Source organism: Oncorhynchus mykiss, chromosome 10 (assembly GCF_013265735.2).
Source record: "Oncorhynchus mykiss isolate Arlee chromosome 10, USDA_OmykA_1.1, whole genome shotgun sequence".
Classification (NCBI taxonomy): Eukaryota; Metazoa; Chordata; class Actinopteri; order Salmoniformes; family Salmonidae; genus Oncorhynchus; species Oncorhynchus mykiss.
Genome location: NC_048574.1, coordinates 58,590,250 through 58,662,338, shown reverse-complemented (window position 1 = coordinate 58,662,338; position 72,089 = coordinate 58,590,250). Strand labels below are relative to the sequence as shown.

The following is a 72,089-nucleotide window of genomic DNA, read 5'->3' as shown; positions in this document are numbered from 1 at the left end:
CTCTGCATCAGAGTGAAACAGGGAACATAAATAATTAAGGGCCCTATTTGAGTCAGGATAGGGCAGGTAATTTTGTAGGAGGACATCATGAAAACATTCTCCAGTTTACAGTCCCTAGTAAGGAAAACTTCTAGGACAGAGACATAATAGTAACATCATATTCAATGCTGTCTAATTTTAGTATAACGAAGCCAGTATTTTTTATATTTTCTGTCCTCAGTTACGGAGAGCTGTGAAAACCTGTCCGCAGATGAAGCGATCCCAATGAATGTCCCAAGAGATGAGGGGTATATCCTTGTATACCACAGGCTATATGTGTACCTATTAGCAAAGGTTGTATACAAGTTACAAGTCATACACAATAGCCCTATTGTATAGTCTGCTGGGTGTGCAGGCTTCTGTTCCAGCCCAGCACTAACACAACTGATTCAACTGATTCAACCTAACGAGTTGACAATATAAACGGTGCCATTGCTGGGCAGGAATAGAAGTCTGCTCACCCAGTAGATCAGGAATCAGTGGAACATGGTTGAACTATTTTTGTTCATCTGAAGTTATGTTTTATTAATAATAGCCTGCATGTTGCTCAATTATCTATTGTTGATTGGACTAATATGTCTAACCTTTACGTTGGACGGGGCCACAGTGTCCCCTGACCCCCCCGTCTCAGTGTCCAGTATCTATGCTGCAAAAGTCTATGTGCCGTTGGTCTAGGTTCAGTCTGTCCTATCTGGTGTCCTGTGATCTTAAGTATGCTCTCTCTCTCTCTAGTTCTCTTTCTCTTCCTCCCGGAGGACCTGAGCCCTAGGACCATGCCTCAAGACTACCTGGCCAGTATCTTTGGAACCCTGACCTGATCACCGGGCGTGCTACCTTATCCCGGATCTGCTGTTTCGACCCTCTCCCTCTTTCTTTCTGTCTCAACCTCTGAATGCTCGGCAATATAAAGCCAACTGACATTTACTCCTGTGGTGAAGATGTATTTTTGTTTATAATTTATTACAAACATCTCAAGGATGATCAATGGAAACAGGATGAATCTTAACTCAAATTCGGATCTCATAGCAAAGGGTCTGAATACTTTTGTAAATAAGGCATTTCTGTTTTTTATGTTTAATACATTTGAAAAAATGTCTAAAAACTTGTTTTTGCTTCGTCATGATGTGGTATTGTGTGTAGATTGCTGAGGATTATATATATTTTTATCAATTTTAGAACTTTTCAGCGTAACAAAATGTGGAAAAGGTCAAGGGATCTGAATACCTTCGGAAGTCACTGCATGTGTTTATCATGTAGTCTTAGCTTCACCACAGCTGTTTTGACTGGGATGTTCCTGTGGTACTTTTTGGTGAACTACTTGTTCTGTGGTAACTGTAACAAAATAAAGAAGTTACATTTAAACCAATAAAAGCAATTGAAATTCTGTATTTTACAAATACGATGCATAAAACAAGATTGTAAAGAATGAATTAGAACAAAGTCTAAGAAATTAACTCTTAATATTTTTAATTGACAAGCATTTCTGATGGGGTTGAAAATGTGTCACTCTGGCAGCAAGACTCCCTCAACGTCTCCACCTCTGGATGCAGAAGCATTACTTTCTCTGAAAATATAAGCTAAGACCGTATATAGATCAGGATTCATACACATTTTGAGAGATGGAATTTCATTACTTTTATATGACTTCTCCATGACTTTTAACCACATTTCCATGACCAATACATCTCTATGTACAGTATACATGAAAAAGTAAGCATAAATATGGTATTTATGCTTACCTTTCATTCGTTTTTATTGCTGTTTAGGTGTTGAGGCCTTCGACAAGAATGTGCAGGTAAATGAAAATTAATCTAATTTTGGACTCAACTGTCTATTGACTGCCACCTGTGAGGAGTGACTGCTTTTGATCTTGGGTCCTCTCTGTCCCTTTCAGACAGCCCTACCTAATCTAGTCTTTCTGTCACTCAGTGGGAGGTTTGTTGGGGAATGTGCACTTTGTGACTTCAGGGCAACACATGGGTGTCATTCAAAAGAGCTCATGTACTGAGATGATCGGTCGGATTAATAGGGCTGTTTACACCAGTTTATTGGCAAAGTGGAGTCTTGTGCATTCCAAATATTCAAAAGGTGTAAACGTCATGGAACTACTGATGCTGTTGGTCGAGCTATTATTGGTGGTGTTCCTGTATATGCATAACAGTACAAAACCATGACATCTCATGGTGGGAATTTCTGTAACCTGAAACCATATGCCAAGTCTTCTTCCTTGCTGAGAAGGAAATAGACACAATTTCCTGGATCAGGACAGTGGATTTCACTTTGGACATGTGGAGTAGGTTGCGTAGATCATTGAAAAAGCCCAATAGGAACTGTTGAGGTAGATTAGATAGAACCCGTAGAGAAAACACCACCAGTGTTGTGTGCACACACTTAAGGTCTGACACTACTGATGTCAACAAATAATGTAGACTGATCTTTTCTTTACTCAGTTAGACAAATAGTTGTACAGAGTATAAAATGTCACTTTTATTGCCAGTTATTGATAGCACAGTATGATATTAGTTTATGCTCTTTCGTTGAATGAGGGTAAGAGGGGAGTAATTGTGAAAATACTTCTTACTGTCGCTAAATTGCTTACAGGGTTAGACAATTGCTAATGACAATAGAGCATGCACCTCATAGTTTAATTGAAAAGGATTAATGCATATAGAGTCAAATAAACATTGTTTCCTCCATTATTGAGAATACTGTCATGGGACTTCTAAATTATTGTCATGGAACTTCTAAATTATTGTCATGGACCTTCTGAGTTTGTCTGATCACACCAGCATTGTCAATAAGCATTTATATTATAATCAATATACTCAATAATCGAAAATATACATATTATTATCAAAAAACATCTATATCTATATTCAGCATCTAAAATGAAATGTGAGCTGACGTAACCAGTGATTAACTGAATACTTGAGCAAGTATTCATCAGAGTTGTGTCAGGGTTTTCTCATGACTTAGCTTTATCGTCTTGGATCATTTGGAACAAACATGTTGTGTTATCTGACTTAATCGTTTCTCATAAGTCATATGACTTCTCAGAAACTTCCAGAACTATCCCTTAAAAATGCACTCAATGAACCGAGATCGATAAATCCTGTTTTACACATGTCCATGTCATCACTTTTCACTTTGATCGTATGCATCTTTCCTTAAAGTGATTTGTACATCGATTTTGTATTTATCTATATAGTATCAGAGTATTTTATTCATATAGTCATCGAGATCTGATGAATATAATTTATAAATGCCTCATGAGCGCAGTTCAACTGTCTTACCCCAACAAAGCCCAAATAGGCTTGTTTTAGTTTGGATACAAACACTGTATAGCTTTCTAGCATAATTCTGATCTCATGGATGGTCGGTTCTTGTCTTCATAGTTCTGTCTATGAATTAGACAGTGGTTTAATTTCTTTATCCCCATCGCTCAGCTGTTAACCAAAAAGTGGTTGGGTTGCCGTTTTTGTGTTGTTTGAATTACAGATTGTAGCTTTTAAATTACAATATTATATGAATAGATACTGTACGTGATAGTATTGTCATGACGTTGGCCTGGAGGTATGTTTATGACAGTCATAAATACCTCTTCCCTTTTTCCTCTCTCTACCCTACTGATGTTACATTTGCAAACACCTTGGTTAACATAGAGATTCTGGGAACATCAGAAGGTGGGGGGAAATTAACTATATTCTGGTAATCCGACCAATTGAACATATGCGGTGGTACTTAATGAATATGATGTCAGTTCGTTTGTCATCTGAGACATTCTCATCAATGATAAGATGACATAAACTCTACAGTGAAAAGTCTACACATAAGAGTTATCGGATTCACATGGAATTGTTGTTCAATTTAAATGTTTGAATGTGAAATTATTCGTGATGGGATGAAATGTGATTTTAGCTTCTAAAATGCGAGATTTGGGTTTTCATAAGGTTAGGGCCCTGCTCAATCAGTGGCCCGCCCTGTGAAGGGACATGGGCTATAAAACTTTTCAAACACGCCCTCCTCTCCCTTCCTATATAAAGCCTTGACGACAATATAACCTCCTGTTCCGAGGATGTCAGGACGACGTTCCGATGTCAGAATGGTTCAGATAATAACTACAGAACGAAGCCAACATCAGCGTGAGCTTTGGTTTCCTTTTCCAAATGGGCAGTAATTTACAATGCACAAGATACTGTATTTACGATAGCACAGCTTCTTTCTTTGTTACTCAGTCTTCCCGCTCTTTCCCTCAAACCCAGCCCTTTTCTTTTGTGTAACAAGCTGTCATATCTGTTCCGCCCGCTAGGGACGTTTTCCTTTATGACGTGTGTGATTAGTTAGGTATTTAGTAAATAAATAATTAAACCCAATTTTGTATTGCTGATTCAACTTGTTAGCCAGGGTTCGTGAAGATAGCCAAGAATTTACAACTTTCAGATGAGACTGATTTAAGGTGACGATTAATATTGACTGCTAATGATGTAAAATATTACTAGGTCTTTAAGAGTTTATTCGGAAGATAACAGCTCTATAAATATTATTTCACTGTGCTCCTACTCTCTAGTTAATTACATTTACATGATTAGCTCAATCAGGTAATATTCATTACGGAAAAATTATTTTATAGAATAGCATGTCATATCACTTAATCCGGCATAGCCAAAGACACCACAGTATGTAGACATCCAGTAAGAAAAACTGGTTGAAATGTATGTTACATATGTAACTGACGTATTTAACATACGACCGATATTTGACATATAGCTGATACGTCCGTTGATGTGATGTACAACTGTAGAGCAAAGCCCTTATATGAAATAGAACTACAGACCCATATGCCAGTTTATAGGTTATATAAAGATGAAATACCAAGATGTCAGCATTTTGACGGTTTCTAATCATAACATGATGGAAATTATGACAGTCAAACAGAAAACAGATACACAGATACACGCATCTGCCCGAACCTGAATTTACTTCTTCAATCCTCTTAGATCATTACACTTGGGGCCAATGGCATAGGCAGAAATCCCTTGATGGGCACTCAAATCCTCATAAAATTATCATAAATTCATAGCTTACCCAATACCCTACTGTAATCGATCACACGCAACAAACCATGTAACATGTGATTTCGCATTACTGACCAAATAGCCTTTTAGGCCTATGTAAATCCATGACTCTTGCATTTCACATTTGACTCAAATAGACCCACACATAATACATCATAGCCCTACAATTAATAGGCTATGAGACTAGAACATAATGTCCTTATGTAACAGTAATTATCACAATAGGCTTGGCAACATCTAACTGGCTCATTGACAAGGAGCTAGTAGGCTAGGCTAGGATCAGTGACCAGGAGATAGTAGGCTAGGCTCAGCGACCAGGAGATAGTAGGCTAAGCTTAGCGATTAGGAAATAGTAGGCTAGGCAAATGTAACTATTTAACACTAAGAGAGAATCATATTGATGACTCCAAGTGTATGTAAACTTCCAACTTCAACTGTAGCGTAGAGACTGTTATATTTCGAAACATGAGTCTCAAGTTATTTATATGATTACACTGGTAATAGGACAGTTGTTGTAGCCTATTTCTTGCAAGGCACATCAGAGTATAAATGTGAAGAACTTGGAGAGGTTCTGGAATTGGCTATACCTGTGAAGTTTTACAGGATTCTAAATAACAGATTTTCAAACTTTCTTCCCTGATCGTGATGGATTTTTGATACAAAGCCTATCTTTGGTAAAAAGTCCTCAAAAACGATTTGGGCTGCAGTTTTCCATGACTTATTTCTGTTGACGTAGGCTTGTGCAAATTTTGTAAAGTTATCTAAAATAACTCAAATGTACTCGTAGCCCCCTCTGCTTTTCTCCAAATGCACATTGTCAATTGAAATCATCTGGAAAGGAGCTGTAGACCGTACGTGTTGCATTGGGGACATAGTTCTTACACTGGATTTGTTTGATTCACTTACACACTTTAGTGATGAAGTGTTCAATGTCATGCTGCATGCGTTGCCAAAAAAAGCATTCTCGCGATAAATTCAACACTCTTTCTGTTCCTAGATGGGCCATTTCAGTGTGTAAGTACTTGTAAGTAAGTGTTCCGTACTGACTTGGTACCACAACTTTTATCCTTTTTGTTGTTTCTGTTTTCCTTTGTAAACATTCCCTGTCTTAGGTCAGTTAGGATCACCACTTAATTTTAAGAATGTGAAATGTCAGAATAATAGCATAGAGAATGAATTATTTCAGCTTGTATTTCTTTCATCACATTCCCATTGGGTCAGAAGTTTACATACACTGAATTAGTATTTGGTAGCATTGCCTTTAAATTGTTTAACTTGGGTCAAACGTTTCACAATACGTTGGGTGAATTTTGGCCCATTCCCCCTGACAGAGCTGGTGTAACTGAGTCAGGTTTGTAGGCCTCCTTGCTCGCACACGCTTTTTCAGTTCTGCCCACAAATATTCTATAGGATTGAGATCAGGGCTTTGTGATGGCCACTCCAATACCTTGACTTTGTTGTCCTTAAGCCATTTTCCCACAACTTTGGAAGCATGCTTGGGTTCATTGTTCATTTGGAAGACCCATTTGCGACCAAGGTTTAACTTCCTGACTGTCTTGAGATGTTGCTTCAATATATCCACAAAATGTTCAATCCTCGTGAAGCCATCTATTTTGTGAAGTGCACCAGTCCCTCCTGCAGCAAAGCACCCCCACAACATGATGCTGCCACCCCCGTGCTTCACGGTTGGGATGGTGTTCTTCGGCTTGCAAGCTCCCCCTTTTTCCTCCGAACGTAATGATGGTCATTATGGCCAAACAGTTATTTTTGTTTCATCAGAGCAGAGGACGTTTCTCCAAAAAGTATGATCTTTGTCCCCACGTGCAGTTGCAAACCGTAGTCTGGCTTTTTTATGGCGGTTTTGGAGCAGTGGCTTCTTCCTTGCAGAACGGCATTTTAGGTTATGTTGATATAGGACTTGTTTTACTGTGGATATAGATACTTTGTACCTGTTTCCTCCATCATCTTTACAAGGTCCTTTGCTGTTGTTCTGGGATTGATTTGCACTTTTCGCACCAAAGTACGTTCGTTTCTAGGAGACAGAATGCGTCTCCTTCCTGAGCAGTTTGACGGCTGTGTAGTCCCATGGTATTTAGACTTTCATACTATTGCATGTACAGATGAACGTGGCACCTTCAGGCATTTGGAAATTGCTCCCAAGGATGAACTGGACTTGAGGAGGTATACATTTTTTTCTAAGGTCTTGGCTGATTTCTTTTGATTTTTCCATGATGTCAAGCAAAGAGGCACTGAGTTTGAATGTAGGCCTTGAAATACATCCACAGGGACACCTCCAATTGACTCAAATGATTTCAATTAGCCTATCAGAAGCTTCTAAAGACGTTACATCATTTTCTGGAATTTTCCAAGCTGTTTAAAGGCACAGTCAACTTAGTGTATGTAAACTTCTGACCCACTGGAATTGTGATGCAGTGAATTGTAAGTGAAATAATCTGTCTTTAAACAATTGCTGGAAAGATTGATTACTTGTGTCATGCACAAAGTAGATGTCCTAACCAACTTGCCAAAACTATAGTTTGATAACAAGAAATTTGTGGTGGGGTTGAAAAACTAGTTTTAATGACTCCAACCTAAGTGTATGTAAACTTTAGCTGTACATAAGTATTCAGACCCTTTACTAGGTACGTTGATGAAGTACCTTTTGCAGCAATTACAGCCTCAAGTCTTCTTGGGTTTGAAGCTACAAGCTTGGCACACTTGTATTTGGGGAGTATCTCCAATTCTCTGCAGATCCACTCAAGCTCTGTCAGGTTGAATGGGGAGCGTCACTCTCCAGCTATTTTCATGTCTCTCCAGCGATGTTTGATTGGGTTCAAGTCTGGGCTCTGGCTTTGCCACTCAAGGACATTCAGAGACTTGTCCCAAAGCCACTCTTGCGTTGTCTTGGCTGTGTGGTTAGAGTCTTTGCCCTGTTGGAAGGTGAACCTTCGCCCCAGTCTGAGTTCACAGGGAAGATTTTCATCAAGGATCTCTCTGTACTTTGCTCTGTTCATCTTTCCCTCAATCCTGACTTGTCTCCCAGTCCCTTCCACAGAAAAACATCCCCACAGCATGATGCTGCCATGACCATGCTTCACCGAAGGGATGGTGCCAGGTTTTCTCCAGACGTGACGCTAGGCATTCAGGCTAAAGAGTTCAGTTTTAGTTTCATCAGACCAGAGAATCTTTTTTCTCAATGGTCTGAGAGTCCTTTAGGTGCCTTTTGGCAAACTCCACATGGGCTGTCATGTACCTTTTTCGGAGGAGTGGCTTCCATCTGGCCACTCTGCCATAAAGGCCTGACTGGTGGAGTACTGCAGAGATGGTTGTCCTTCTGGAAGGTTTTGCCATCTCCACAGAGGAACTCAGGAGTTCTGTCAGAGTGACCATTGGGTTCTTCGAAGGCCTTACTCCCCCGATTACTCAGTTTGGCCGGGTGGCACTTCTAAGAAGAGTCTCCGTGGTTCCAAACTTCATCCATTTAAGAATGACGGAGGCCACTATGTTTTTGGGGACTTTCAATGCTGCAGAAGTGTTTTTGGTACCCTTCCCCAGATCTGTGTCTCGACACAATCCTGTCTCAGGGCTCTACAGACAATTTCTTCGACCTCATGGCTTGTTTTTTTCTCTGACAGGTACTGTGTCAACTGTGGGACCTTGTATAGACAGGTATGTGCCTTTCCAAATCATGTCCAGTCAATTGAATTTCCACAGGTGGACTCCAATCAAATTGTAGAAACATCTCAAGGATGATCAATGGAAACAAGATGCACCTGAGCTCAATTTGCAAAACGTACTAAAAACCTGTTTTCGATTTGTCATTTTGGGGTATTGTGTGTAGATTTTTGAGGAAAATGTTTTATTTATTCAATTTTATAATAAGGGTGTAACGTAACAAAATATGGAAACAGTCAAGCGGTCTGAATACTTTCCAGATGCACTGTATGTCAATGGGTTATTTTCACTGTACACTGTCACAGAGGGAGCATAAAAGAGCTAATCTCAGAACCGTTCAGTCACTATCCATCTGAGGGCCAATAATTCCAGTTTCCCCAAGTGAGGGTGATAGTTTCTCTCTGCTTGTGCCAGGGTGCGGGAGACATATCCAATGACTCTCAGCTCGCCACCTCCCAACCCCTCTTCGGAGGCATCAACGTGCAAGATAAGGGTCCATAAAATCTGGGTAATGAAGCACATGTGCATTAGTCAACACACTCACCAACTATTCTAATGCTATCTGGTGAGCATCCTCCCATATAACCTTCTGGTGGGACAGCTGCATAGCTACCATGGTCCTTCGCTTCCCGGATGCTGGGGTCCCAGACTTCACTGCTAGTAAGTCATAGAGACATTTTGCGTGTTGTGAGAAGTTCTGTACATGACCCCTGTAGTACCCTAGAAACCCCAGTAGTTTCCTCACTTGTTAGTGGCCTGTTAACCTGTTCTTGCACTGCTACAATTTCTTTAACAACCATTCTGTAATCTTCAGAATAAATCATTTTTACAAAATAATGGACCTCATTCTGGAATAGGGGTCCGTTATTTTACCCCATTTATTTTGCTGCCTGATTACCCGACGGACATCTTCCACATGCTATCCAAATGAATGACTAAAAATAAGCACATCATCCAAATATGTTATACAGATTCGATCTCTTATACCCTCTAAACTTTCCTCCATGCTTCGTTGCAAGGCAGAGGGGCTGGTTGATAAGTCAAACGTTATTCTGTTCCATTCATGTAAGGCCCAAGGAGGGCTGAAAACAGTGTATTTTCTGGACTCCTCTCCCACAAAGCCTTGGTGGTTTGCCTTTCATTGATCTAAAACTGCAAACCATCAAGTATTTCCTGTATTCGGGGTTTGGGTTGCCTTTCCAGAACAGTCTTCTTGTTCAATCCCCTGTAATCAACACAAAGTCTTAAACACCCATTTTTCCATACACAGACCGGAGGTGATGCAGTGGTAATTCATTTTTTTATTCAGGAGCCTCTGAAGGTGACATTTCACCTCGGCATACTGAAGGGGCCATTGTGTTTCTTTTCAACTGATATGTTATAAGTTAATGTTATCTCGATTTGGAGATTTTTAATGCACCCTATGTTCATGTCATCTAGGCAAAAATGGCTGATTCCTTTCTGAGCATCTATTTGACTAATGCTTGTTGTTCTTGGCTCAAGTGCTGTACATCTACAGGTGGTTCCCACCACTCTGTGTGACAGGTGTCAGTGCCAGGCTTCGGTGGGGATCTGTCATGAATGTGTGCTATAGTAACCTTTCCTTCACTGGGCCCTGGAACCAGGTGACACGCTACCACTGTCTGTATTGCCTTTATCACTGACATTTTCAACATGCCCATGATTGAGTCTGCAATACCAACATGTTTCAAGCAGACCAACATAGTCCCTGTGCCCAAGAACACAAAGGCAACTTTCCTAAATGACTACAGACCCGTAGCACTCACGTCCGTAGCCATGAAGTGCTTTGAAAGGTTGGTAATGGCTCACATCAACACCATTATCCCAGAAACCCTAGACCCACTCCAATTTGCATTCCACCCAAACAGATCCACAGATGATGCAATCTCTATTGCACTCCACACTGCCCTTTCCCACCTGGACAAAAGGAACACTTATGTGAGAATGCTATTCATTGACTACAGCTCAGCGTTCAACACCATAGTACCCTCAAAGCTCATCGCCAAGCTAAGGATCGTGGGACTAAACACCTCCCTCTGCAACTGGATCCTGGACTTCCTGACAGTCCCCTCCTGTACTCCTTGTTCACCCATAACTGCAAGGCCAGGCACGACTCCAACACCATCATTATAGTAATTGTATGTGTGAAATACAGAGATGAAGTAGTCATTCAAAAATCATGTTAGACACTATTGTTGCTCACAGAGTGAGTCCATGCAACTTATTATGTGACTTGTTAAGCAAATGTGTACTTTTGAACTAATTTAGACTTGCCAGAATGAAGGGGTTGAATTCTTGACTCAAGACATTTCAGCTTTTCATTTTCAATTCATTTGTAAAAAAGTAAAAACATTATGGGGTATTGTGTGTAGGCCAGTGACAACAAATCTCAATTTAATCCATTTTCAATTCAGGCTTTAACACAACAAAATGTGGAAAGAGTCAAGGATTGTGATTCGTTTCTGAAGCCACCTCAAGGCGTTGTGTGTGTGTCTGTCACATCTTGGTTGTTGAGAAACCAGCCCTTCCCCATGAACTTCCAGACACCAGAATGTATACTACAAAACAATGTGGACACAAGCGGCAGTTGGTGACGTTTAAGATGAGGGAGGAATATCATTTGTTTCTATTACCTTCACCCTGTGCATGCAGGAAGTGTGTGATCAGAAGAGACGAACCAACACGAGGCTCTGTGCAGATGTCGAAGTCATGTTCCGTAAGGTAGAAATTCTTCTATAACAAAAAGTGCTCTGAAATGTCTCTCAAAAAATAAAAGGAAGGCTCTGCAAACATGACGTAGCATGTGACCTGAGAATGAAATAACCTATTTTTTTCTTAAGAGTCATTCGTCCTGTTTTCTAATCTCAAGTGGTTATGCTTTATTGTCTGCAGTACCACCTGTTTCAAGTGTTTCCAAGAAGCCATGCAACCTAAAAAAACATTGATGTAGTCAAATAAAATTTTATACAATTTGGCCGAGAGAGAGAGAGAGAGAGAGAGAGAGAGAGAGAGAGAGAGAGAGAGAGAGAGAGAGAGAGAGAGAGAGAGAGAGAGAGAGAGAGAGAGAGAGAGAGAGAGAGAGAGAGAGAGAGAGAGAGAGAGAGAGAGAGAGAGAGAGAAAGAAAGAATGCATTTGCTACACACAAATGACCCGTGACTGATGTGGTTCTAACCCTCCCTTTCACTGATGTGGTTCTAAACCCATCTCCGGTTCTATCTCTGTCTTCAACTGATCTAGTTCTATCCCTTTCTTTAACTGATCTGGTTCTATCCCTCTATTTAACTGATATGGTTATATCACTCTCTTCAACTGATCTAGTTCTATCCCTTTCTTTAACTGATCTGGTTCTATCCCTCTATTTAACTGATCTAGTTCTATCCCTTTCTTTAACTGATCTGGTTCTATCCCTCTATTTAACTGATATGGTTCTATCACTCTCTTTAACTGATGTGGTTACATTCCTTTTTTTTAACTGATGTGGTTCTAACCCTCTCTTTAACTGATGTGGTTCTAACCCTCTCTTTAACTGATGTGGTTCTATCACTCTCTTTAACTGATGTGGTTCTATCACTCTCTTTAACTGATGTGGTTCTATCACTCTCTTTAACTGATGTGGTTCTAACACTCTCTTTAACGGATGTGGTTCTAGCACTCTCTTTAACTGATGTGGTTCTATCACTCTCTTTAACTGATGTGGTTCTATCACTCTCTTTAACTGATGTGGTTTTAACTCTCTCTTCAATTCTCAGTCATGTATTTATGCCACACAATATGGGATTAGGTTAACAGACATACACAATGCAGCCCAGATATACACCTTTGTATTTACCAAGCTCCATTTTAAAAGTAAATTGTACTACAAATGGCCCTGCAGCCGACTTATGTCTTCTTCAAAAAGTCTGCCTCTTTTGCTTTGTGTTATTGGGCAGTCACTGTTACAGCTTAAAATTTATACAATTTAGATTTTTGTCACTGATCTACACACAATAGCCAATAATGTCAAAGTGGAATTTTGTTTGTAGAAAATGTCCTACATTAATAAACATTTAAAGCTGAAATGTTTGGAGTCAACAAGTATTTATTAACCCATTTTTATATGGAAAAACTAAATAAGTTCAGGAGTAAAAATGTGCATTACAAATCACATAAATCTCATGGACTGTGATGCTAGTGGTTAACATGATTACTCAATGACTACGCCATCTATGTACCCCACACATACAATTATCTGTAAGGTCCTTAATTCAAGTAGTGAAGTTCAAGCACAGATTCAACCACAAAGACCAGGGAGGTTTTTCAACACCTCGCAAAGAATGGCACCAATTGGTCTCCCAAGTGGTGCAGCAGTCTAAGGCACTAAAATCACAATGCTGAGGTACCACTAGAGCCGTGGGTTCGATCCCAGACTATGCCACAGCCGGCCGTGAGCAGGAGATCCATTGGGCGACGTTAGGGCAGGGTTTGGGGGACTGGGATTTACTTGTGTCATCGTGCTCTATGGTTAGTGGCTACATTTCTTTACAGTTATTTAGATATGTAATTGTATCGGTTAGTATTGAATTACGCTTTTGACTGCAAGTTCCAGAATGCCTTGCGACAGGAATGAGAGAGATAACGCGCCAGTTATGTGCAGGTGTAAAGTGTTAAGCTGACCTTTTCGCTAGCATCTTACTTTCATTGCTCTGTAGAATCTAAAGTTGTTAAATGTAACGTGAACAAGTATTATTACTAAAATAAGCTTTCATATCAAACCCGACGTCCCGAGTCATTACTTTGAAGACAGTTATTCTAAATGATCTCATTCAGCCCCACTTGACAGTAGAAGCATCAAACAACGTTCTAAAGCCTATTGACTTCTAATCGAAGCCTTAGGAAGTGCAAGATGACCAATATCCCACTGTATCTTCAATAGGGGCTGAGTTGAAAAACTACAAACCTCAGATTTCCCACATCCTGGTTGGATTTTTTCTCAGGTTTTTGCCTGCTATATGAGTTATGTAATACTCACAGACAGCATTCAAACAGTTATAGAAAATTCTGAGTGTTTTCTATCCAATACTACTAATGATATGCAAATATTAGCATCTGGGACTGAGTAGCAGGCAGTTTACTCTGGGCATGCTTTTCATCCAAAGTGATGCAGCCCAAACAGGTAAGGAAACTGCTCAGGAATTTCACCATGAGGCCAATGGGGATCTACGGCATCGGTGTCCCTAAACCGGGACGGTTGTTGCTCAATATTCGATAATGTGACTAGAAAACGTTGCGAACAACAGCCAACTTTCCGGAACATGGACATGTCTTATATGGGCAGAAAGCGTATATTCTTGTTAATCTACCTGCAATGTCCAATTTACAGTAGCTATTACATAAAAAAGTTTGAGGATAGTGCAAAACAACAAAACACTTTCATCAAGGCAACTGGTTTGATACATTCACATCTGAAGGTAAATAATGTACTTACACTCAGTATTCTTGCTCTGATTTGTCATCCTGAGGGTCCCAGAGATAAAATGTAGTGTAGTTTTGTTTGAAAAAATTCATGTTTATATTAAAATGTAGGAACTAGGCAGTACAGTTTGACCCCACTCCTGTCTCTGGCTCCACACCCTTCCCGCCCGGCCATCTAGATGTGTGAAGGTTAGTGTCTTTTCTGTAGTGAAGATAATAGTTCGTCATGTATGACATTCCTGGGAGTGTGTACATTTAAAACCTTTATTACCATAGGACTTGTATATGTTCTCTATAGTTATGAACTTGAAAATGTATAAGTTGACCAATTCAGCACATTTGAGCAAACTCCTGGCAGACTTGATGCAAAATAATGTGTAGGAGGTAATACTTCACTGGATCAGTCTGAAATGTTGCACAGACACACTGCTACCATCTTGTGGACAACATCTAAATTACACATAGGCTCCTGTTTTAATAATGTATGGCCTTTCTCTTGCTTCTCAAAGATGATGGAATTAAAAATATAGAAAACGCATATTTTTTTGTTTGTACTATCTTTTACCAGATCTAATTTGTTAAATTCGTCTACATAAATTTCACATTTTAACAAATGTCCAAGTGTTTCCTTTCAAATGAATATGCATACTGTATCCTTGCTTCAGGTCCTGAGCTACAGTCGGCTAGAACTTTCTTCTGACACCGCCTGTTATAGAGGTCAAGAAAGCTCGGCCCCAGTGATCTACTGGGCCTAACGCATTACCCTCTATAGTGCCTTTACCGTCGGATGCCAAGCAGTTAACATACCAAACAGTAATGCTGCCAATCAAGATACTCTCAGTGGTGCAGCTTTATGACCTTTTGAGGATCTGAGGGCCCGTGCCAAATCTTATCAGCCTCCTGAGGTGTAAGAGGCATTGTCATGCCCTCTTCACAACTGTGTTGATGAGTTTGGACCATGAAAGGTCCTTAGTGATGTGGACTTTGAGGAACTTGAAGCTATCGGCCCGCTCCACTACCGGATGCCACAATTGCCTAGTTAGAAGTTGTACACATGGGCCTGATGTGACAGCTCAGAGCTTCTGCTCCTAACTGTTCATATACTTTTCTTGGGTGGGAGGAGGAGGAGGCAAGGATCAAGGGGTTTACTGATGGTGAGAATTGGTGGTCTCATCATTGAACATTAATTTGCCTAACAGTTTTGATTTATGTTCATCATAATCGATTACACCCCATATTATGCTACTTAGTAATAATATAGAAATATACTTTTCATACTACAAAAACAAGCATACAACGTTGTAGGAGATTTCTAAACTAAACTATTTTCAATTGAAGAAACTTATTTTGTGGAGTGATTGATACTACTAAAGGACAGAAGGAAACTTAAAAAGAGACAATTTCATGGCATTAATTAAGGAGCTTGATGGAGGTTTGCAAAATATATAATATATATTGCGTTTTTGGTTTTGGTTTTGAATAAGAGAGATCTTTATCTTTAGTGTTCAGAAGCTATGTAGTGCTCATGTAGTGTGTGAGCGGTGTATGATGCTATGTGCTTCTCATTTCTTCCTTTGCATTTTCCCATCTTGGATATATGGATCTATCTACACACTTTCCCCTGCTGTCGTTGATATCCCCATATTGTTTTGTACTCCATATGTTAAATTAGGTGTTGTATAATTTGAATGACCATCATGCAAAAACATCTCATACATTTCTTAAACTAACTTGAGGTATTATTCGTATTGATGGTATCGCTCAGAATATGAACTGGTATTTTTCAATGTTGAGTGCGAGTCACCATTTTCTACTGCGTGTATAAATTGGAACACTACTTTCTCAAAGAAAAAAAACAGGATTTAATGTTTCATTCAAAACGTTTATTTAATGACAGATAGAAAGATAAATAGATAGATGGACAGGAATACTGAACAAACGTATAAATGCAACATGTGAAGTGTTCATATGCCAAAACTGTTATGGGGGGTGGATTATCTTGGCAAAGGATATATTCTCACTAACAGAGATGAAAACAAATTTGTGCACAACATTTGAGAAAAATAAGCTTTTTTTGATTATGGCACATTTCTGGGATCTTAAAATTTCCGCTCATGAAACATGGGGCTAACATTTTACATGTTGTGTTTATATTTTTGTACAGTATAAATATAAGATTACTGTTTATAAATTTAATTTGGGGTGCAGGTTTGTAAATTGTTACTCACATGGTAACTCATACTATAAATGTTTTATGAATAAATTATTCAACCCAATTACATGACCCAAAAAAGAATTATATTTAAAACAGTAATGAAGAAAATGTACTTCTACGTGTTTTACATATTGGATTGAATATTAACAAGATAAGAAGTTACAATGTTTTTAAAACAGTGCAGTGCTCAGCATTACTTCATCGGCCCCTTTGACACACTTCAGTGATTTGCCCAAAATAACTCAAAGTAAATATCATAAAGGTATTTGGTATTTGGTCTTGGTGAATTTAAAAACAGATATAAAGTAGTTACAATCAGTTAATAACTAAAAATGCAACTATGATCAAATAACACAATAAAAAAAGGAAAGGTTTTCTAATCTTTCAGTTATTTTCCATATTAATCTAACAGATAAAACATGTGCAACCTGCTGTGTGCAAGATGCAAATAAATAAGTCATGTCTTTGAGAGCCTATATGGTTAAGTATAAATACAGTCACTTGAAAGAAAAGGTATATGCATTTAATATTCATAAGCAGAAAAAAAAACTATATGATTTCTTAAGGAATGTCACAAATATCCTACTTGACATCAAAATGTACAATTAGGTGTGTTTTGTTTGTGTATGTACTTGGGGGAATGCACATGAAATACATATATATTTTGGCAATTAACACAGGCACAATCCATTGTGCATTCTTCTGCCAAAGCAGGTCCTTAATCTTAAGGCTGTCTCTATGAGAGCTGGAAAATCGTTCATTGGTGAAAAAAATGCCATAGGAGCTATGACACAGGCTATTAGTTAGCCAGCAACTGTACCATTAGCAGTGCCAAAGTGAGAGGCAAGAAAGCCAGACAGAAGGAAGTGGGTCGGGGAGCACTTCCTGAATTGACTGATGACTCTGAAAAAGTAGGAAAAATAAAGATATGGTTCAGTGAATGATGAAAGTAGATTGTCTTTTCATGTTTCAGTTCAAATGTTGACTTTGCTCTTACATATGTGTAGTTGTATTGTGACAATTAATACATACCAACAATGACGCTGCCCGGTAGGATTTCCAGGGAGGTGGAACTGATGGCGAAAGTTGTCTGTGAGCTGCATGCGCTGGGAACCAAAGATTTGTCACTGAACACGAGGGTCATGTTGGTAACTACAGATCCACTCCTAGGAAAGAAAATGGACAACCCACAGAAATCATTATCATCACTGTCATAATCAAAGTATTCAAGTCGGTAATGAGAATTCATACTTACTTGAATGAGTTGACAATGGAACGAAGGAAGCTTGGGGTTCTAGCAAAAATCTTGTTCACCTGCATTGAAATATTAAAATATGATTATCAAAGCTTAACAGAGTCAAAGAGTCAAAACACCAAGCGCTACAAGAAGGTGCCCCAGACTCGTCTGCTAATTGGGATACTTTAGCTGTTTTTTTTCTGAGAGAGGGAAATGGTGTAAATCAAGAGGACTTGATGTGTTTTGAAAAATGAGATGTTGAGGATTATAATAAATTACGCTTTGATGTCATAGAACAAAGCCCAGACTGCTCAAGATTGACCTTGAAATTGGATGCCTGTCCATGTCGTAAAGACATCAGGAAATCCCATAATCCCATAACAACAGATACAAAGGTTGCAGGTTCAATACCAGTTGTAGACACTAGTCTATTAGGTTTTTGTTTCAACTCTATCCCAAACATTAACCGTTAACTTAACCTTTCAGAATGAATGCCTAAACATACTGTTTTAACCCTATCCAAAACCTTAACCATTAAAATGTGTCATGCTATACATGAATGCTGACATACAATACAACGTCAAATTTCGAAGTTGCTCCAAACTTCAAATTTCAAAGTTAGGAATACGCCACTCAAAAACAGACTTGTATTATTTGTTTCATTAGTCAATTGTTGATATAATCCTCAAAATGTTTGCATGTCAGCAATCACATTTTCAAGATATAAACCTCTTGAAACTAGGGGGCACTATTTTCATTTTTGGAAAAATAACGTTCCCAAAGTAAACGGGCTATTATTCAGGACCAGATAGAATATGCATATAATTGACAGCTTAGGATAGAAAACACTCTAAGGATTCCAGAACTGTTAAAATATTGTCTGTGAGTATAACAGAATTGATATTGCAGGCGAAAGCCTGAGAAAAATCCAATCAGGAAGTGACTCTGATTTAGAAACCTCTGCCTTCCTATGCGTCCCTATTGAGCAGTGAAAGGGATATCAACCAGATTCCTTTTTCTATGGCTTCCCTAATGTGTCTAGTGTCACAAGACATAGTTTCAGGCTTTTATTTTGAAAAATGAGCGTGAGCGACAACATTGCGTCAGTGGTCAGCTGGTGGCTCTCAGAGTGATATGTTTCTCTCGCTCCTACTAAAAAGCCAACTGACCCGGTTGATATATTATCGAATAGATATTTGAAAAACACCTTGAGGATTGATTATAAAAAACGTTTGCCATGTTTCTGTCGATATTATGGATTTAATTTGGAATATTTTTCGGCGTTTCTCAGTCAAACGCGAAGAACAAACAGAGCTATTTGGCTACAAAAATATTTTTTATGGAAAAAAGGAACATTTGCTATCTAACTGGGAGTCTCCTGAGTGAAAGTATCATTTCAAAATCTGAGATGACAGGGTGATTAACAAAAGGCTATGCTGTGTTTCAATATATTTAACTTGTGATTTCATGAATATGAATATTTTCTAGTAATATTTTTTGTCCGTTGCGTTATGCTAATTAGTGTCAGTTGATGACACTTCTCCCGGATCAGGGAGCGGTAGTTCCAAGAGTTAACATTCAAAATACAGAAACACAGCAGGTATGATCCATTTTGCATCATAAGATGCTGTGTTTGCTTCATATGATGCTAAATTCATCACACTGGCTATATTTCTGCATTTAAAAGTTGTTTAATATCTTAATGACTTGATTACTGACATACAAAACTGTAAATATTTCCCATGTTGTGCACATTGTACTCTCTGTTGCCCATAATAGCTGTTAGGCAGGCACAAGGGTTCATAGGTAGGCACAAGGGTTCATGTTCACTAAGAAAACCGTAAAAAAAATCTGGACATTGTTCTCAACGGGGAGGTCCAAGAGTACGATAACTTTGTACTGAATAATCTTTGGTTCTATCTAACAATAAGATGCCCACTGATATCCAGTCTCTTTGGTGTGGTGTGTATTGATGAAAAGGCATTTGGATACTTACCTCTGAGACCACTTTGCCAGCCAGAGCCTTGAATGCTGAAGAGGACGGGTTGGCAAGATCCGAGGTGAATATCTCATTGAGACTGAACCGAAGAATCAGGGTTCCTTCACTAGGAGAAGGAGGGTCAGTTGGTGCGAAAGCAGTGGTGGTGGCTGCTGCCGGACCAGTGGTGGTGGTGGCTGCTGCCGGACCAGTGGTGGTGGTGGTTGCTGCCGGAACAGCGGTGGTGGTGGTGGTTGCTGCCGGAACTGCGGTGGTGGTGGTTGCTACCGGAACAGAGGTGGTGGTGGTTTTTACCGGAACAGCGGTGGTGGTGGTTGCTGCCGGAACAGCGGTGGTGGTGGTTGCTGCCGGACCAGTGGTGGTGGTGGTTGCTGCCGGAACAGCGGTGGTGGTGGTTGCTGCCGGAACAGTGGTGGTGGTGGTTGCTGCCGGAACAGCGGTGGTGGTGGTTGCTGCCGGAACAGAGATGGTGGTGGTTTTTACCGGAACAGCGGTGGTGGTCGTTGCTGCCGGAACAGCGGTGGTGGTGGTTGCTACCGGAACAGAGGTGGTGGTGGTTTTTACCGGAACAGCGGTGGTGGTGGCTGCTGCCGGAACAGCAGTGGTGGTGGTTGCTGCCGGAACAGCGGTGGTGGTGGTGGTTGCTGCCGGAACAGCGGTGGTGGTGGTTGCTGCCGGAACAGCGGTGGTGGTGGTTGCTGCCGGAACAGCGGTGGTGGTGGTGGTTGCTGCCGGAACAGTGGTGGTGGTGGTGGTTGCTGCCGGAACAGCGGTGGTGGTGGATGCTGCCGGAACAGTGGTGGTGGTGGTTGCTGCCGGAACAGCGGTGGTGGTGGATGCTGCCGGAACAGTGGTGGTGGTGGTTGCTGCCGGAACAGCGGTGGTGGTGGATGCTGCCGGAACAGCGGTGGTGGTGGTGGCTGCTGCCGGAACAGCGGTGGTGGTGGTGGATGCTGCCGGAACAGTGGTGGTGGTGGTGGTTGCTGCCGGAACAGCGGTGGTGGTGGTGGCTGCTGCCGGAACAGTGGTGGTGGTGGTGGATGCTGCCGGAACAGCGGTGGTGGTGGTTTTGGCCACTGCAGGAGGGGTCGTGGTGACATCTGCCAGTGTGGTGGTGGTCACAGCTGCAGTTGGAGCAGCAGTTGTTGCAGCTGAGGTGGTTGCATTAGTCATTGTAGTAGCGCCTGCAAAAATGCAACATTCAATGCAATGTTTACATTTTGCAATTAATAAAAAAAATATATATATATATTGGTCACATACACGTGTTTAGCAGATGTTACTGTGTGTGTAGCGAAATGCTTGTGCTTCTGGTTCCGACAGTGCAGCAATATCTAACAAGCAATATCTAACAATTTCACAACATATTCCGCAAACACACAAATCTAAGTAACGAATGGATTTAAGAATATATAAATATATGGGTGAGCAATATCAGAGTGGCATAGACTAAGATACAGTAGAATATTATAGAATACCTTAATAAACATATGAGATGAAGTGCCTGATCAGTTGTGTTTTGGGATCTCATGAAGGACAGAATAACAACATAACTGTATATTTGAATGTATATACAGTATTTCCCAGTTGTCAGGGTCATACCCACATTTTGGGGAACTGATATGATTAAAATTGAAACCATTTGTGAGAAGATGTAATGTGCTGGTGAGTTACCGTTGCTCTGATATCTAATAGTGCTTCCCAGCTGTAATAAATAACACGTACATTTTCTGGGCTAACAATGTGAGAAAAAATACATAAAAAAACTAAACACTGCAAAGTCTCCTAAGAACTAGAAGCGAGGCAGCCCTATCTTTCGCCGCCATCTAGTGTTTTGAGTGTGTGAGAATAGGTAAAGCGATGTGTTGATGAATTGTCTTACGTAAGACCACAATGGAGGATGAATTGATAGGTAAGGTCAGGCCAGACGTGTTGGAAGTAATGGAAGTTTGTAAAGTTTGTGCTACCAGGCTATCGTTAGGCACTGAGCTGATGTTGTTGAATATCAACGTAGAATCAACCACAATTGACCCTGACCTGAAAATAATATGAGAAAAATGTTAAGAACTTACAAGCGTTACTTCAGTAACAACCCACTCCCAAGGCATACTAAATAACAATACTCATTGAAATGTTATTTTTCTCCATCATCCACACTGTTTCAAAGTCATTCAGATGATAATCATGTACCCACCTGAAACTATTGACAACAGTTCGAAGGAATCTGACTCCAAATAGAGCCTTGAACAAATTATCCAGCTGAAAAAAGTTGTATACAGAAGTTATATTATTAGTTACAATTCAACAATGTAAGGCTGGTATCAAGATGCAATATGATGAATTATTACAAAGATGATCATGATTTGTCATGCGTCTTTCAAACAACTAACGACACTCTATTAAATTGAATGAAAGTTACCTGTGTAGTCACATGATTTGCCAAAGCCAGGAACTCTGGTGACCTGCTGTTGCTCAGAGAGCTATTGAAGGTAGATGTCAGGCTGAACAGCAGTGACAGTTGTGGGCTGGTCAGTGGCGCCTCTGTTGCACGGGATGCCGTTGTAGTTGGCACACCAGTTGTAACTGTGGTCAGAGCAACTGTGGTTGTTGTTGGAGTAGTTGTGGTTGTTGTGGAATTAGCTGTTGTTGTTGTTGTGTGAGCAGCTGTGGTTGTTAGGGGAGCAGCTGTGGTTTTTGTTGGAGCAGCTGTGGTTGTTGTTGGAGCAGCTGTGGTTGATGTGAGAGCAGCTGTGGTAGTTATGGGAGCAGCTGTGGTTGATGTTGGAGCAGTTATGGTTGTTGTGAGAGCCGCTATGGTAGTTATGGGAGCAGCTGTGGTTGTTGTTGGAGCAGTTATGGTTGTTATAGCCGCAGCTGTTGATATCGTAGCAGCAGCTGTGGTTGTTGTGGAAGCAGCTAGGGTTGTTGTGGGTGCAGCTGTGGTTGTTAGGGGAGCAGCTGTGGTTGTTGTTGGAGCAGCTGTGGTTGTTGTTGGAGCAGCTTTGGTTGTTGTTGGAGCAGCTGTGGTTGGTGTGAGAGCAGCTATGGTAGTTATGGGAGCAGCTGTGGTTGTTGTTGGAGCAGCTGTGGTTGTTGTTTGAGCAGCTGTGGATGTTGTGAGAGCAGCTGTGGTAGTTATGGAATCAGCTGTGTTTGTTGTTGGAGCAGTTATGGTTGTTATAGCTGCGGCTGTTGTTGTCGTTGCAGCAGCTGTGGTTGTTGTGGCAGCAGCTAGGGTTGTTGTGGGAGAAGATGTGGTTGTTGTTGGAGCAGCTGTGGTTGTTGTTGGAGCAGCTGTGGTTGTTGTTGGAGCAGCTGTGGTTGGTGTGAGAGCAGCTATGGTAGTTATGGGAGCAGCTGTGGTTTTTGTTGGAGCAGCTGTGGTTGTTGTTGGAGCAGCTGTGGTTGTTGTTGGAGCAGCTGTGGTTGTTGTGAGAGCAGCTGTGGTAGTTATGGGAGCAACTGTGGTTGATGTTGGAGCAGTTATGGTTGTTGTGAGAGCCGATATGGTAGTTATGGGAGCAGCTGTGGTTGTTGTTGGAGCAGTTATGGTTGTTATAGCCGCAGCTGTTGATATCGTAGCAGCAGCTGTGGTTGTTGTGGAAGCAGCTAGGGTTGTTGTGGGAGAAGATGTGGTTGTTGTGGGAGAAGCTGTGGTTGTTATGGGAGCAACTGTTGCTGTTTGTGGAACAGCTGTGGTTGTGATGGGTGCAGCTGTGGTATTGGTGGTGGCAACTGTGGTTGTTGTGGGAGCAGCTGTGGTTGTTGTGAGAGAAACTGTGGTTGTTGTGGGAACAGTTGTGGTTGTTGTGTTAGCAACTGTGGGTGTTGAGGGAGCAGATGAGGTTGTTGTGGGAGCAGCTGTGGTTGTTGTGGAAGCAGCTAGGGTTGTTGTGGGAGCAGCTGTGGTTGTTAGGGGAGCAGCTGTGGTTGTTGTTGGAGCAGCTGTGGTTGTTGTTGGAGCAGCTGTGGTTGTTGTTGGAGCAGCTGTGGTTGGTGTGAGAGCAGCTATGGTAGTTATGGGAGCAGCTGTGGTTGTTGTTGGAGCAGCTGTGGTTGTTGTTGGAGCAGCTGTGGTTGTTGTGAGAGCAGCTGTGGTAGTTATGGGAGCAGCTGTGGTTGTTGTTGGAGCAGCTGTGGTTGTTGTGAGAGCAGCTGTGGTAGTTATGGGAGCAGCTGTGGTTGTTGTTGGAGCAGCTAGGGTTGTTGTGGGAGCAGCTGTGGTTGTTAGGGGAGCAGCTGTGGTTGTTGTTGGAGCAGCTTTTGTTGTTGTTGGAGCAGCTGTGGTTGGTGTTGGAGCAGCTGTGGTTGTTGTTGGAGCAACTGTGATTGTTGTTGGAGCAACTGTGGTTGTTGTTGGAGCATTTGTGGTTGTTGTTGGAGCAGCTGTGGTTGTTGTTGGAGCAGCTGTGGTTGTTGTTGGAGCAGCTGTGGTTGGTGTGAGAGCAGCTATGGTAGTTATGGGAGCAGCTGTGGTTTTTGTTGGAGAAGCTGTGGTTGTTGTTGGAGCAGCTGTGGTTGTTGTTTGAGCAGCTGTGGTTGTTGTTGGAGCAGCTGTGGTTGTTGTTGGAGCAGCTGTGGTTGTTGTTGGAGCAGCTGTGGTTGGTGTGAGAGCATCTATGGTAGTTATGGGAGCAGCTGTGGTTTTTGTTGGAGCAGCTGTGGTTGTTGTTGGAGCAGCTGTGGTTGTTGTTGGAGCAGCTGTGGTTGTTGTTGGAGCAGCTGTGGTTGTTGTGAGAGCAGCTGTGGTAGTTATGGGAGCAGCTGTGGTTGATGTTGGAGCAGTTATGGTTGTTGTGAGAGCCGCTATGGTAGTTATGGGAGCAGCTGTGGTTGTTGTTGGAGCAGTTATGGTTGTTATAGCCGCAGCTGTTGATGTCGTAGCAGCAGCTGTGGTTGTTGTGGAAGCAGCTGTGGTTGTTGTGGGAGCAGCTGTGGTTGTTAGGGGAGCAGCTGTGGTTGTTGTTGGAGCAGCTGTGGTTGTTGTTGGAGCAGCTGTGGGTGGTGTGAGAGCAGCTATGGTAGTTATGGGAGCAGCTGTGGTTGTTGTTGGAGCAGCTGTGGTTGTTGTGGCAGCAGCTAGGGTTGTTGTGGGAGAAGATGTGGTTGTTGTGGGAGAAGCTGTGGTTGTTATGGGAGCAGCTGTTGCTGTTTGTGGAACAGCTGTGGTTGTGATGGGTGCAGCTGTGGTTGTGGTGGGGGCAACTGTGGTTGTTGTGGGAGCAGCTGTGGTTGTTGTGTGAGCAGCTGTGGTTGTTGTGAGAGAAACTGTGGTTGTTGTGGGAACAGTTGTGGTTGTTGTGTGAGCAACTGTGGGTGTTGAGGGAGCAGATGAGGTTGTTGTGGGAGCAGCTGTGGTTGTTGTGGGAGCAGCTGTGGTTGTTTGTGGACCAGCTGTGGTTGTTAGGGGAGCAGCTGCGGTTGTTGTTGGAGCAGCTGTGGTTGTTGAGGGGGCCGCTATGGTTGTTGTGAGAGCAGATATGGTTGTTTTGGGAGCTGCTGTGGTTGTTGTTTGAGCAGTTATGGTTGTTATAGCCGCAGCTGTTGTTGTCGTAGCAGCAGCTATGGTTGTTATGAGGGAGCCAGTGGTTGTTGTGGGAGCAGCTGTGGTTGTTGTTAGAGTAGCTGTGGTTGTTGTTAGAGCAGCTGTGGTTGTTGTTGGAACAGTTGTGGTTGTTGTGTGAGCAACTGTGGGTGTTGAGGGAGCAGATGAGGTTGTTGTGGGAGCAGCTGTCGTTGTTGTGGGAGCAGATGTGGTTGTTTGTGGAACAGCTGTGGTTGTTGTGGGAGCAGCTGTGGTTGTTGTGGGAGTAACTGTGGTTGTTGTGGGAGTAACTGTGGTTGTTGTGGGAGCTGCTGTGGTTGTTGTGGGAGCAGCTGTGGTTGTTGTTGGCGCAGCTGTGGTTGTTGAGGGAGCAGATGTGGTTGTTTGTAGATCAGCTGTGGTTGTTGTGGGGGCCGCTATGGTTGTTGTGAGAGCAAATATGGTTGTTTTGGGAGCAGCTGTGGTTGTTGTTGGAGCAGTTATGGGTGTTATAGCTGTTGTTGTCGTAGCAGCAGCTGTGGTTGATATGAGGGAACCTGTGGTTGTTGTGGGAGCAGCTGTTGCTGTTTGAGGAACAGCTGTGGTTGTGATGGGTGCAGCAGTGGTTGTAGTGGGGGCAACTGTGGTTGTTGTGGGAGCAGCTGTGGTTGTTGTTAGAGCAGCTGTGGTTGTTGTTAGAGCAGCTGTTGTTGTTGGAGCAATTGTGGTTGTTGTGTGAGCAACTGTGGTTGTTGTGTGAGCAACTGTGGGTGTTGAGGGAGCAGATGTGGTTGTTGTGGGAGCAGCTGTGGCTGATTGTAGAACATCTAAGGTTGTGGTGGGAGCAGCTGTGGTTGTTGTGGGAGCAACTGTGGTTGTTGTGGAGGAAGCTGTGGTTGTTGTGGGAGAAGGTGTGACTGTTGTTAGAACAGATGTGGTTGTTGTGGGAGCAGCTGTGGATGTTGTGAGACCAGCTGTGGTTGTTAGGGAAGTAGCTGTGGTTGTTGTTGGAGCAGTTATGGTTGTTATAGCTGCAGCTGTTGTCGTCGTAGCAGCAGCTGAGGTTGTTATGGGGGAACCTGTGGTTGTTGTGGGGGCAGCTGTGGTTGTTGTTAGAGCAGCTGTGGTTGTTGTTAGAGCAGCTGTGGTTGTTGTGGGAGCAGCTGTGGTTGTTGTTGGAGCAGCTGTGGTTGTTGTGAGACCAGCTGTGGTTGTTAGGGGAGCAGATGTGGTTGTTGTTGGTGCACTTATGGTTGTTGTAGCTGCAGCTGTTGTCGTCGTAGCAGCAGCGGAGGTTGTTATGGGGGAACCTGTGGTTGTTATGAGGGAACCTGTTGTTGTTGTGGGGGCAGCTGTGGTTGTTGTTAGAGCAGCTTTGGTTGTTGTTATTGCAGCTGTGGTTGTTGTTGGAGCAGCTGTGGTTGTTGTTGGAGCAGCTGTGGTTGTTGTAAGAGCAGCTATTGTTGTTATTGGAGCAGCTGTGGTTGTTGTTGTCGCAGTTGTGGTTGTTATAGCTGCAGCTGTTGTTGTCGTAGAATCAGCTGTGGTACTTACGTGGGAACCTGTGGTTGTTGTGGGAGCATCTGTGGTTGTTGTTAGAGCAGCTGTGTTTGTTGACGGAGCAGCTGTGGTTGATGTGGGAGCAGCTGTGGTTGTTGCATCCACAGCTGAAGTTGGTGTTGTGGCTGCTGGGGGTTGTGTTGTTTCGTTGACCTCTGTAATTATAAAATGGATTGGTAGGTATTCTATTGATCAAAGGGTGTTCTATAGGATTTAATTATACCCAATGTTTATTAACTGTACAGTGTCTAAACATTGTGTACTACTCTAAACAAGTTCTTACAGTCATCTAAGTTACAGAAGTTTCATTAACAATGTTGAGGACATAGGGTTACTCAGTTTTGCTTGTTGTTATTGAGCATAAGTTAAGAAGGTAATGTGTTTTCTCTTCAGAATAATTATTTTTTACAACCACATTTGTTGCTTTGTTTTCTATGTCAAGTATCAATAATAAAAGACACATAATCAACTCCAGGCTGCGTAGTTAAATGGAAATTACCTTCGTCACCTGTTTGGGAACGTATCACACCACCTACGTTTTGATTTATTTTAATAGAATTGCACAGTCTTGAATGAACCATTCCTTGCATAAGCAAGTTATAATTAACTGATATGTTATAACAAATTAGTAACAGGGAATCTGTGATGAACAACTAGTGCAAATAATATCTGTGTCTTACTTGTTGCCACAATGGAGGCTGTGTTCACTGGGAGAGAGAAATTAGAGCTGTTGCTTGAAACTGCCTCTATCATCGTGGCAGCCACATCACTGGTCGCAGGGACTACGCTGGTATCGTTAAATACCAGCTTAGTGATTACCACAACTGAACCTTGACTGGAAAACAACCACAATTATTATTTTAAATTATGATTTCATTAACAGATCAGATTCATGTTTAAATTCTGTGATAATTATGAACAAATAAACAAATTACTTCTTCCTTAAATAGAACCCCAAACACGATGTCAGAAAAACATGCTTAGAATTACTTCTTACCTGAAACCTATAACTTCTATGCGAATGAAACTGGATCCATATTTACTTTTGTACACATTTTCCAGCTGTAAAAAAATAATATGAATATATCATATTTTATACATGAAGATGTCCTGAGACATTGCGAAGGTTTTACATTGAAATATAATCTACAACTCACCCTAACCCTAATTTAAAGGTTTGCTTATCATTATGAAATGTTTTCTTCATTACTTGTAAACTACTTTTAAGTCAATATATCAATCAATCATTTAAATTCAGTCGATGCAATCATTGAGCAGAAAAGTTTTAGATTTTATTCCCTGATTTAATAGCATGATATTTTGTTTACTGAATTGACTAGACTAAGCCTTTTTTGTTAAGGAATCTAAAAGTATGATATTAAAAGGGTTGAAAATGAAAGTAAAACAGTATTTACCACTGCAGCCACAGTATTTGCTAATTCTTTGAACTCTGGTGAAGAAACATTATTCAAATCTGCTGTGAAGTTTCGCTCCAATTTGAACTCCAACTTAACCTCTGGTGGTGGAGGGGCCGGTGTTGTGATAGTGGTTGAAGAACCAGTTGTAACTGTGGTCAGAGCAGCTGTTATTGTTCTTGGAGCAGCTGTGGTTGTTGTGGCAGCAGCTGTTGTTGTTTTGGGAGCAGCTGTGGTTGTTGCTGGAGCAGCTGTGGTTGTTGTGGGAGCAGAAGTGGTTGTTGCGGCAGCAAATGTGGTTGTTGCTGGTGCAGCTGTGGTTGTTGTGGGAGCAGAAATTGTTGTTGTGGGAGCAGAAATGGTTGTTGTGGGAGCATATGTTGTTTTTGCTGGAGCAGCTGTGGTTGTTGTGGGAGCAGAAGTGGTTGTTGTGGGAGCAGAAGTGGTTGTTGTGGGAGCAGCTGTGGTTGTTGAGGCAGTATATGTGGTTGTTTGTAGATCAGCTGTGGTTGTTGTGGGAGCAGAAGTGGTTGTTGTGGGAGCAGAAATGGTTGTTGTGGGAGCATATGTTGTTTTTGCTGGAGACGCTGTGGTTGTTGTGGGAGCAGAAGTGGTTGTTGTGGCAGCATATGTTGTTGTTGCTTGAGCAGCTGTGGTTGCTGCTGGAGCAGCTGTGGTTGTTGTGGGAGCAGAAGTGGTTGTTATGGGAGCAGAAGTGGTTGTTGTGGGAGCAGCTGTGGTTGTTGAGGCAGCAGATGTGGTTGTTTGTAGAACAGCGGTGGTTGTTGTGGGGGCCGCTATGGTTGTTGTGAGAGCAAATATGGTTGTTTTGGGAGCAGCTGTGGTTGTTGTTGGAGCAGTTATGGTTGTTATAGCCGCAGCTGTTGTTGTCGTAGCAGCAGCTGTGGTTGATATGAGGGAACCTGTGGTTGTTGTGGGAGCAGCTGTTGCTGTTTGTGGAACAGCTGTGGTTGTGATGGGTGCAGCTGTGGTTGTGGTGGGAGCAAATGTGGTTGTTGTGGGAGCAGCTGTGGTTGTTGTGAGAGAAACTGTGTTTGTTGTGGGAGCAACTGTGGATGTTGTGAGACCAGCTGCGGTTGTTAGGGGAGCAGCTGTTGTTGTTGGAGCAGTTGTGGTTGTTATATCCGCAGCTGTTGTTGTCGTAGCAGCAGCTTTGGTTGATATGAGGGAACCTGTGGTTGTTGTGGGAGCAGCTGTGGTTGTCGTAGCAGCAGCTGTGGTTGATATGAGGGAACCTGTGGTTGTTGTGGGAGCAGCTGTTGCTGTTTGTGGAACAGCTGTGGTTGTGATGGGTGCAGCTGTGGTTGTGATGGGAGCAAATGTGGTTGTTGTTATTGCAGACGTGGTTGTTGTTGGAGCAGCTGTGGTTGTTATTGGAGCAGCTGTGGTTGTTGTTGAAGCAGTTATGGTTGTTATAGCTGCAGCTGTTGTTGTCGTAGCATCAGCTGTGGTTGTTATGTGGGAACCTGTGGTTGTTGTGGGAGCATCTGTGGTTGTTGTTAGAGCAGCTGTGGTAGTTGTTAGAGCTGCTGTGGTTGTTGTTAGAGCAGCTGTGGTTGTTGATGGAGAAGGTGTGACTGTTGTTAGAACAGATGTGGTTGTTGTGGGAGTAGTTGTGGTTGTTGTTGGAGAAGTTGTGGTTGTTGTTGTTGTTGGAGCAGTTATAGTTGTCGTAGCAGCAGCTGTGGTTGTTATGAGGGAAGATGTGGTTGTTGAGGGAGCAGATGTGGTTGTTTTGGGAGCAGCTGTCGTTGTTGTTTGAGCAGTTATGGTTGTTGTAGGAACAGCTAAGGTAGTTGTGGGAGCAGCTGTGGTTGTTGTGGGAGCAGCTGTGGTTGTTGTTGGAGGAGCTGTGGTTGTTGTGAGACCAGCTGTGGTTGTTAGGGGAGCAGATGTGGTTGTTGGAGCAGTTATGGTTGTTGTACCTGCAGCTGTTGTCGTCGTAGCAGCAGCTGTGGTTGTTATGAGGGAACCTGTGGTTGTTATGAGGGAACCTGTGGTTGTTGTGGGGGCAGCTGTGGTTGTTGTTAGAGCAGCTGTGGTTGTTGTTAGAGCTGCTGTGGTTGTTGTTAGAGCAGCTGTGGTTGTTGTTATTGCAGACGTGGTTGTTGTTGGAGCAGCTGTGGTTGTTGTTGGAGCAGCTGTGGTTGTTGTTGGAGCAGCTGTGGTTGTTATTGGAGCAGCTGTGGTTGTTGTTGAAGCAGTTATGGTTGTTATAGCTGCAGCTGTTGTCGTCGTAGCAGCAGCTGAGGTTGTTATGGGGGAACCTGTGGTTGTTATGAGGGAACCTGTGGTTGTTGTGGGGGCAGCTGTGGTTGTTGTTAGAGCAGCTGTGGTTGTTGTTGGAGCAGCTGTGGTTGTTGTTGGAGCAGCTGTGGTTGTTATTGGAGCAGCTGTGGTTGTTGTTGAAGCAGTTATGGTTGTTATAGCTGCAGCTGTTGTTGTCGTAGCATCAGCTGTGGTTGTTATGTGGGAACCTGTGGTGGTTGTGGGAGCATCTGTGGTTGTTGTTAGAGCAGCTGTGGTAGTTGTTAGAGCTGCTGTGGTTGTTGTTAGAGCAGCTGTGGTTGTTGATGGAGAAGGTGTGACTGTTGTTAGAACAGATGTGGTTGTTGTGGGAGTAGTTGTGGTTGTTGTTGGAGAAGTTGTGGTTGTTGTTGTTGTTGGAGCAGTTATAGTTGTCGTAGCAGCAGCTGTGGTTGTTATGAGGGAAGACGTGGTTGTTGAGGGAGCAGATGTGGTTGTTTTGGGAGCAGCTGTCGTTGTTGTTTGAGCAGTTATGGTTGTTGTAGGAACAGCTAAGGTAGTTGTGGGAGCAGCTGTGGTTGTTGTGGGAGCAGCTGTGGTTGTTGTTGGAGGAGCTGTGGTTGTTGTGAGACCAGCTGTGGTTGTTAGGGGAGCAGATGTGGTTGTTGGAGCAGTTATGGTTGTTGTACCTGCAGCTGTTGTCGTCGTAGCAGCAGCTGTGGTTGTTATGAGGGAACCTGTGGTTGTTGTGGGGGCAGCTGTGGTTGTTGTTAGAGCAGCTGTGGTTGTTGTTAGAGCTGCTGTGGTTGTTGTTAGAGCAGCTGTGGTTGTTGTTATTGCAGACGTGGTTGTTGTTGGAGCAGCTGTGGTTGTTGTTGGAGCAGCTGTGGTTGTTGTTGGAGCAGCTGTGGTTGTTATTGGAGCAGCTGTGGTTGTTGTTGAAGCAGTTATGGTTGTTATAGCTGCAGCTGTTGTCGTCGTAGCAGCAGCTGAGGTTGTTATGGGGGAACCTGTGGTTGTTATGAGGGAACCTGTGGTTGTTGTGGGGGCAGCTGTGGTTGTTGTTAGAGCAGCTGTGGTTGTTGTTGGAGCAGCTGTGGTTGTTGTTGGAGCAGCTGTGGTTGTTATTGGAGCAGCTGTGGTTGTTGTTGAAGCAGTTATGGTTGTAATAGCTGCAGCTGTTGTTGTCGTAGCATCAGCTGTGGTTGTTATGTGGGAACCTGTGGTGGTTGTGGGAGCATCTGTGGTTGTTGTTAGAGCAGCTGTGGTAGTTGTTAGAGCTGCTGTGGTTGTTGTTAGAGCAGCTGTGGTTGTTGATGGAGAAGGTGTGACTGTTGTTAGAACAGATGTGGTTGTTGTGGGAGTAGTTGTGGTTGTTGTTGGAGAAGTTGTGGTTGTTGTTGTTGTTGGAGCAGTTATAGTTGTCGTAGCAGCAGCTGTGGTTGTTATGAGGGAAGACGTGGTTGTTGAGGGAGCAGATGTGGTTGTTTTGGGAGCAGCTGTCGTTGTTGTTTGAGCAGTTATGGTTGTTGTAGGAACAGCTAAGGTAGTTGTGGGAGCAGCTGTGGTTGTTGTGGGAGCAGCTGTGGTTGTTGTTGGAGGAGCTGTGGTTGTTGTGAGACCAGCTGTGGTTGTTAGGGGAGCAGATGTGGTTGTTGGAGCAGTTATGGTTGTTGTACCTGCAGCTGTTGTCGTCGTAGCAGCAGCTGTGGTTGTTATGAGGGAACCTGTGGTTGTTGTGGGGGCAGCTGTGGTTGTTGTTAGAGCAGCTGTGGTTGTTGTTAGAGCTGCTGTGGTTGTTGTTAGAGCAGCTGTGGTTGTTGTTATTGCAGACGTGGTTGTTGTTGGAGCAGCTGTGGTTGTTGTTGGAGCAGCTGTGGTTGTTGTTGGAGCAGCTGTGGTTGTTATTGGAGCAGCTGTGGTTGTTGTTGAAGCAGTTGTGGTTGTTATAGCTGCAGCTGTTGTCGTCGTAGCAGCAGCTGAGGTTGTTATGGGGGAACCTGTGGTTGTTATGAGGGAACCTGTGGTTGTTGTGGGGGCAGCTGTGGTTGTTGTTAGAGCAGCTGTGGTTGTTGTTGGAGCAGCTGTGGTTGTTGTTGGAGCAGCTGTGGTTGTTATTGGAGCAGCTGTGGTTGTTGTTGAAGCAGTTATGGTTGTTATAGCTGCAGCTGTTGTTGTCGTAGCATCAGCTGTGGTTGTTATGTGGGAACCTGTGGTTGTTGTGGGAGCATCTGTGGTTGTTGTTAGAGCAGCTGTGGTAGTTGTTAGAGCTGCTGTGGTTGTTGTTAGAGCAGCTGTGGTTGTTGATGGAGAAGGTGTGACTGTTGTTAGAACAGATGTGGTTGTTGTGGGAGTAGTTGTGGTTGTTGTTGGAGAAGTTGTGGTTGTTGTTGTTGTTGGAGCAGTTATAGTTGTCGTAGCAGCAGCTGTGGTTGTTATGAGGGAAGACGTGGTTGTTGAGGGAGCAGATGTGGTTGTTTTGGGAGCAGCTGTCGTTGTTGTTTGAGCAGTTATGGTTGTTGTAGGAACAGCTAAGGTAGTTGTGGGAGCAGCTGTGGTTGTTGTGGGAGCAGCTGTGGTTGTTGTTGGAGCAGCTGTGGTTGTTGTGAGACCAGCTGTGGTTGTTAGGGGAGCAGATGTGGTTGTTGGAGCAGTTATGGTTGTTGTACCTGCAGCTGTTGTCGTCGTAGCAGCAGCTGTGGTTGTTATGAGGGAACCTGTGGTTGTTATGAGGGAACCTGTGGTTGTTGTGGGGGCAGCTGTGGTTGTTGTTAGAGCAGCTGTGGTTGTTGTTAGAGCTGCTGTGGTTGTTGTTAGAGCAGCTGTGGTTGTTGTTATTGCAGACGTGGTTGTTGTTGGAGCAGCTGTGGTTGTTGTTGGAGCAGCTGTGGTTGTTGTTGGAGCAGCTGTGGTTGTTATTGGAGCAGCTGTGGTTGTTGTTGAAGCAGTTGTGGTTGTTATAGCTGCAGCTGTTGTCGTCGTAGCAGCAGCTGAGGTTGTTATGGGGGAACCTGTGGTTGTTATGAGGGAACCTGTGGTTGTTGTGGGGGCAGCTGTGGTTGTTGTTAGAGCAGCTGTGGTTGTTGTTATTGCAGATGTGGTTGTTGTTGGAGCAGCTGTGGTTGTTGTTGGAGCAGCTGTGGTTGTTGTTAGAGCAGCTGTGGTTGTTGCAAGAGCAGCTATTGTTGTTATTGGAGCAGCTGTGGTTGTTGTTGAAGCAGTTATGGTTGTTATAGCTGCAGCTGTTGTTGTCGTAGCATCAGCTGTGGTTGTTATGTGGGAACCTGTGGTTGTTGTGGGAGCATCTGCGGTTGTTGTTAGAGCAGCTGTGGTTGTTGAGGGAGAAGGTGTGACTGTTGTTAGAACAGATGTGGTTGTTGTGGGAGTAGTTGTGGTTGTTGTTGTTGTTGGAGCAGTTATAGTTGTCGTAGCAGCAGCTGTGGTTGTTATGAGGGAAGACGTGGTTGTTGAGGGAGCAGATGTGGTTGTTTTAGGAGCAGCTGTCGTTGTTGTTTGAGCAGTTATGGTTGTTGTAGGAACAGCTAAGGTAGTTGTGGGAGCAGCTGTGGTTGTTGTGGGAGCAGCTGTGGTTGTTGTGAGACCAGCTGTGGTTGTTAGGGGAGCAGATGTGGTTGTTGGAGCAGTTGTGGTTGTTATATCCGCAGCTGTTGTTGTCGTAGCAGCAGCTTTGGTTGATATGAGGGAACCTGTGGTTGTTGTGGGAGCAGCTGTGGTTGTTGTTTGAGCAGTTATGGTTGTTGTAGGAACAGCTAAGGTAGTTGTGGGAGCAGCTGTGGTTGTTGTTGGAGGAGCTGTGGTTGTTGTGAGACCAGCTGTGGTTGTTAGGGGAGCAGATGTGGTTGTTGGAGCAGTTATGGTTGTTGTACCTGCAGCTGTTGTCGTCGTAGCAGCAGCTGTGGTTGTTATGAGGGAACCTGTGGTTGTTATGAGGGAACCTGTGGTTGTTGTGGGGGCAGCTGTGGTTGTTGTTAGAGCAGCTGTGGTTGTTGTTAGAGCAGCTGTGGTTGTTGTTGGAGCAGCTATGGTTGTTGTAAGAGCAGCTATTGTTGTTATTGGAGCAGCTGTGGATGTTGTTGGAGCAGTTATGGTTGTTATAGCTGCAGCTGTTTTTGTCGTAGCATCAGCTGTGGTTGTTATGTGGGAACCTGTGGTTGTTGTGGGAGCATCTGTGGTTGTTGTTAGAGCAGCTGTGGTTGTTGTTAGAGCTGCTGTGGTTGTTGTTAGAGCAGCTGTGGTTGTTGTGGGAGAAGGTGTGACTGTTGTTAGAGCAGCTGTGGTTGTTGTCGGAGCAGCTGTGGTTGATGTGGGAGCAGCTGTGGTTGTTGCATCCACAGCTGAAGTTGGTGTTGTGGCTGCTGGGGGTTGTGTTGTTTCGATGACCTCTGTAATTACAAAATGGAATGTTAGGTATTCTATTGATCAAAGGGTGTTCTATAGGATTTAATTATACCCAATGTTTATTAACTGTACAGTGTCTAAACATTGTGTACTACTCTAAACAAGTTCTTACAGTCAACTAAGTTACAGAAGTTTCATTAACAATGTTGAGGACATAGGGTTACTCAGTTTTGCTTCTTGTTATTGAGCATAAGTTAAGAAGGTAATGTGTTTTCTCTTCAGAATAATTATTTTTTACAACCACATTTGTTAGTTTGTTTTCTATGTCAAGTATCAATAATAAAAGACAGATAATCAACTCCAGGCTACGTAGTTAAATGGAAATGACCTTCGTCACCTGTTTGGGACCGGATCACACCACCTACGTTTTGATTTATTTTAATAGAATTGCACAGTCTTGAATGAACCATTCCTTGCATATGCAAGTTATAATGAACTGATATGTTATAACAAATTAGTAACAGGAAATCTGTGATGAACAACTAGTGCAAATAATATCTGTGTCTTACTTGTTGCCACAATGGAGGCTGTGTTCACTGGGAGAGAGAAATTAGAGCTGTTGCTTGAAACTGCCTCTGTCATTGTGGCAGCCACATCACTGTTCGCAGGGACTACGCTGGTATCGTTAAATACCAGCTTAGTGATTACCACAACTGAACCTTGACTGGAAAACAACCACAATTATTATTTTAAATGATGATTTCATCAACAGATCAGATTCATGTTTAAATTCTATGATAATTATGAACAATTAAACAAATTACTTCTACCTTAAATAGAACCCCAAACACGATGTCAGAAAAACATGCTTAGAAGTACTTCTTACCTGAAACCTATAACTTCTATGCGAACGAAACTGGATCCATATTTACTTTTGTACACATTTTCCAGCTGTAAAAAAAATGAATATGAAAATATATCATATTTTATATCATATTTTATACATGAAGATGTCCTGAGACATTGCAAAGGTTTTACATTGAAATATAATCTACAACTCACCCTAACCCTAATTTAAAGGTTTGCTTGTCATTATGAAATGTTTTCTTCATTACCTGTAAACTACTTTTAAGTCAATATATCAATCAATCATTTAAATTCAGTCGAAGCAATCATTGAGCAGAAAAGTTTTAGATTTTATTCTCTGATTTAATAGCATGTTATTTTGTTTACTGAATTGACTAGACTAAGCCTTTTTTGTTAAGGAATCTAAAAGTATGATATTAAAAGGGTTGAAAATGAAAGTAAAACAGTATTTACCGCTGCAGCCACAGTATTTGCTAATTCTTTGAACTCTGGTGAAGAAACATTATTCAAATCTGCTGTGAAGTTTTGCTCCAATTTGAACTCCAACTTAACCTCTGGTGGTGGAGGGGCCGGTGTTGTGATAGTGGTTGAAGAACCAGTTGTAACTGTGGTCAGAGCAGCTGTTGTTGTTTTTGGAGCAGCTGTGGTTGTTGTGGCAGCAGAAGTGGTTGTTGTGGCAGCAGAAGTGGTTGTTGCTTGAGCAGCTGTGGTTGTTGCTGGAGCAGCTGTGGTTGTTGTGGGAGCAGAAGTGGTTGTTGTGGGAGCAGAAGTGGTTGTTATGGGAGCATATGTTGTTGTTGCTGGAGCAGCTGTGGTTGTTGTGGGAGCAGAAGTGGTTGTTGTGGCAGCATATGTTGTTGTTGCTTGAGCAGCTGTGGTTGTTGCTGGAGCAGCTGTGGTTGTTGTGGGAGCAGCTGTGGTTGTTGTAGGAGCAGCTGTGGTTGTTGTAGGAGCAGCTGTGTTATTATTGAATACTAGCACAGTATATACCACAACCGAACGTTCACTGCAAAACAAAACCTTTTTTATTAGTCCATTAGCAAATCATGTTCATATTATTATTATTATTATTGTTGGGATTATATTCATTCAAATACATGACTTAATAACCTCTAAATGAATTGATGAATATAATGTGAATCTACAAAAGAAACCCAAGAATGTTCCAATGTCAATAACTACCTACCTGAAACCAAGAACCACTGTTCGATTGAAACTGGATCCATATTTGTGTTTGTAATCACTGTCCAGCTGTAAATATAAGTGTTATATATAATATTTAGTCATGAATAGATCCTAAAACATTGAAAATCTATCAGAAGGTACAACTGAAGAGAAATAGTATAACATTAAAAAAAGGCATAACTAATCATTCATCAAAATCATTGACTTTATTTGAAGGTCTGCTTATTAACTGCTTATCATGATAAAATAGTTCAATCATTTCCTCAAACTATTTATAAATCATATAGAATATGCTCCCATATTTGTTCACAGAAAGTAGTACCTTCAAATAATGAGTGGCCTTTTATTCATTGAATTAATGATACAATTTGAAATACTTTACTTAATTGAATTAACTGAAAGTTAAAGGACCAATCAGCAGTTTGAAACAATAACAAAGTGACTTCCCGCCACAGTTTCAATAAGAAGCTGAGGGGTGGGGCTGGAGAAATGGCGTCACTCTCAAGTTCATAGACCAGAGCTAGGGATGCAAGGACTGACCATCCAATATATCAAAATATAATAGTTTTAACCATGTTTTGAGGCTATACATGATTGTTTACATTTATTTTTGCTACAATAGGTAACAATAGGTAACAAAATGTATTAGAATTCATTTATAAGTAAAAACAAAAAATGGATGTAATAACTGCTCCTTTAAAGCCTGTTGGTGAGGAAAAGTAAAGGCGTTGCTTGAAAAGGATGGAATATTAAATCAAATTTACCACTGTAGCCACACTTGCTGCTAATGCTTGAAAATGTGGTGATGATGCATTATTCAAGTCTGCGGTGAAGTTTTGCTCCAATTTGAACTCCAGCTTAACCTCTGGTGGTGGAGGGGCTGTTGTTGTGGAAGTAGAGTTGTTGCCTGGTTGTGGAGAAAGTGTTGCTTTTATTGTCGATGTAGCATTAGCATATGACGTCATTGCAATGATATGTGTAGTTGGAGGTAGGGGTCTGTGAGGGACTGATTTCTTCATCCCACTACCGCCCACACCAGTAGGTTTTCATACCACACTCCACCAGCACCCGCTTTCTTTCTGTCCAACTCCCACCCACTACCACAAGATCTGGTCCCAAACCCAACAGCAGCTCTGCAATATTATTTTAGGCGTATGTGATGCAGCTCATTTGCCAGCCATGGTCCCAGATATGTTGCGCCCTATAGGCAGGTGTGCATCTTTCACTGGGGACAGGGGGGGGGGGACATGACCCCCCTCACACACACACATCCTCAAATAGCCTATTTGTCCCCCCCAGTTATATCATTGCACTGTAACACAAAAAACACCACAAAGTGTGCCGACAGACTGTGTGAAAGAAAAGCTTCACGGGAGAGATGAAGAAAGGCAACTGCTGGGAGACGGCAGTGCAGCTTGTAAATAGTCCTAGCTTGTAAATAGTCCTAGCTGGTAAATAGTCCTAGCTTCTCTAGGTTTTGTAGCTGATGAGGAGGAAGAAGATGGCGGACAAGGAAGAAAGGGGAACATATTATTAATATAGTAGATATGAAGAGGGGGGTTATGGTTGTGTTGCAGATCATTCTGGACCCAATAGAATTTAATGGAAAATAATGTATTGTGTCATTATGGAGTCACTTTTATTGTAATTAAGAATATAATATGTTTCTAAACACGTCTACATTAATGTGGGTTCTACAATGATTACAAATAATCCTGAATGAATCTTGAATAATGATGAGTGATAAAGTTACAGACGCACAAATATCATACCCCTAGGACATTCTAACCTCTCACCATTTGAATAACAGGAGAGGTTAGTATTACTTGGGGGGAGAGGATAATATTAGTACATCTTTAACTTTCTCACTCATCATCACTAAAAACCCAAGTTGTGCCCCCGCCAACTGGCAATATCAAATGTGCAAAAATAACTTAAGAAATGGGTTAAATTACCAGAGATTCTCACATGGTCCATTATATTAGGCTATCGGTATTAATGGGCTATATCTGCCAATATGCTAGATGTAGTTTGAAGAGAGCAGAGTTGGAGAGACTTGCATTTTCTCTTGAGATTTTTTTTAGAGCCTACCTTTTAGGAGTATGAATATTTAGGCCTAATTCTAGGCAATGTAGTAAACTATAGCCTAATCATATTAGGAAGTACATTTCTTTGGAAAGATATCTGCCCTGTGCTTCTCCGCCCATGCTACAGCCTACTCTATTTAACTGAGACGACACGCGCACGTATGGCTACTGAACCTGAAGCAGCAAGAATGATGAAAGCGACCCTTGCTACGTTTTGCATATACTGTAGGACACAACCTACGCTTTAGGAGTACATTTTACAGGCAGAGACAAATAAATGGGTAACCGTTACTTATTGAAAACGAAAAGGTGCAACGCTCGCTCGCCATAGTAACCTACTTTTCAATGATGAAAAATAAAGATTGAACCTTGACCCAAGTTGGTTTGAGCGCCATCGACTTCTTTTCATTATCGCTAAGTATCTGCAGACACAGTAGGAAACTACCGTCTAATCATATGTAAATTCATTTCCTTGGAAAGATAACTGCCCCCCTGATTCTCCATCCATGTAGAAAGACCACTCTGTTTCAATGAGAACACACATACTAGGCGCACGTTAACTTGCACGCCCAACTAGGAGAGTGTTAACGTATACAAAGCAAACAATCTGCTGGACAAAAAAAACATTTTAATCCCAAAGTAATCTGTCTGACCACAATGCAATGATCTGTCAGGACCTGCAGGCATCCTACGGCAATGCAGCCCTCTAGTTGGAATTGTTATCACTTTTGAGAAATTTAAGCTGTATTCAAGACTGGTTGCAAAGTAATTGTCACATCAATAGGTTATGGAGTTGTTATAGTGTGTGGTTGTGGGGAAACAGCAACACTCAGTGGTAATGTAGTATTCATATCTGGTGTCAGTGTAGTCATATTATGGAGCAAAAGTAATGTGGCTAATTGGTTGTGGTGTTGTCACATTTAAAGACACTAAAGTTGTGTTGGCATCTGGTTGTGGTGATGTGCAGTGCTTCATTTGAGCATGCTGGAACAAGATCTGGCACCTCCCAGTTTTGTTTTGTTAAGTTCTGGAATCCATTTGCCACGATCCACTAGCTCTTGTGGCATGAAAAATAATTGTCACTCTGCAGTGTAAAAATGATAATGAAAGCATTCAGAGTTAATTCAAGTTGCCTCCTCTGTATTATCCCACCCTCTAAAAAAATGTTGATTTAGAAATTTTCCTGATATTCTAAGAATGTATTTGTTTTGGTCTGGCCCGGGTTTATGGTTTCCATGACGTCTCTCTCCTTGCTCTGAAGGACATGAGCCTGCAACTCTCATCTGTCCAGCATTGCACTTAATTTATTTCCTCATAGAATCATAGCTGCTGGAAGGGTGCTGAAAGTGCTGAACACCCCTGATGAATAAAACATGTATTTGCCATAGTTATAGAATTACTGCTGTCTAGAAAGAAAATTAATTACTCAGAATACTACACCAGGAGTAGACCTATGACTTAGCCACAGAGGATCAAAAGCTTATTTAGCTAAAGTTGGGATGTCAGTGAACAGCATGAAGTCAAAACAGTCTTTCACTTTCACTTTCACAATATTTCAAAAACAATAGCGGGAAAACACAGGTTGGAAAGCAAATGGCTCCTGCTGAAAAGAAAATACTAATCTGTCTGTAGGCTACCAAATATGTAATCAACTTCCAAAAAGCCTATTGAGCGAAGAACATTGTTTTAGAAAGTAAAACAAGAGAGATGGGCTTTTGTTTCACCAGTGCATTGGTCATCGCAAGTGAGTGAGCTGCACATCATTGGTGAGTCAGTGAAACTGGAAAGCTTTTTGAGGACTATAATTTGATCTTAATGTTGTACAATATGTGTTTTCCTACACCTAGGCTATTGACAGATTCAAAACAGGGTCATTTTTATTGATCTCAGATGCTCAGTTTGTCAGTGTCAAAGTCGCCTGTATATCTGACATATAGAATAGATTGTTTTGGTACGTTTACTCTAACCATTTGGTAGCATCTGTTTGTGGCATTGTTCAGTAGCTGTGTTGATAACTGCATATTGTCATTCTAAATGTTATGAGGCAGGGATTTTGACCGCATCAATTAACATTGGGGTTTGTTTCAATGGATTGTGTTGAAGTCGTTGGAATGTTGATCCATATGAAGGTATATTACCTATTGCTGTTGTGTCTGTCGCTGTCTTCCCTGCTAGTCCTGTTAGAAAACAATTCATAAAAATGTAAGACATGCCTATACATTCCAGTCCAATATATCCATCCACCTTATACACTGTACAAGAAACACCAAGTAGGCTAATAAAGTCTTAATTATTATTTCCAACTATAGTGGTAAAAGGTGGCTTTGCAACCCCTGAGGAACCTGTCAGGTTAACCCGAGGAACACACCCACACACAACCACCCCCCCACACACAAAACACACATAGATACACACACACACAAACACACAAACACACAGACACTTAGATACACACACATACACACACACATATAACTACCCACACATACACACAAAACACACACACCAAGTGTTTTACCTGCTAGCAGAAGTAGAATCATCAGAGGCTCCATATCCGCCACGTCCCTGTAGAGGTATACAACATCAGTCCACGCACATCAAACCTTAAATCAAGCCCATTACATATCACATTAACGCACATTGAAATACTTATGATATAGACCAGGGTTCCCCAACTGGTGATTTTTTTGGTCCCCCTAAGTTTTCTGATTCAATTTTATACATTTCATAAAAGACTGTAAAAACAGTCTTAAATATATATTTTTTAAATAGATTTTTATTTTGGAAATCTATTCCGAAGTATTCCCTACCATAATATAGAGATATATGTGACCGTATACAAATGTAAGGAAGGTTTAAATGATTGTTTTTTCAAATATTATATCTGTTTGGTGTCAATTTGCAGTCAATTTACTGCGTTCAATTTATTGTGGTCAATTATTGCTGTCAATTTGCAGTCAACTAATTATTTGTAATTATGTTTCCGGCCTCCTGACCATCTGCTCAAGAAAAAATCGTCCCGCAGCTGAATCTAGTTGATGATCCATGATATAGACTAATAAGACATTTTCATATCATATGGACTAACATTAATTAGTCCACAATATGTGAGATCAGTCAATATTCCAAAATCGTATATATTGGATTTATTTATTTATTTGTATTTTTATTTTACCTTTATTTACCTAGGCAAGGCCAACCAAAAGGCAAAATGCCTCCTTCTGTCACGTCCTGACCACAGAAGACCTTTATTTTCTATAGTAGAGTAGGTCAGGGTGTGACTAGGGGTTTAGTCTTGCTTGTATTTTCAATGTGGGGTTCTAGTTTTTTTTATGTTGGTGTTTTGGTATGATTTGCAATTAGAGGCAGCTGGCTATCGTTGTCTCTAATTGGGGATCATACTTAAGTAGCATTTTTTTCCACCTGTGTGTTATGGGATATTGTTTTGAGTAAGTGCACGTAGCACCTCTGTAGTCACAGTTTGTTGTTAGTTTATTGTTTTGATTTGCTAAGTTTCACTATTAATAAATGATGTGGAACTCAACATAAACTGCGCCTTGGTCCGTCTCTACAAACGAACGTGACAGAATATCCCATCAAACCAGGACCAAGCAGCGTGTTGCCCAGTAGGAGAAAGTATCCTGGACATGGAAAGAGATTCTGGATGGGAAGGGATCCTGGACTTGGGAAGAAATCCTGGCAGGACAGGATCGCCTTCCATGGCGACAGACGGAAGGAGATAATGGAGGACAGCGACGACAACAGGGTTCGCGGCCACGACGCAAGCCCAAGAAGCAGCCTCAAAAAAAATGGGGGAAACACATGGGGTGGTCGGCGAAGTTGAGGGGTGAGTCAGAGACCGTCGAGGAGTTATTGGAGGAGAGTGAACGGAGGGAAGAGTTAGAGACCTTCGAGGAGTTTTTGGATAAATTGGAGGAGAGTGAAGCGAGAGAGCTGTTGGTTTGGCGTAGTATGCACGACATTTGCCCTGAGGAGCGTGTTTGCCGTCCGATGCCACCCAAGTCAGCTCCCCGTACTCGTCCTGAAAAGGCTGTTAAAGTTCCGGTGCATTTGATGCTGGCTATACGCACCAGGTCTCCAGTGCGCCTTCACAGCCCAGTACGTCCTATGCCAGCTCCTCGCACATGCCGTGCAAAGTGTGTTAATAAAGCTCCTGTACAATTGATGCCGGCTATATGCACCAGGTCTCCAGTGCACCTTCACAGCCCTGTGCATCCTGTGCCAGCTCCTCGCACTTACCGGGAGAGGTGTGTCATCGAACCAGTACCATTGATGCCGGCTATACACACCAGGTCTCCAGTACGTCTCCACAGCCCAGTACGTCCTGTGCCAGCTCCTCGCACTCTCCCTCAAGTGCGCCTTCCCAGTCCGGTATGTCCTGTGCCTGCTCCTCACACTCTCCCTGAAGTGCGTGTTCCCAGTCAGGTATGTCCTGTGCCTGCTCCCCACACTTGCCCTGAAGTGCGGGTCACCAGTCTGCCGCCACCTGTCCCGGCTCCACGCACTAGGCCTCCAGTGCGCCTTCCTAGTTCGGTGCGTCCTGTGCCTGCTCCTCGCGCTTGCCCTGAGGTGCGTTTCACCAGTCCGGTACCACCAGGCTTCCTGCGACGGTCCCCGGTCCGTAGCTTCCGGGCGACGGTTCCCGGTCCGTAGCTTCCGGCGACGGTTCCCGGTCCGTAGCACCCGGAGACTGTTCCCGGTCCGGAGCTTCCGGCGAAGGTTCCCGGTCCGAATCTCCGACTCCATGGCCGGAGCCTTCCCCTGCGCCGATGCCCAGTCTGAGCACAGTTTCCATTTCAGCTCCAAGAACAGAGTCTTCTTCTGCGTTGGTGCCCAGTCCAGGCACAGCGTTCAGTCCAGCTCCATGGCAGGAGTCTTCCTCTGCACCGATGCCCAGTCTAGACATGGCGTCTAGTCCCGCTCTATGGCAGGAGTCTTCTTCTGCACCTAGGTCCAGTCCAGGCACAGTGTTCTACCTGGGTCCATGGCTGGATCTGCGGGATGAGCGGGTTCTTCGTCCCTTAGAGCCGCCCCCGATGCTGGAGGATCCGCGGGATGAGCGGGTAGCAGAGCCGCCACTGACACTAGACACCCCCCCCCCCCCCAACCCTCCCTTTTTGTTTCAGGTTTTGCGGTCGGAGTCCGCACCTTTGGTGGGGGGTACTGTCACTTCCTGACCATAGAAAGCCTTTATTTTCTATGGTAGAGTAGGTCCGGGCGTGACTAGGGGTTTAGTCTAGTTTATATTTTCAATGTGGGGTTCTAGTTTTTTTTATGTTGGTGTTTTGGTATGATTCCCAAATAGAGGCTGCTCGCTATCGTTGTCTCTACTTGGGGATCATACTTAAGTAGCATTTTTTCCACCTGTGTGTTATGGGATATTGTTTTGAGTAAGTGCACGTAGGACCTCTGTAGTCACGGCTTGTTGTTAGTTTAATGTTTATTGTTTTGTTTTGCCAAGTTACACTATAAATTATGTGGATAATAAATGATGTGGATCTCAACATACGCTGCGCCTTGGTCCGTCTCTACAAACGAACGTAACACCTGCAGGGACGGGGGCCTGGGATTAAAAATATTAAATCAATACAATATAAATATGGGACAAAATACACATCACAACAAGAGAGACAACACAACACTACATAAAGAGAGACCTATGAAAACAACATAGTAAGGCAGCAACACATGACAACACAGCATGGTAGCAACACAACATAACATCAACATGGTAGCAACACAACATGGTAGAAGCATAAAACATGGTACTAACATTATTGGGCACAGACAACAGCACAAAGGGCAAGGAGGTAGAGACAACAATACATCACGCAAAACAGCCACAACTGTCAGTAAGAGTCCATGATTGAGTCTTTGAATGAAGAGATTGAGATAAAGCTGTGTAATGTTTATTTATATTCAAAAAGCAATCCCCTAACTACTTACAGTTACACGCTGATCATCTTTTCTGTCGAAAACAATTCCGAATGATTTGATAGCTTCCACCGCATCATCCATTAAAAGTTTGATTAAAGAGAGAGGTTGACGCAACAAACATTTTCACGTGCGTTCAAGTAGGCTTTGCACTTTCCTCCGGTATTTATTGAGCAAATATGAAAACACATAATCACTCCGAACAGACACAAGCAGAACTCATGACATTAATGTTGCAGTAGCCTAGACCTAAATATTAGAAATCTGACATGATGTATGGGATGAAAACAAGGCAATTTTTCAGTCTGATCAACTGTAGGCTACTAATAAGAGCAGCTGCATACAGCCTATGGTCAGGGTAAACTAATTAGTAACTTTATGTATTTATGTGTGTCAGGAGAAAATGTGAACGTGATCAAATTTAGATTATATACAAAATTGGGCTGGCTAGGCTGCCTATACATTTTTAATCCAAAATTATTACCTGGAATTAATCAATCAACATAATAGTGATGTCAGATGTGAATATTTTTTTCTAAGGCCTACAGTTGCATAGACCTGCATGATGCAAACATGTTTAAAGCAATCTCAGCCCTCTGAGTTATATTGTCTATCAGTTGTTGTCTATGTGTCTGGGTAGAGGAAATCCCCCTCTATAATCTGGTCTAAATATAATGTATATGAACAATATAAGGTAGCTGCAGTTTGACAGGGCTTTCATCCCCCCAGGGCCAGGAGTTTTTTCAGGAGTTTTTTAAAACCATGTGACAAGATTAGGAAATACTGGTCCCATCATATCCCATATAAAACCTTTTTACAACTGATTAATCACTGTCATACCTTATAGGGTCCTTATAGAGTTTTCCTAGTTAGGTTAACATATAAGGAAAAACTCCAGGTGCTAAGAGGTAAAAATTGCCCCACTGCTCTGGGACCTATGGTGGCACCAGCCTGCTTGCAGTTGTCAGTTATCGTCAAGTATGTGGATGATCAGAGCTTTATTCAGGAACGTTTCTTGGGCTACTTTGATGTGTCAAGTGGGAGAGATGCCCAGTCTGTGTTTGACTTTATGAATTTTGAGATGTCTGAGTTTAACTTCATAGTTGTTGTCCAAACCTACGGTGACAAACCGTAGGTTGGTATTTCACTGACAGTACATACTGTATATACACACACAGTGATGAGTTTATCCAACCAGATCAGAACTTCAAAACACAACATCCAAACCTGCACAATCCCATTCTATGTTACTGTGTAATCTTTGTAGATCCTATTTTAGTGAGTGTTCTGAAGGCTGTTACAACTCTTATATTTAGTGGACTCTAAAACAGATGAGAGAGATGGATCAAAACCATTACTATTTTATCTCAGCTCAACATCGGCCTACTTTGCATTTCTAGGTCATCTGCCCCTGTCATCTATATCTGGACTATCAAACACCCAGTGCTGCTGAAAGATGAGAACCATTTATAGCCACACATTAAAACCTGTTGGGGGGAAATGTGTGGCAATCAAACAAAGCTCACAGAACCAGTCTTGGAGAGGATGAGTGATAATGCCACTATCTCTCACTCGCTCTCTCATGACAAGATGGTTAATTTGATATCAAAGCAACTCAACTATGCATCAAATATTGCCGGTCTTGTCTGTGCTATCAACCTATCATCTTTAAACCTTGATAGATACAGTCAGGTCCAAAACTATTGGCACCACTGATAAAGATCAGCAAAAAATACTATATCAAATAAATAATACAAACACTGAGCTAATTCTGAACAACTGAAGTAAAAACTCAATGAACAAGTTGAGAACATCCTGAATGACTCACATTACTCAACAAAATGACCTCATTAGTGTAGGTGTCTGTTTAAGGTGTCTGTTTCTTTACTTTCGAGCAGAAAACTGTCAAGTCACTAGCTGTGTCAAACCTGGGGGCAGGATATTTGGGGCAGACTTTGTACAAATTATTGTTGAAACTAATTCTTGCTAAGGTGATGAGCGTCATCCGTCTCTGTACTAGAATTTTCCCCCATATTGCCAAACTTGCTGGCCAGTACACGTTGCGCTGCTGAAGGACATGTTATTGTATAAATGGTGTCTCAAATGATCCCAGTCTATCAGGAAGTAAATTGAAATTTTTACAGATGAAGAATATTTACCGCTCACAAAATTTGCCTTCACGGTTACAGTTGACCTCTTTGGAAATGCAGCCCAAGTTGTTATATCTTTAAAGACTATAAAACCCCACCTCCTCCAAAGAACACGATGTGTATTTAACCACAATTGAACCCTCGATATCCTCAGATCACATTCAATGTCACAATAGAACTGCAAACATTTGGTGTTGGATCCTTCATTATCACATAATGCAATATACAATAACTTATTTGCCTTTGGAAATGCAGCCCAAGTTGTTATATCTTTAGAGACAATAAAACACCACCTCCTCCAAAGAACACGTTGTGTTTTTAGCCACAATAGAACTCATTATTGTGTCCCTCTTTATCCTCAGATTGTTTTCAATTTCACAATAGAACTTCAAACATTTGGAGCCTTTTTATGTTGGATCCTTCATTATCCTTCAATAACTTTTTATCCAGACAGTGCAATTTTCAGAACAGGTATCAATCAATGATGCATATAAACCCTTGATTGCTAATTGCTATGTATTGGCCATTGAGAGGCTTTGAAGCCACCGTTCGGCCATAATATTGCCACTTCTCATCGGAGCAGTTCCTCATAGGAATTAATGGGTTTCTTCTGTATTTCAATTAAATGTTTCAAGGACAAAATTATTATTATTTTTTTGTAGTGGGGTGAGTAACATTAGACATCTCAAAAAATTATACTTTAAGGAAAATGTTTGTATAATGTAATTTAAAAGTATGCATTAATGTGTGGGTAATATGATAAACATGGCAAGAACTAATTCATAAATGCATTTCTAAAGCTTCCAAAATATTGTCTACGATGGTGATGGAGTGCCAAGATGGAGGCCCAGTGGCTCCAACACAGCCATCCCTATCAGTCATCTAGTCTATATATAAGTCATTGGTATCAATGTGGAAGATCAGATTTGTATCCATTTTCAAAGCCTGCACACTTTCAGAGTAGAATATTTCACATGCATCATGATGTCCATAAAACACAGAACCCTTTATCAATGACAACGTCAATCAAAGTAGAACTTCTTGTCTTTGCAGTGGGAGAAATTATATTTCTTTGCAGGGTAGCATGTTTGGCAGCCCCATCGTCACATTAGAATGACTACCATTTAGTGGTTTAGGACAATCATTCATATCAAGTCATTCATATACTTATGGAGGTTATTTAAGGTAGAGATATGCATTCTGAGAAGCTGCTCAAGTCTGACATTACATGAAGTGAGAACGGTTGAATGCACACAATAATACAATTGTTTTGGAAGGTCAGATTAATATAAAAGTTTGTTTAAAACGTTTATATGCTTTGAAAGAAAAACGATTTCCCTAATAATCCTGCTAACATGGAAATCAGACATCAGGCTACCTGATGGGACTTTTGAGGAATGCAGAAAATTGGCAAACAAATAAACATTCTACCACAGCGACCACGTTATTTTTGTGAAACCTTTTTGATTCTGAGTTCGGACATATAAAGTGTGTATGTGAAAACTACTTCTAAGATGCACAGGAGGCTGTTGAGGGTAGGGCGGCTCATAATAATGGAATCTCGCTATAGTTTCCAGCCCCTACTGGATTGGATGTTGATACGTAGCACTACGTAGCCTGCTTGATAGCTTGCTAGCACCAACATGAAGGCAAAGCAATCTTGGCTATCCGTATTTACATGTTAAAAAGATCTCGGCTGGAAGAACGAGGCTTGCTCTATTGGTGCGCAGATCAAATTAACCGCTGCCCAATTAGGCTGTTTACATGTCCTAATAATTCAAAAGATTGCTCAGGAAACCAGGCGTTTTACTCAGCGTATGCTTACTTCGATTTTAACCTGTTGCCGATTAAGATAAGCAGAGTAAGGTGTTAAAATGACTATTTCCATACTATACTGAACAAAAATATGAATACAACATGTAATGTGTTGGTCCCATGTTTCATGCGTTGATCCCAGAAATGTTCCATATGCCCACAAACTGTATTGCTCTCAAATGTTTTGCACATCCTTGTTGGTGAGCATTTCTCCTTTCCCAAGATAATCCATCCATCTGACACGTGATCATTACACAGGTGCACCTTGTGCTGGGGATAATAAAAAGGTCACTCTAAAATGTGAGGTATTGTCACACAACACAATGCCATAGACGTCTTAAGTTTTGATGGAGCATGCAATTAGCATGCGGACTGCAGGAATGTTCACCAGATAATTGAATGTTAATTTCTCTACCATAAACTGCTTACAACATTGTTTTAGAGAATTTGGCAGTACGTCCAACTGGCCTCACAACTGCTGACCGTGTGTCTGGCGTCGTATGGGCAAGCTGTTTGCTGATGTCAACATTGTGAACAACATGGTGACGACGAGCTCTTGAGGCCCATTTTTTTTGGAGGTATCTGTAACCAACAGATGCATATCTGTATTCTCTGTCATGTGAAATCCATAGATTAGGGCCCAATGAATGTATTTCAATTGACTGATTTCCTCATATGAACTGTAACTCAGTAAAATCGTTAATAGTAGCATGTTGCGTTTGTTTGTTCAGTATATTTCCATAATTAGTTTAATATTAGTCTAATTATTAATGTGCATGTACATCTACTTTTATGACTAGGTTTCTTAATCCATTAACCCAATTAAGGACGTTTTCTGAAATATGTGTTTGACCAATAGGAAATACATAAAAAATGACTGCAGACATCATTCCAAATATCAATAAAACGACAAATATAAGTTGTTCTCAAACCTCTCCTATCCTTTCGGTGTTTAATTTATTCCAGAGCTTGTACACTTGATTTAAATTGTCAACTAATCATCAAACCAGTTCAGGCATCCCTGAGGAGAGGTTTGAGAAACAATGGCTACAACAACATCTAGGCTACATCAACAACTGTGTGCACCGCTATACAAATATTCTGTCAAGCAATTACTCTACATTGTACATTCATGGGGTTTCCCTATAGACGCACCACACCTTTAATTGCCACCAAAACTTCAGAATTAATTGGCTGTATTGTCTTTGGAAGATGTCCCGTTAATAACAGGTGGTGCAGATGTGCCAGCTTTCAATTGCATAGGTAAGCCTACAAGGTCTTGAAATATGAAGAATATTTGCTGTGAAATTTGATTAAGCAATCAGGCCATCAAATCTACTGCAGCTGCATATTACCTGAGAATAAATTGTCCTATATCCGAGACGTTGTCAGCTAGGACCTGCGGATTGTAGCCTTCTCAAATGAGAAACGATGCACAAATACCTTCTCCTCCTCGCTTTCTGAAAACTGAAGATGAACAACTTCTGGGCAGATGTGTTTTGTATGATGGAAAAGAATGAGACTTGAAATTTGGCCAACCAGTGTGGTTCTAACACATTTATAGGCTAGGTGGTTCAAACTTGCACGACTCGTTTGGCAGCTGCCATTGATGAGCATCATTCATGCCTGTCAAAAAGTGTATCCACTGTGTAACCTACTATACTCAAGATAGGGGCAAAGATGCAGTAGCAAAAATGATACAAGGAACTTCCTCATTCCTCCTCCTCAAACCTCAACTCTTCCTTAGGCAAGTATCAAAAGGGCTGTAACGGGCCGTGCCCCTCATTCCGCAGTTATGGTTCTAGGAACTGACATGGCCACTCATTTTTTAGTATACACATTTCAACAACATGCTGGTTATCGTGGTTTAAATGTTCAATAGAAAAAAAAATCTCTGGTGTGAACCATTAATTTAAAAGATTAGAAATCCCGTAAAAAAAACTAGGATCTATGAATAAAAAAAGCCAAGGGTACAACGCTGTGTACATACCAGAGTTAGGGGGCAAACAACCTACTCATTCCATACAGCATTGCAGTCTGTATCATCAAATTAGAGAGCAGATACAAGTCAAGTGATCTGTTAGCGATCACTTAGCGATAGTTAACTTTACCATATCCTGTAGCTAAGGGAATCTAGCTATCGTGATGTTTATCACTTTCAAATCACAAACTTAAAAAGAGACACGCTCCAAAAAGGGAGAGAGTAGGCTACTGAATATTTTATTTTATTTGACCTTTATTTAAACAGGAGGTCACCATTGAGACCATTGAGACCCAAGTGGCATTAGAGCAACCAATTGCACTTTGCAGTTGGTTCCAGCAATGAGGTACATTCAAATTAGGACCTAGTTCGGTGAGCGGGTTTAGTATCTCATCTTTTTATACTTTAACAACACAGTAAGGTAAGTTGGAAGCTTGTGTAGTAGGGTTTTCTAAACAAAAAGGGAATAATTAATTGATCTACCGGACTTTAATGAGGACCAGCCAACCTTTTAATACAGGATGCAGTGGTATTAAGTATTAAAACTGTTACCAGTGGTAAAACGAATTGCGTTATGGTAGACAGCATCCAAAGATTTAGATTAGTGATTGCTGCAATCTGGTAAATGGTGTCACCATAATCAAGAACTGTCAGGAAGTTGACCGTACAATCTGCTTCCTGCTATTAGGGGGAGGCAAGAAGCCTCTTTAAGTCTTAGCTTTTTAACAAGCTCAACCATGTTATTGAAACATTAAGTCTTTGCTATCCAAATGCCCAGATATTTGTAGGCGGGAACCCGATCAATGGGAGACCCATCCAATAAATAACTATGTAGTCCATCTGAAAAAAATGTGTGAGAACTTAAGAACAATATGTTATTTTCGTGCCCGCATTAACTATACATTTTAAACCAACCAGAGCTTTCTTTAACGTAACAAGGTCAGATTGCAGATCTAACAAAGCCTGGTCAAAAGTTGGGTAAATCTGCATACAGGTTAATATTGCATGTTTTAACAGATATATATTTATATAAATAGTTAGAGAACAGGTCCTAGTACCGTCCCCTGTGGTACACCTTTTGTTATTACAGGAAACTAGATTTAACACCATCAGAGATCACACACTGAGTCCTGTCTGACAGATAATTGTCAAGTCCCTTACAAGAAGCCTGATCCAGGCCAAAATCAGTCAACCGTTGATTAAGAATGTGATGGTCAACGGTGTCAAAGGCGTTGGAAAGGTCTATAAATAAGGCAGCACAATTATTTTTATCATTCAGGCAATTTAAACACATCATCTAAAACAAGCGTAGCAGGTCTAAAGGTCCAGGTCTAAAACCGGATTGGTGCACATGTGATTCAGCCCTTATGTTTTTTTTTACCTCATTCTTTAGCAAAGCACTTAGTACATAATAGACATCAAAGAGTTCAAATGAAAATCAAGTATGTGAGAATGTTAGTGCATCATTCTCTACATTCTGTTCTGAGGTGATTAAAGGACTCTTGTCTAGTGGGATGAGAGGAATTTTCTCCTAGCACAGCCATTCAACTCTGCAACTGTTTTAAAGTCACCATTGGCCTCATGCTGAAATCCCTGAGTGTTTTCCTTCCTTCTACGGCAACTGAGTTAGGAAGGACATCTGTATCTGTGTAGTGACTACACCATCCAAAGTGTAATTAATAACTTCACCATGCTCAAAGGGATATTCAATGTCGGCTTTTTTATTTCTACCAATAGATGCCCTTCTTTGCAAGGCAGTGAAAAACCTCCCTGGTCTTTCTGGTTGAATCTGTGTTAGAAATTCACTGCTCAACAAAGGGACCTTATAGATAATTGTATGTGTGGGGTACAGAGATGAGTTATTTTTACTCCTGAACTTTAGGCTTGCCATAACAAAGGGGTTGGACAATTCCGGGGAAAAAAATGTATTCCAGTTTGACATTATGGGGTATTGTGTGTCAGCCAGAGACAGATAATCTCAATGTAATCTAAAGTATTTTAAAATCAGACTGTAACACAATACATTTTTGAAAAAGTCAAGGAGTGTGAACACTGTCAGATTTCTCAAATCTCTGAAGGGCTGCCAATCAGATGTAGAATCAGTCCGTCTAGCCATAGCCCAAGCTACATTTATTTCCTGTAATTTCTCAGACAATTCATGAGTAAACCATTGCATCAGTCTTTTACCCTTAGTCTTTTGTATGGTGCATGTTTCTCTGCATCAGAGTGAAACAGGGAACATAAATAATTAAGGGCCCGATTCGAGTCAGGATAGGGCAGGTCATTTTGTCGGAGGACATCATGAAAACATTCTCCAGTTACAGTCTCCAGTAAGGAAAACTTCTAGGACAGAGACATAATAGTAACATCATATTCAATGCTGTCTAATTTTAGTATAACGAAGCCAGTATTTTTTATATTTTCTGTCCTCAGTTACGGAGAGCTGTGAAAACCTGTCCGCAGATGAAGCGGTCCCAATGAATGTCCCAAGAGATGAGGGGTATACCCTTGTATACCACAGGCTATATGTGTACCTATTAGCAAAGGTTGTATACTGTTAAAAGTCATACACAATAGCCCTATTGTATAGTCTGCTGGGTGTGCAGGCTTCTGTTCCAGCCCAGCACTAACACAACTGATTCAAGTGATTCAACCTAACGAGTTGACAATAAACGGTGCCATTGCTGGGCAGGAATAGAAGTCTGCTCACCCAGTAGATCAGGAATCAGTGGAACATGGTTGAACTATTTTTGTTCATCTGAAGTTATGTTTTATTAATAATAGCCTGCATGTTGCTCAATTATCTATTGTTGATTGGACTAATATGTCTAACCTTTACGTTGGACGGGGCCACAGTGTCCCCTGACCCCCCCGTCTCAGTGTCCAGTATCTATGCTGCAAAAGTCTATGTGCCGTTGGTCTAGGTTCAGTCTGTCCTATCTGGTGTCCTGTGATCTTAAGTATGCTCTCTCTCTCTCTAGTTTCTCTTTCTCTTCCCCCCGGAAGACCTGAGCCCGAGGACCATGCCTCAAGACTACCTGGCCAGTATCTATGGAACCCTGACCTGATCACCGGACGTGCTGTTTTGACCCTCTCCCTCTCTCTTTCTGTCTCTGTCTCTGTCGCTGTCTCTGTCTCTCTACCTCACCTGTTGTCTCAACCTCTGAATGCTCTGCAATATAAAGCCAACTGACATTTACTCCTGTGGTTGTTGCTAATGTATTACAAATAAAAAAATGAAAATGTCACACTTCCATAAGTGTTCAGACCTTTTACTCAGTACTTTGCTGATGCACCTTTGGCAGCATTTAACCCGGACCTGATGTTTCAACCCTCTCTCTCTCTCTTTCTGTCTCTGTCTCTCTCTCTTTCTGTCTCAGTCTCTCTACCTCACCTGCTGTCTCGACCTCTGAATGCTCAGCAATATAAAGCCAACTGACATTTACTCCTGTGGTCTGAATTTTATTGTTGATAATTTCTAACCAATAAAACACTGAAATATCACATTTACATAAGTGTTCAGACCCTTTACTCAGTACTTTGTTGAAGCACCTTTGGCAGCGATTACAGCATCGAGTCTTCTTGGGTATGACGCTACAAGCATGGCACAACTGTATTTGGGGAGTTTCTCCCTTTCTTCTCTGTAGATCCTGTCAAGCTCTGTCAGGTTGGATGGGATGGGGAGGGTTAATGCACAGCTATTTTCAGGTCTCTCCAGAGATATTTGATCAGGTTCAAGTCTGGGCTTTGGCTGGGCCACTCAAGGACATTCAGAGACTTGCCCCGAAGCATGTGTTGTCTTGGCTGTGTGCTTACGGTCCTGTTGGAAGGTAAACCGTCGCCCCAGTCTGAGGTCCTGAGCGCTCTGGAGCAGGTTTTCATCAAGGATCTCTCTGTACTTTTCTCCAATCATCTTTGCCTCGATCCTGACTAGTCTCCCAGTCCCTGCAACTGAAAAACATCCCCACAGCATGATACTGCCACCACCATGCTTCACCGTAGGGATGGTGCCAGGTTTCCTCCAGATGTGACTCTCAGCATTCAGGCCAAAGAGTTCAATCTTTGTTTCATCAGACCCGAGACTCGTGTTTATCATGGTGTGAGAGTCCTTTAGGTGCCTTTTGGCAAACTCAAAGTGGGTTGTCATGTGCCTTTTACTAAGGAGTGGTTTCCATCTGGCCCCTCTTCCAAAAAGGCCTGATTGGTAGAGTGCTGTAGAGATGGTTGTCCTTCTGGAAGGTTCTCCCATCTCCACAGAGGAACACTAGAGCTATGTCAGAGTGAGCATCAGGTTCTTGGTCACCTCTCTGACCAAGGCCCCTCTCCCCCGATTGCTCAGTTTGGCCGGGCGGCCATCTCTAGGAAGAGTCTTGGTGTTTCCAAACTTCTTCCATTTAAGAATGATGGAGGCCACTGTGTTTTTGGCTGTAACGTAACAAAATAGGGATAAAGTCAACGGATTGGAATACTTTCCCAAGTCAATGCATGTGTTTATCATGTAGTCTTAGCATCACGACAGCCGTTTTGAGTGGGGCTATATGTTCCTGTGGTACTTTTTGGTGAACTACTTGTTCGATGGTAACTGTAACAATATAAATAAGTTACATTTAAACCAATAAAAGCTATTGACATACTGTCATTTACAAATACGACATAAAAAAAACAAGACTGTAAAGAATGAATTCGAACAAAATCTAAGGAATTAACATTTTTCCCTGACAAGCATTTCTGGTGGGGTTGAAAATGTGTCACTCTGGCAGCAAGCCTCCCTCAAGGGTTCCACCTCTGGGTGCAGAAGCATTACTTTCTCTGAAAAATATAAGTAAACACACCACATAAATCAGGATTCATATACATTTTGAGAGATGGAATTTCATTACTTTTATATGACTTCTCCATTACTTTTAACCACACTTCCATGACCAATACATCTCTATGTACAGTATACATGAAAAAGTAAGCATAAATGTGATATTAACACTGAGTGGCTGCTCTCTGATTTCATGTACCATCTCCTGCCATTGTGCCCTTGAGCACGGCACTTAACTTCACTGTATAAAACATCTGGTCAACCCTCCATCTGGAGAGCTACTGTCACACCCTGACCTTTTAGAGATCCTTTGTATGTCTCAATTTTAGTATGGTCAGGGCGTGAGTTTGGGTGGGCATTCTATGTTTTGTGTTTCTTTGATTTTCTATTTCTATGTTATGGTCGGGTATGGTTCTCAATCAGGGACAGCTGTCAATCGTTGTCTCTGATTGGGAACCATACTTAGGTACCCTTTTTCCAAACTGTGTTTGAAGGAAGTTAACTTTTTTTTATTGTATTGTTTTGTCGGCGTCATTTTGAATAAAAGAGAAAATGTACGCTTACGACGCTGCACCTTGGTCCAGTTCCTTCAACAGCCGTGACAGCTACTGGGAATGCAGGCTTTTGATCCAGCCCTGAAACACACCCTAGTCTGCTTGTCAAGGTCCTGTTGAGCAGCTGATTTTTAGAATATGCTGTGTCAGAGGGGGGCTGGAACAAAAGCCTGCATACCCAGTAGCTCTCTAGGAGGATGGTTAGTCACCCTTGATATTAGACATTGCAACATTACAACCAATACAATAACAGATAACTGAGTAGTAAAGTGTGTAGCAGTGAAGGGAGGTTGGACAGAAATGGTTGAACTTCTTATCTGGTCATAGCAGGTTTCCTATGTCTCCTTCATCTGCGTCACGTTTGCCCTTTCATATTTTTTTTGTTGCCGTTTAGGTGTTGAGGCATACGACAAGAATGTGCAGGTAAATGAAAATGAATCTAATTTTGGACTCAACTGTCTATTGACTGCCACCTGGGAGGAGTGACTGCTTTTGATCTTGGGTCGTCTCTGTCCCTTTCAGACAGCCCTACCTAACCTGGTCTTTCTGTCACTCAGTGGGAGGTTTGTTGGGGAATGTGCACTTTGTGACTTGGTTCAAAGGAGCTCATGTACTGAGATGATCGGTCAGATTACTAGGGCTGTTTACACCAGTTTATTGACAAAGTGGAGTCTTGTGCATTCCAAATATTCCAAAGGTATAAACGTCATGGAACTACTGATGCTGTTGGTCGAGCTATTATTGGTGGTGATACTGTATATGCATAACAGCACAAAACTATGACATCTCATGGTGGGAATTTCTGTAACCTGAAACCATATGTCAAGTCTTCTCCCTTGCTGAGAAGGGAATAGACAAAATTGTCTGGATCAGGACATTGTCTTTCACTTTGAAAATCCCAATCTAGGAACTGTAAATATATGTTCTGTCTGTACTATATTATCTACATCATATATTATACTATATTGGAATACATACATATTTCATCAAATCAAATCAAATGATCTGTCACATGCACTGAATAATAGATCACACCGTGAAATGCTTACTTACAGGCCCTTAACCAACAGTGCAGTTCAAGAAAGAGTTAAGAAAATATTTACTAAATAAAGTAAAAACTTGTTTTTTTAAGAAACACAATAAAATAACAATAACGAGGCTATATACAGCAGGTACCAGTACCGAGTCAATATGCGGGGGTATCGGTTAGTCAAGGTTATTTGTACATGTAGGTAGGGGTGAAGTGACTATGCATAGATAACAAACAGCAAGTTTTTATATTTTTAGATATTATGCTTAAAATTAATAAATCAGCATTCAAGTGTTTACAATTCCACCTCCAAGTGCTCAGTAGGCCTCTGCAAAGAACTACAAGCAACTACAAGGGGTGTACTGTTGAGTTAAATTAGATAGGGTTCCATTTTGAGGCCGACTCTCTTCTCTGTATACATCAATGATGTCGCTCTTGCTGCTGGTGATTCTCTGATCCACCTCTACGCAGACGACACCATTCTGTATACTTCTGGCCCTTCTTTGGACACTGTGTTAACAACCCTCCACACGAGCTTCAATGCAATACAACTCTCCTTCTGTGGCCTCCAACTGCTTTTAAATACAAGTAAAACCGATCGCTGCCTGCACCTGCCCGCCAGTCCAGCATCACTACTCTGGATGGTTCTGACTTAGAATATGTGGACAACTACAAATACTGTACCTAGGTGTCTGGTTAGACTGTAAACTCTCCTTCCAGACTCATATCAAACATCTCCAATCCAAAATTAAATCTAGAATTCCTATTTTGCAACAAAGCATCCTTCACTCATGCTGCCAAACATACCCTCGTAAAACTGACCATCCTACTGATCCTCGACTTCGGGGATGTCATTTACAAAATATCCTCCAATACCCTATTCAATAAATTGGATGCAGTCTATCACAGTACCATCCGTTTTGTCACCAAAGCCCCATATACTACCCACCACTGTGACCTGTACGCTCTCGTTGGCTGGCCCTCGCTTTATACTCGTCGCCAAACCCACTGGCTCCAGGTCATCTACAAGACCCTGCTAGGTAAAGTCCCCCCTTATTTCAGCTTGCTGGACACCATAGCAGCAACCACCTGTAGCACACGCTCCAGCAGGTATATCCCTCTGGTCACACCCAAAAACAATTCTTCCTTTGGCCGCCTCTCCTTCCAGTTCTCTGCTGCCAATGACTGGAACGAACTACAAAATCTCTGAAACTGGAAACACTTATCTCCCTCACTAGCTTTAAGCACCAGCGGTCAGAGCAGCTCACAGATTACTGCACCTGTACATAGCCCATCTATAATTTATCCCAAACAACTACCCCTTCCCCTACTGTATTTATTTATTCATTTATTTTGCTCCTTTGCACCCCATTATTTCTATTTCTACTTTGCACATTCTTCCAATGCAAATCTACCATTCCAGTGTTTTACTTGCTATATTGTATTTACTTCGCCGCCATGGCCATTTTTTTGCCTTTACCTCCCTTATCTCACCTCATATACAGACTTATTTTTCTACTGTATTATTGACTGTATGTGTCACGACTTCTGCCGAAGTCGTTGCCTCTCCTTGTTCAGACGGTGCTCGGCGGTCGACGTCACTGGTCTTCTAGCCATCATTGATCGATTTTTCATTTTCCATTGGTTTTGTCTTGTCTTCCCACACACCTGTTTTCAATCTCATTGATTACCTGTTGTGTATTTAACCCTCTGTTTCCCGTCATGTCTTTGTCAGAGATTGTTTATTGTCAGTGTTGTGTTTATTGTATAGGTGCGCGACGGGTCCTCGTACCCATGTTTTGTTTATATTCTATTCTTATTAGTGTTATGGAGCATGTTACATGGACATTCATTAAAATAATAAATGTTACACTCCGTTTGACACTCCTGCGCCTGACTTCCCTGCCACCTATACACACGACTCTGACCGTATGTTTGTTTTACTCTATGTGTAACTCTGTGTTGTTGTATGTGTCAAACTACTTTGCTTTATCTTGGCCAGGTCGCAATTGTAAATAAGAACTTGTTCTCAACTTGCCTACCTGGTTAAATAAAGGTTCAATTTAAACAAATTGAATCGTAGAGAACACCACCAGTGTTGTGTACACACACTTAAGGTCTGACACTACTGACCTGTAAGTATATCAACAAATAATGTAGACTGATTTTTTTCTTTACTCAGACAAATATTTGTATACAGTATAAAATATCACTTTTATTGCCAGTTATTGATAGCACAGTATGATATTAGTTTATGCTCTTTCATTGAATGGGGGTAAGAGGGAAGTAGTTGTGAAAATACTTCTTACAGTCCCTAAATTGCTTACTGGGTTCAACAATTGCTAATGACAATAGAACATGCACCTCATAATTTAATTGAAAAGGATTCATGAATATAGAGTCAAGTAATTGTTTCTTCCATTATTGAGAATACTGTCATGGAACTTGTAAATAATTGTCATGGGACTTCTGAGTTTGTCTGATCACACAGCATTGTCAATAAGTATCTACATCAAACTCAATAATCAATCATATATTATTATAAATACATATCTATATTCAACATCTAAAGTGAAATGTGAGCTGACGTAACCAGTGATTAACTGAATACTTGAGCAAGTATTCATCAAAGTTGTGTTAGGGTTATTTCATGACTTAGCTTTATCGTCTTGGATCATTTGGAACACACATTGTGCAATCTGACAACTTAATAATTTCTCATAATACATATGACTTCTCAGAAACTTCCAGAACTATCCCTTAAAAATGCACTCAATGAACCGAGATCGATAAATCCTGTTTTACACATGTCCATGTCATCACTTTTCACTTTGATCGTATGCATCTTTCCTTAAAGTGATTTGCACATCGAGTTTGTATTTATCTATATGGTATCAGAGTATTTTATTAATATAGTCATCTAGTTCTGATGAATATAACTTATAAATGCCTCATGAGTGCCGTTCAACTGTCTTACCCCAACAAAGCCCAAATAGGCTTGTTTTAGTTTGAAAACAAACACTGTATAGCTTTATAGCATAATTATGATCTCATGGACGGTCGGTCCTTGCCTTCATAATTCTGTCTATGAATTAGACAGTGGTTTAATTTCTTTATCCCCATCGCCCAGCTGTGGTTTGAATTACAGATTGTAGCTTTTAAATTACAATATTGTATGAAGAGATGCTGTACATGTCAGTATGTAGACATCCAGTGAGAAAAACTGGTTGAAATGTATGTTACATATGTAACTGACGTATTTAACATACAACCGATATTTGACATATAGCTGATACGTCCGTTGATGTGATGTACAACTGTAGAGCAAAGCCCTTATATGAAATAGAACTACAGACCCATATGCCAGTTTATAGGTTACATAAAGATAAAATACCAAGATGTCAGCATTTTGACGGTTTCTAATCATAACATGATGGAAATTATGACAGTCAAACAGAAAACCGATACATAACAATATAAAAAACACTTTCAACTGTTCAGTTTATAGGTATAATAAATCTTTATAGTCCAACCTGAATGTTTTAAGACCTGAATAATTTAACAGTGATCTGTTATTTCTGTCTGCATTCCTCTCAAGGTAAGCTATGGTGGTAGGTACATAGCTGTGGTTCCAATAATTGCTAGCTGACAGTGTGTCTGTTCTGTCTTTGGCATCTGCCAGATCCTGATTTTACTTCTTCAAACCTTTCAGATCATTACACTTGGGGCCAGTGGCGTAGGCAGAAATCCATTGATGGGCACTGAAATCATCAAACAAATATCATAAAATCATAGCTGACCCAATACCCTACTGTAATCGATCACACACAACAAGCCATGTAGCATGTGATTTCGCAATACAGACCAAATAGCCCTTTAGGCCCACGTAAATCCATGACTCTTGTATTTAACATTTGACTCAAATAGACCCACACATAATAAATCATAGGCCTATAAGTAATAGGCCATGCGACTAGAACATAATGCCCTGATGTAACAGTAATAATCACAATAGGCTTGGCAACATCTCACTGGTTCAGCGACCAGGAGATAGTAGGCTAGGCTCAGCAACCAGGAGATTTTGTATTTTTTATTTCACCTTTATTTAACCAGGTAAGCTAGTTGAGAACAAGTTCTCATTTACAACTGCGACCTGGCCAAGATAAAGCAAAAGTGCGACAGAAACAACAACACAGAGTTACACATGGAAATAACAAGCGTACAGTCAATAACACACTAGAAAAAAAGAAAGTCTATATACAATGTGTGCAAATGGCATGAGGAGGTAAGGCAATGAATAGGCCATAGAAGCAAAGTAATTACAATTCAGCAGATTAAACTGGAGTGATAGATGAGCAGATGATGATGATCAGATTATGGTCTGTAAGTAGTGATACTGGTGTGCAAAAGAGCAGCAAAATAGATAAAAACAATATGGGGATGAGGTAGGTAGATTGGGTGGGCTATTTACAGATGGACTATGTACAGCTGCAGCGATCGGTTAGCTGCTCAGATAGCTGGTGTTTAAAGTTAGTGAGGGAAATGTAAGTCTCCAGCTTCAGTGATTTTTGCAATTCGTTCCAGTCACTGCCAGCAGATAACTGGAAGGAAAGGCTGCCAAAGGAGGTGTTGGCTTTGGGGATGACCAGTGAGATTTACTGTTGGAGCAAGTGCTACTATGTTGTGGGTGTTGTTATCGTGACCACTGAGCTGAGATAAGGCGGAGCTTTACCTAGCATAGACTTATAGATGACCTGGAGCCAGTCGGTCTGGCGACGAATATGTAGCGAGGGCCAGCCGACTAGAGCATACAGGTCGCAGTGGCGGGTGGTATAAGGCGCTTTGGTAACAAAACGGATGGCACTGTGAAAGACGACATTCACTTTGCTGAGTAGAGTATTGGAAGCTATTTTGTAGATGACATCACCGAAGTCGAGGATCGGTAGGATAGTCAATTTTACGAGGGTAAGTTTGGAGGCTTGAGTGAAGGCGGCTTTGTTGCGAAATAGAAAACCGATTCTAGATTTGATTTTGGATTGGAGATGTTTGATATGAGTCTGGAAGGAGAGTTTACAGTCTAGCCAGACACCTAGATATTTGTAGTTGTCCATGTATTCTAGGTCAGAACCGTTCAGAGTAGTGATACTTGTCAGGTGGGAGGGTGCAGGCAGTGAATGGTTGAAAACCATGCATTTGGTTTTGCTAGTGTTTAAGATCAGTTAGAGGCCACAGAAGGAGTGTTGTATGGCATTGAAGCTCGTTTGGAGGTTAGTTAACACAGTGTCCAAAGAAGGGCCAGATGTATACAGTAGAGGTGGATCAGGGAATCACCCGCAGCAAGAGTGACATCGTTGATATATACAAAGAAAAGAGTCGGCCCGAGAATTGAACCCTGTGGTACCCCCATAGAGACTGCCAGAGGTCCGGACACCAGGTCCTCCGATTTTACACACTGAACTCTGTCTGCAAAGTAGTTGATGAACCAGGAGAGGCAGTCATTTGAGAAACCAAGGCTATTGAGTCTGCCGATAAGAATACAGTGATTGACAGAGTCAAAAGCCTTGGCCAGGTCGATGAAGACGGCTGCACAGTACTGTCTTTTATCGATGGCGGTTATGATCGTTTAGGACCTTGAGCGTGGCTGAGGTCCAGCTCGGAAACCGGATTGCACAGCGGAGAAGGTACGGTGGGATTCGAAATGGCCAGTGAGCTGTTCATTAACTTGGCTTTCAAATACTTTAGAAAGGCAGGGCAGGATGGATATAGGTCTGTAACTGTTTGGGGCCAGAGTGTCACCCCCTTTGAAGAGGGGGATGACCGCGGCAGCTTTGCAATCTTTAGAGATCTTGGACGAAATGAAAGAGGTTGAACAGACTGGTAATAGGGGTTGCAACAATGGCGGCAGATAATTTTAGAAAGAGAGGGTCCGGATTGCCTAGCCCAGCTGATTTGTACGGGTCCAGGTTTTGCAGCTCTTTCAGAACATCTGCGATCTGGATTTGGGTGAAGGAGAAGCTGGGGAGGCTCAGGCAAGTAGCTGCGAGGGGTGCGGAGCTGTTTGCCGGGGTTGGGATAGCCAGGAGGAAAGCATGGCCAGCCGTAGAGAAATGCTTATTGAAATTTTCAGTGTCGCCTAGCCTCAGTGCAGTGGGCAGCTGGGAGGAGGTGCTCTTGTTCTCCATGGACAGTAGAGTTTAGAGCTACAGGATGCAAATTTCTGTTTGAAAAAGCTGGCCTCTGCTTTCCTGACTGACTGTGTGTATTGGTTCCTGACTTCCCTGAACAGTTGCATATCACAGGGACTATTTAATGCAATTGTAGTCCGCCACAGGATGTTTTTTTGCTGTTCAAGGACAGTCAGGTCTGGAGTGAACCATATCTGTTCTTAGTTCTACATTTTTAAAAAGGGGCATGCTTATTTAAGATGGTGAGGAAATTACTTTTAAAGAACGACCAGATATCCTCGACTGACGGGATGAGATCAATATCATTCCAGGATACCTGGGCCAGGTTGATTAGAAAGGCCTGCTTGCAGAAGTGTTTTAGGGAGCGTTTGACAGTGATGAGCGGTGGTCGTTTGACCGCGGACCCATAGCGGATGCAGACAATGAGGCAGTGATTGCTGAGATCCTGATTGAAAACAGCAGAGGTGTATTTGGAGGGCAAGTTGGTCAGGATAATATCTATGAGGGAGCCCATGTTTATGGATTTAGGGTTGTACCTGGTGGTTTCCTTGATCATTTGTGTGAGATTGAGGGCATCTGGCTTAGATTGTAGGACTGCTGGGGTATTAAGCATATTCCAGTTTAGGTCACCTAACAGAATGAACTCTGAAGATAGATGGGGGGCAATCAATTCACATGTGGTGTCCAGGGCACAGCTGGGAGCTGAGGGGGGTATATAACAGGTGGCAATAGTGAGAGACTTATTTCTGGAGAGATTCATTTTTAAAATTCAAAGCTCGAACTGTTTGGGCATAGACCTGGAAAGTATGACAGAACTTTGCAAGCTATCTCTGCAGTAGATTGCAACTCCTCCCCCTTTGGCAGTTCTATCTTGACGGAAAATGTTGTAGTTGTTATGGAAATCGCAACATTTTTGGTGGCCTTCCTAAGCCAGGATTCAGACACGGCAAGGACAGGGTTGGTGGAGTGTGCTAAAGCAGTGAGTAAAACAAACTTAGGGAGGAGGCTTCTGATGTTAACATGCATGAAACCAAGGCTTTTTCGATTACAGAAGTCAACAAATGAGAGTGCCTGGGGACACGCAGGGCCTGAGTTAGCCTCCACATCACCCGAGGAACAGAGGAGGAGTAGGATGAGGGTACGGCTAAAGGCAAGCAAAACTGGTTGTCTAGTTCGTTGGGTACAGAGAATAAAAGGAGCAGATTTCTGGGCGTGGTAGAATAGATTCAGGGCATAATGTGTATGATAGGGTGCGGGTACAGTGGAGGTAAGCCCAGGCACTGAGTGATGATAACAGAGGTTGCATCTCTGGACACGCTGGTTATACTGGGTGAGGTCACCGCATGTGTGGGAAGTGGGAAAGGTATAAAAGGAAGAATAAAAGACATGTAGAATGCGACTAGGGGCTCCGCAGTAAACAATGATAATTATCCTAAACAACAGTATACAAGGCATATTGACATTTGAGAGAGACATAAAGCGAGGCATAAAGCAATCACAGGTGTTGATTGGGAGAGCTAGCTAAGTCAACGACGGGTAGGACAACAATAGCTAATCAGCTAATGACAGCAACAACAGGTAAAATGGCAATGAATGGGCAGGGAGGGTCGGTTAATTAACTACACACAGGGCCTGAGTTCGGGGCTAGGGCCGACAGATAAACAAAGGTAAACAAAGTGGAGTAACTTGATAAATGAACAGTCCAGCAGGCATCAGCTATGTAGCCAAGTGATCATGGGGTCCAGTGTACAGCAATAGATGGAACAGGGACACCGCGCGGTAGTCGTTGCTACGCTAGAACTGGGGAGAAACTGCGTTTAAAGTTAGCAGTCCGGGGTAAGTAGAAGCATCTGCTCCGTCGTCCAGCAAAGGCCCGGTTGAAGGCACAGCTGATGGAATTACGTCTGTGGACCAGTTGTGGTGGTATGGCGGGGCGCCGTGTCGACGAAGGGACCGGGCCAGATGGCGAAAGAGGTATTGTAGTTGTGGTAATTTTGTTTGCTAGCCGGGAGATGCGCCTGGCTCAGGGCTAGCTTCGGGGCTGGGTCACTCAGTGGCAGTGGCTGTGATGATCAATGGTCCCGGGTTTACGACAGGAATCTGGCATTGTAGTGGAGAAAAACAGTCCGAGGCTGGCAGGTATTATGCAGGCAAAAAAAACAGCTGGTGCCTGAACAGAGGTTAAAGGCCGCTAGCAGTGGCTAACAATCACTAAATAGCTAGTAACTTAGCTAATTAGCTGGCTACCAAATTATGAAAGTTTTGGCTATAGGGTCTAAAAAAATAGCAGATCCGTGTCACATTGGGTGAGGTATATTTAATTTTAAAAAATTGAAAAAGAGATTGAAAAATAAATTGAAATATATAAAAAAAATATGAAAAATACAAAAAGTAAACGAGGACAACAAACCACGTCTGCACTGCTACACCATCTTGGATTGTAGGCTAGGCTAGGAGGCCACAAATGTAACTATTTAACGCTAAGAGAGCCGAGAGCATCATATTGACTCTAAACAAATTAACTTTTCTTCATTACAGAATTTGTGTTATAAGCAGTTTTAAGAGAACATGTCCATGGCCTTGGGAAGTAAGAGTGCTGATAAATCCGTCAGCAAAAAAATTCCACAGCAGAATTGACACAGAGGGTGTGTTGGTAAATTCAATCTGAAGTACAAGGGTGTTCGTAAATTCAGAGCGCTTTGCTCTTGGAGCGTTCAGGAGTAGGGTTGATCTGAGAGATCTGACCTCACAACGACAGTCAAGTTCCGAAGTTAACTGGCTAACGTTTTCAAGCTTACAAGATACTTCCAGACACAAATGAAAGAACACCTCACTCTGACCATTTTACTCCCCCTAGCAGAGCTGGTTAGGCTGTTTTCATGTTATCTAGAGGGTTGGTGACTGTGCTGTTGGCAACAATTGTATTACGTTTTTTTGCCAACGTTTACTGACGCCGTCAATATACAAATGGCGTTGAGCGTTCGTAAATTCATCACTTATTCTGCGCTCTGTATAGTAGATAGTCAGAGCGAATTTACGAACGCACCCAGAGGCAGAGAAACGAAGCGGAGTGCCAAAAAGTGACTTTTGCAAATTGCCAAACTCTTAAAAATTACCCTTTTGAGCTCTATTTCAAAATATAATATTTTTTGAGGCTGGATTACTACTATTACATGTGCTCCCCGCTTGCGCTAGCAACACTGAGATTGAAGTCAGACAACTCCACCATCCAGCGATGACCGGTTGCATTCAGTCTTGTTGTAGTTATTACATGCAGTGCATTTGGGAAGTATTCAGACCCCTTGAATTTTTTTACATTTTGTTACGTTACAGACTTATTCTAAAATGTATAAAATATATTTGTTTCCTCATCGATATACATACAATACCCCATAATGACATTGCACTAACCAGTTTTTTAAAACATTTTTGTTAATTTATTAATAATTAAAAATGTAAACATCACATTTACATAAGTATTCACACCCTTTACTCAGTACTTTGTTGAAGCACCTTTGGCAGCGATTTCAACCTCGGGTCCTCTTGGGTTTGATGCCACAAGCTTGGCACACTTGTATTTGTGGAGAATCTCCCATTCTCTGCAGATCCTCAGTCTTGGATGATTTCTTTGGATTTTCCCATGATGTCAAGCAAAAAGGCACTGAGGTTGAAGGTAGGCCTAGAAATACATCCACAGGTACACCTCCAATTGACTCAAATTATGTCAATTAGCCTAACAGAAGCTTCTAAAGCTATGACATAATTTTCTGGAATTTTCCAAACTGTTTAAAGGCACAGTCAACTTAGTGTATGTAAACTTCTGACCTACTGGAATTGTGATACAGTGAACTATAAGTGAAATAATCTGTCTGTAAACGATTACTGGAAAAATGACTTGTGTCATGCACAAAGTAGATGTCCTAACCGACTTGCCAAAACTATGGTTTGTTAACAAGAAATTGGTGGAGTGGCTGAAAAATAAGTTTTAATGACTTCAAACTAAGTGTATGGAAACTTCCGACTTCAACTGTATATAAGAAATATATAACAAATAAAACAAATCAATATCCAATCCAGAAATGCAATAACGGTCAACATTGAGAATGTAATTCAACAAGCAAAAATGGCTGGTGGTACTGATGTTGTGTATTACCTTTAATACTGTATATAGATGAAATAGTACATAGAGACATAAAAGTAATCTCAATAGTTGTCTGTCTCTCATTTTCTGGAAAGTTGCAGAACTAACATTACCGGTTGATCAATAGAACAATAACCATAGTAACCAGAATAACATCAACTTGCTACCAGGAAGCTACTACTGTTTTGAATTCTTTGAATAAGACAAATATTTTACCTGCAGGTGTGTGGCTGCGTAGGCCATTCAAGGATTGGCCTACGCAGACCCACAACACGCTGACAACCAACATTGGACCTCTAAAAGCTTAAAGTATTCTCTGGAGTCACGCAGGCTTCAGAAACATTCCACATTTTGTTGTGTTACAGCATGAATTGAAAATGGGTTAAATTGAGATTTGTTGCCACTGGCCTACACACAATACATTTTTCCAAATGAATTAAAAATGAAAAGCTGAAATGTCTTGAGTCATTAAGTATTCAACCTGTCACGAATCCCGCTTCCTGAGTCTGTGTTTGCCTGTGTTTCTGTCCTGGATTGTGTTTCCGGTGTCCTGGAACGCACCCTGTCTGGTTGCCGGGCGAATTAGCTTGTTGGGAGATCGATGTTCACCCGCACCTGTATCCCATCCGTAATCTGCACACCTGTCCTGATCATCACCTCTCCCCTTCAAAAGCTCTGACCTGACATCCATTCCCTGCCGGATCGTTAGCCATGAACATTACTCACCCGGATCATTTACCCCATTCCCGCCTGGTCGTCGGAGGATTCCGCTACCCCATTGGATCCACCTATTTACTCCCATCAACTCACCACCGCTGCCCGCTACGCCACCTGGATATATCTACCCATTCACATTCACTTGTAAATAAATACTCACCATCTTCCTACTCTCCTTGTCCTGGTCTGCTTCTGGGTTCGATTTTGAAAGAATGTGACACAACCCCTTTGTTCTGGCAAGCCTAAATAAAGTCAGGAGTTGACCAGTCTTATTATTGTAATAATTCATTCATATTGAATAAAGATGATTGTTTGAAGAAATGACAAAGTCTCTCTCACTTGGTTAGAATTTCCACCCCAGGAGCTTAATACAGTTATATTCCAGCCACTAGGGTGAAGCCCATGGAAAAAAAAGGAAAGTGGATTCATCCTTGTATCCCAAGAGAGGCCCCCTTCAATTATGAAACTGTGTTATTTGAACCGGACGCGAGAGTTATCTGGGGCTTGGACCTACAAAGTCAAGTAGTGAAAAAAATCGCCCATCTCAAAAAGTTGACATTGCAATAGTGAATACTATTAAATATGACATAACCTTACCAAGACAAACAGTGAAAGTGGCATTACAGAGAGTGGTAGCGTGTCAACCGGTTCCTGTGCCCAGTGAAGAAAAGGTTACTGTAGCACACGTTCATGACAGTTCCTCACCGGAGCCTGGCCCTGACACCGGTCACAGTGAGTGTACAGCACTTGAGCCAAGAACAACAAGCATTAGTCAAATAGATGCTCACAGAGGAATCCGCCATTTTTGCCAAAAATGACATGGACATAGGGTGCACTGAAAATCTACAATTGGAGATAACATTAACTGATAACATACCAGTGGCAAAGAGATACAATGGTGTGCAACACCCCTTGTATGCGGAGGTGAAAAGTCACCTTCAGGGGCTCCTGAATAAAAAATTAAATCAGGAAGTCCACTACATCAGACCTCTGGTCTGTGTACGGAAAAAAGGATGGGTGTTTAAGACTTTGTGTTGATTACAGGGGATTGAACAAGAAGACTGTTCTGGAAAGGCATCCCATACCCCGAATACAGGAAATACTTGATGGTTTGGGAGGAAACTCGTGGTTTACAGTTTTAGATCAATGAAAGGCAAACCACCAAGGCTTTGTGGGAGAGGAGTCCAGAAAATACACTGTTTTCAACCCTCCTTGGGCCTTACATGAATGGAACAGAATAACGTTTGACTTATCAAACAGCCCCTCTGCCTTGCAACAAAGCTTGGAGGAAAGTTTAGAGGGTATAAGAGATACAATGTGTATACCATATTTGGATGATACGCTTATTTTTAGTCAGTTATTTGGATAACATGTGGAAGATGTCCGTCAGCTAGTCAGGCAGCAAAATAAATGGGGTATTAAACTCAGGGCTGATGAGTGTGACCTAGTCTGTTATTTAGGAAAAATGATTTGTTCTGAAGATTACAGAATGGTTGTTAAAGAAATTGTAGTAGTGCGAGAACTGGTAAACAGGCCACCAACAAACATGAGAGAGCTGGGGAAACTACTGGGGTTTCTAGGGTACTACAGGGGTCATGTACAGAACTTCTCACAACATGCAAATGTCTCTATGACTTACTAGCAGTGAAGTCGGAGACCCCAGCATCCGGGAAGCGAAGGACCATGGTAGCTATGCAGCCGCCCCACCAGAAAGTTATATGGGAGGATGCTCACCAGATAGCATTAGAACACTTGGTGAGTGTGTTCTAATCCACCTGTTCTTGCTTACTCAGATTTCAAAGGACCCTTATCTCCCTAAGCGTCAGTGTTTTTTTTCGCTATGTTTCTTTGTCTTACCTTGGCCATTGAAACCACTGTTAGTGACTTTCACTGTGGCTGTATTAACCCCTCGCACGTCTGTGAAGGGAGTGGAGTTGTTTTCCACTCTCAAAGCATCTTGCTCTATTTCATCCACTACCCCTGCAATTGCCGTTTTTAATCACAGGTTTCAAACCTGCCATCAAAACCGAGAGCACAAATTATATCAATGTACTCCCTTTCCCAGTCTTTCTGTTGCTGAGTACATCTAAAAATTCAATTTTTATCGGTTATGCTCTTCTGTTGATAAAACGCCGACATCAAAACACGATTTCTCATTGATTTCATTGTGCCCAGTCATAATTGCCTCCCTGAATTCTTTATTTGTTTTGAAATCTCCATCAGCAGGATGGAAATTATTTCACTTCTAAAAGTGTGAGGGAAAATCCAAGAAGATAAATCTCAACAAACAAATTTGGAACAACAAAAGGTAAAATAATCTTCAGTTCACATTTGATGGTACATTCATACGATGCATTCGTTACATATGATTGACATATGGTTGCCCAATTTTATCCAGTTTGCTAAACGTTTCCCATATTCAAGCCGAATTGTTAGAATGCTCATGTGCTACTTTCAGCGTCTCCGTTGCGTTATTCAAATTCTCTCGCTCAATAGCTTTTATTCCCAATCCTCTTCCGATGGTGTCCAGGATGTTAAGATTTCTTCGGTCCCGTCTCTAATGCACACCTTCTATTAACTATTTTCCAAGGTAGCGCTACCCACTTCCCCTGAGAATAGTTACGGTATTTGTGCCTATTAATTTGTCACGGCACTTAATACCTTGCATTAGAACCAATACTATAGCGTCTGCAAATGTATTACTGGAGAATACGCATGACCTAAGGTCTTATTCCAGTGTTGCGCCTCAAATACTACTGTTGTTGATAACATGCATCACCAAAATGATTCACACTCGTCTTCCTATTTCCACAATCTGCCATGTTTCCTCACCCCAACAGGGCATAAAATGAACCCCTCTTTATTGCTACTGCTAATATACCCAAATCCAACAGCGTTCAAATAACGTATTGCTTTTCATCTGACCCTGAATGGCAATCTTTTTTCCTAGTACACAAGCAGGTGACTTTATCCATCCACACACACTCTACTGCCGCATGGCCACTGCGGCTGAGACCTTCAGCCTCCTTACGGGTCTGGCTGATAAACCGATACACTAAAGTTTTACCCTCCACAGGACCATCTGCTTGGAACTTACTCTCTATCTATGAGTCTTACCCTCTACAGGAAACGATCCTGCTCGGGACTTACTCTCTTTAAAGCTATGACCGGTGATTACTCAATGGTCCTATTGAATAAACTCAGGCTTTCTAGGTCCGTATCCTCTAATTGCTCAGCCGACGAATCTCATCTCCCCAAGATGTCAAAATGAGTGGAAACAGGTGTAGGAACCGTGTCTACCTTGTTTGTTGCAAGCTCCTGCTCCATTGATCTGGACTCTCTGGTTTGACTATAAATCGTGGTGAACCCTGCTCGCAGTGCCAACTGTTAGGTTCTAATTATTCGAGTAAGAACTCGACGGACACTGTGAAAGTCTAAAAAAAATAGTATTCTTCCCAAAGGATCGAACAGTTGAATCGACAAAAACATATTTACAATAGTGGTGGAATTTGTAATCCCACTTTGGGTGGAGTCTCCTCCTTCTCGCTAAACACTGTATCTTTATTGTTAGGCAGGAAACAAAGGGGTACGGGCAATAAACTTTTCCTTTAACATGACCTTACCTGACCTCGTCCCCTTCATAACTAATCCATAGCTCTCTCCCCTTTCCTGCCACATGTGATTGTTGTCCCGACACTCAGTACATTCCAAGCTTAATTGCACCCACCATATACCTTGCCCAATAGATAACCATTAACCTCTAGTGTAGTCTC

At 41.9% G+C, this 72,089-nt stretch overlaps 2 protein-coding genes across 2 annotated transcripts; both read right to left on the bottom strand.

Moving 5' to 3' along the window:
- Nucleotides 1-16,130: 16,130 nt before the first annotated feature.
- LOC110492873 (mucin-5AC-like) lies at nt 16,131-22,392 on the bottom strand. Its single transcript, XM_036933481.1, has 7 exons — nt 22,133-22,392; nt 21,908-21,972; nt 21,596-21,750; nt 19,711-20,897; nt 17,733-17,791; nt 17,510-17,643; nt 16,131-17,380 (listed from the first exon to the last, which is right to left on the bottom strand). Exons 4-7 carry the CDS (start codon nt 20,884-20,886, stop codon nt 17,277-17,279), a joined length of 1,473 nt encoding a protein of 490 aa, XP_036789376.1. The 5' UTR covers nt 20,887-20,897; nt 21,596-21,750; nt 21,908-21,972; nt 22,133-22,392; the 3' UTR covers nt 16,131-17,276.
- A 9,283-nt stretch (nt 22,393-31,675) lies between these two features.
- Nucleotides 31,676-50,433, bottom strand: LOC110533160 (mucin-5AC). The gene is made up of 10 exons (XM_036989363.1): nt 50,254-50,433; nt 41,497-41,543; nt 41,117-41,155; nt 37,656-37,798; nt 36,893-36,957; nt 36,160-36,712; nt 35,726-35,790; nt 35,409-35,563; nt 32,315-34,883; nt 31,676-31,811 (listed from the first exon to the last, which is right to left on the bottom strand). The coding sequence occupies exons 2-10, from the start codon at nt 41,528-41,530 to the stop codon at nt 31,676-31,678; spliced, it is 3,759 nt and encodes a 1,252-aa protein (XP_036845258.1). The 5' UTR covers nt 41,531-41,543; nt 50,254-50,433.
- Nucleotides 50,434-72,089: the final 21,656 nt, after the last annotated feature.

Bases quoted from the DNA above. Each gene is read 5' to 3' on its own strand.
- LOC110492873 (XM_036933481.1), bottom strand. From the start codon at position 20,886: ATGACTAATGCAACCACCTCAGCTGCAACAACTGCTGCTCCAACTGCA. The intron at 17,644-17,732 runs GTAAGTATGAAT...TTTCTTTCCTAG, and splicing joins TCCATTGTCAACTCATTCAA to GAGTGGATCTGTAGTTACCA. The intron at 17,381-17,509 runs GTATGTATTAAT...CTACTTTTTCAG, and splicing joins ACCGGGCAGCGTCATTGTTG to AGTCATCAGTCAATTCAGGA.
- LOC110533160 (XM_036989363.1), bottom strand. From the start codon at position 41,530: ATGGAGCCTCTGATGATTCTACTTCTGCTAGCAG. The intron at 34,884-35,408 runs GTAAGACACAGA...TTGTAATTACAG, and splicing joins AGCCTCCATTGTGGCAACAA to AGGTCATCGAAACAACACAA. The intron at 31,812-32,314 runs GTCTGCAATAAC...TTCTAACAACAG, and splicing joins GCTGCTCCAACAACAACCAC to TCACACCTTCTCCATCAACA.